At 38.4% G+C, this 67,429-nt stretch overlaps 1 pseudogene; it reads left to right on the top strand.

Annotated features, from left to right (window-relative positions):
* The first annotated feature begins 32,475 nt into the window (after positions 1-32,475).
* Positions 32,476-38,970, top strand: LOC114417014 (annotated as a pseudogene).
* Positions 38,971-67,429: the final 28,459 nt, after the last annotated feature.

Here is a 67,429-nt window from a genome sequence, read left to right on the forward strand (position 1 = left end):
CTGCTTTCCTTAGTTCCAAACCTGATTCCAAAGCTCCATGGATCATCGATTCTAGAGCCTCTGACCATATGACAAACTGTTCAAAATTATTTTCCACATATTGTCCTTGTGCACATGGAATAGAGACTCTATTACATGAATGGTTAGATGGAGGGGGCATCATCATCATAACTTCTAGGGATGAATACATATTAAGGACACATGGAATAAATAATGTTTACCAAATCCAACCATTGAATTGGGACAATGTTGTTTAGTTATTTTGCATTTACGTTTTCAAATGTAACTATATTATGAATGATTATGAAAAGTTGACACAAGATGAACTATTACATGCTCAAGGCCATTTCTTAGCAATTGAGGAAATTAATTGTTTGGTCAAAATCTTTCACAGTGGATAAGTACATTGGATAGGCTAAGAGATAATAAAAGTAGAAATATTATGAATGTGTTACAAATAAGTTATGATGATTCCGAAGAAAAAGACTGAAAATAGAATTTGTTTTCAAGTTATATATATGTGCTTAAAAAAATAGATTGTTTCAGATTTTGATCCAAAGAGCCATTGCCGAGCCTTTGTCATATGATGGCTTGACTAGTCTCAAAGATTTTGATTCACGAAAAAATAATATGCCAAAAACTGACATTACCCAACATTATTTGATGCAATGTTTTGAAAACTAGATTGAAGATTGAACAAACAATGGTTTTTATTTTCATACAAAGTATAATGTTGAAAAAAATTATGGCAAACTGAAAAAATTACTGGTTGAGTCGCGAACAATGTCGCTTTCTTTAAGACGTTTCGCAGCACTGCCAAAAATTGTGCAAGCAGACTATCAACCACGAAGTCCCAAAGATAAAATAGCCTAGATCACTGTATAAGATTCCCACTGCATTGAGGGAACCTTTCTAGAATTACACCCTCTTGTGTGACTTGAAAAGTCACTCTAAAGTCAGATGAAAATATGACTTGAAAAGTCACTCTAATAGCCAACCGAAAATATGCCCTGAAAAGTCACTCTAATAACCAACCGAAAATTTAGTGCGACAAAAAGAAAGAGGGAGAAGTTTTTCGAAAATGCATCGGCTGAGATTTGGGAGGGAGAAAGAAAAGTTGAGGAAATGCTTCTCAATTGGGACAAGAAAAAATTAAGAAATGGGCTCTCTATATATAGGGAATGAAACACTATTCAAGTGTTTATCCTGGGAGATGTGGAACTTGAAGCCTTTTTTTTTTTTCAAACTTTCACCCATTGTCTCCTTTGTTCTAACAATCCCCCACTTGAAATTTGAAAAGAAGATTTTCGAGGATTTCATAAAATTATGCATAAAAAAAGGTGTTATACAACTTGAACCTTTGCATAGTGAGTAAGATTCAGATTTTACTAGAGTGACTCAAAGTCTTGAACTCTATCTCCGACATCAAACCACACGCAACCTTTTCATAGGTGTATTCTATAAAGCCCGTGCGTTAAAGGCCATGCACGTCTATCCCGGTATAGTGAATGCTCTAGAAATTTTTGCCCAAAATTTCATATGAAGAGGCCCCCACTTCCACATTCACATAGGTGAGTCTATCAAGAGTACTCCTGTAGCCTAGGTACTCCACTCAACATAGAGTATATATCTCATTAAGAATTAAGAATTAAGACTTTTTTCATAACTCATCCTCTTGTTACTTCAGGAATCATGCTGCTTTCACTTATAACAACATGTTCATCTCATATCACTTCATAACTTGTTATTACCCATTGAACCTAGTTCTTGGGATCTCCAGTCATTTAGGTCGGGTTACCATCATGAATGATCATTGCAGTAAGGGCAATAGTCCTATTCTTTTAGAAGTGTTATGGACTTTCTCTCTAGCTAATCCTTTCGTCAAAGGATCTGCTAAATTATCATTAGTGCGTACGTGATCCACTCTAATAGCTCCTATTGAGAGTAATTCTCTAATAGTACTATGCTTACGACGTATCTATCGTTTCTTACCATTGTAATAACAGTTCTCAATCTTTGCAATAGTCGCGGTACTATCGCAATGGATCAACACAGCTGGTATCGGTCTTTCCCATAAAGGAATCTCTGCAAGTAAGTTTCTCAGCCAACTTGCTTCCTCACTAGCAGTTGCTAGTGCTATCATCTCAGATTCCATAGTGGACTAAGCTAAGATAGTCTGTTTCTTTGACTTCCAAGAAATAGCCCCACCAGCTATACTAAATATACAGTCGCTGGTTGCTTTGGAATCATCTGAAAGAGTGTTCCAATCTGCATCGCTGTATCCTTCAAGTACAGCGGGAAACCTTTTATAATGTAATCCAATGTTTATGGTTCTTTTAAGGTACCTCATTACCCTTCCAATAGCATGCCAATACTCCTTACTAGGTTTACTGGTAAACCTGCATAATAATCCCACAACATAGGCTATGTCGGGTCTAGTACAATCAGTGGCATACCTAAGGCTGCCAATGATACTTGCATACTCAGTTTGTCGTATACCTTCACCAGTGTTCTTAAACAGTTTTACATTTGGATCATATGGTGTACTAGCAGGTTTACAGTCAAAGTAGTCATATTTCTTTAAGATTTTCTCAATGTAGTGAGATTGATCTAGAGAAATTCCCTCTTTTGACCTAGTAATCTTAATACCAAGGATTATACTTGCTTCTCTAAGGTCTTTCATATCATAGTTGTTACACAACAATGATTTCACATCGTTCACTACATGAATATTTGAACCAAATATGAGAAGGTAATCTACATATAGACATATGATAGTGCAAATATTATTTATAGATTTATAGTAAATGCATTTGTCACTTTTATTTACCTCAAATCCATTCAAGACTATCAAGTTATCAAACTTTTCATGCCACTGCTTAGGTGCTTGTTTTAGACCATACAAAGACTTATCTAACTTGTAGACTTTATCTTCTTGTCCATGAATCACAAACCCTTCAGGTTGCTCCATATAGATTTCCTCTTCCAATTCACCATTTAAAAAAGCAGTTTTAACATTCATTTGGTGTACCACTAGACTGTGAATAGCAGCAAGTGATATTAGCACCCGAATAGATGTTATTCTAGTGACTGGTGAAAAGGTGTCGAAGAAATCCACATTCTCTCTTTGTCTAAAACCCTTGGCTACAAGGCGAGCCTTGTATTTATCCACAGTACCATCAGGTTTAAGTTTCTTTTTCAAGATCCATTTATAACCAATTGGTTTGCAACCAGGAGGCAAGTCTACTAAATGCCTTAGATTCTAAAGAATCCATCTCATCATTAATGGCTTCTTGCCACAAGTCAGCATCCAAAGAAGACAAAGCTTCTTGGAGGTTTGATGGATCCTCCTCTAATGTATAGGCCATATAATCGGGCCCATAGTCTTTAGCAATTCTTGCTCTCTTACCTCTTCGAGGCTTTATTTCTGGTTCTGGTTGTGCAAGATTTTTACTACTAATAGCAGGAAGGTGACTAGATGAAGTACCCTCACTATTCCTTAATTTAAAAGGAAATTTATTTTCATAAAAATTAACATCATTTGACTCTATGATCACTTTTGTGTTTAGGTAATAAAACCTATACACTTTGCTATTAATAGCATAACCAATGAACACACATTCATAGGCTCTACTTGCGAGTTTAACCCTCTTGGGTCTGGGATCCTTACACAGACCAGGCATCCCCAAGTTCTTAAATAGGACAAATTTGGTTGTCTTTTCTTTAATATCTCATAGGGAGATGTCTTGCTTTTTGATTTGGGGATTCTATTTAGCACATAACAAACAGTTAATAAAATTTTGCCCCACCAAAAAGATGTTGCACTAGAACTCAACATAGTAGCTACAACTAATTCTGTAAAAGTTCTGTTCTTTCTTTTAGCTTTACCGTTCATTTCAGGTGAATATGGAGCAGTCGTCTCATGTATGATTCCATGCAAATTATAAAAATCATTAAACAAACTAGAATCATACTTTGTGCCTCTATCACTTCGAAGTTTCTTAATTTTCTTATTAAATTGATTTTCAATTTCTGTTACATATAACTTAAACATGTCAAGCGCTTCACTTTTATTTTTCATAAGATATACATATGTATAATCAGAGCAGTCATCAATAAAAGTGATAAAATATCGTTTTCCATTTCTGGTCAACGTTTCATCAAATTTACATATATCAGAATGTATTAAATCCAATGGCTCAGATTCTTTAACTATTGATTTATGTGATTTCTTAGTTATTTTAGATTGACCGCAAAAAACACATTTTTCAAAGTGATTTGAAGATAGCTTTGGAGTAAAACCTAAGTTACTCATGTTAGATATGCAACGACTATTTATATGACAAAGTCTAGAATGCCAGATATTAAAATCACACAACATGTAAGCAGAAGGAGAAATTTTATTAATATCAAGATTCAATTTGAACATGCCATTAGTGGCATACCCTTTCCCTACAAATACCCTATTCTTGGTCAAAGTAAATAAATCTGCACCTATGGTCTGAGTAAACCCAGCCTTGTTGCGGTTGGGGGTATTGTTCACATTGCGGTTCTAATTCTTAAAGTTTTTGCCAGTAGGCTTCAGAACTGCACTTGTGTTCTTCCTTTTAGTGTTGTATTGAGACACAACCAACACTTCATCTTTCTGATCTTGTTTGTGTGCCTCTTCCTCAATGCGCAGACGTGTGATCAGAGACTCCAAAGAGAATTCTTTGGTCTTGTGTCTGAGAAGGTTTTTGAAATCCTTCCAGCTAGGAGGCAACTTGTCTATGATGACAGCAACCTGAAATTGCTCATCCAAAGCCATACCCTCTTATATGATATCATGAGCAATTTTTTGTATCTCATGGGATTGAGACTCTACTAATTTATCATCAGTCATTTGATACTTAAGGTAGCGACTAACAACATACTTTTTAGTCCCAGCTTCCTCAGTATCATACTTCTTTTCCAGAGCCAGCCAAACTAATTTGGCAGACTTATATGGGCTATAATAATCATAGAGATCATCAGTTAACCCATTCAGAATGAAATTCTTGCATAGGTAATCATTTTCATTCTAGAGAGCTAATTCCATAGTCATTTTATCCTTCACTTCCTTCTCAGCATCTTTAGGTATCACTGGAATATCAGTGTTCAAAACATAGACAACTTTCCTCATAGTTAAAGAAAACATCATCTTTTGTTGCCAACGTTTGAAATGATACCCTTCAAACTTAAAAGGTTTGTTGAGGTCATTGTTGTTCGAGCCAGTAATATCTATGGTAGCCATGGCAGAATCGAATTACTGGCTGAATTGAATAAATTTATGGCAAACCAAAAAAATTACTGGCTGAGTTGCGAACAATGTTGCTTTCTTCAAGACGTTTCGCGGCATTGCCAAAAATTGTGCAAGCAGACTATCAACCACGAAGTCCCCAAGATAAAACAGCCTAGATCACTGTATAAGATTCCCACTACACTGAGGGAACCTTTCTAGAATTACACCCTTTTGTATGAATTGAAAAGTCACTCTAAAGCCACCTTAAAATATGACTTGAAAATTCACTCTAATAGCCAACCGAAAATATAACTTGAAAAGTCACTCTAATAACCAATCGAAAATTTAGTGCGACAGAAAGAAAGAGGGAGAAGTTTGCCGGAAATGCATCGACTGAGATTTGGGAGGGAGAAAGCAAAGTTGAGGAAATACTTCTCAACTGGGACAAGAAAAAATGAAGAAAGAGGTTTTCTATATATAGGGAGTGAAACACTATTCAAGTGTTTATCCTGAGAGACATGAGACTTGAAGCCTTTTTTTTCTTTCAAACTTTCACCCATTGTCTCATTTGTTCTAACATATCACAATAATTTAGTTTTCTTCTTTTTTCATGTATATTGTACATAGCACAAATTGAATGTTTCAGATTTTTTTTATCTAGACAACTATCCCATGTGGTGCTCTAACATGTGGGGGTTGTACTAGTTTCAAAGTCTTAGAAAGTGAGAGGCCTAACTCAACCCCAAAAGCTAGCTCAAGGGGATGAGTATTGCCTCTTATTTATATATTCTAATTTGACTTTATTTTTAGCCGATGTGGGACTTGAGTTATTTCCAACCCAAAGATTTGTATTCTTTAAGAAAAAGAACAGAAAAAAAAGGAAGTCATGACATCAACCATGACATCAACCAATGCTCTCTCTGCTGCAATGTTTTGAAAAGCAGAACAAAGACTAAAACTAGAAGACCTCTGCATCATTGTTTGATTGGTCCAATACAGTTAAAATAAAGTCTGAATAAGTGACCCCAACATATGGCAAGTGGAGGGAGAAGCTGCCAAGAAAAAATTAGGTCAAATTATTCATTTGTTCCTATAATTTTATTATTGTTATATTTTTATCCCTATAATTTGAAAATGATTTTTTAGTCTTATAATTTATATTTAAATTTACTTTTAATTCCTATAGTTTAAAAATAATATTTTTAGTTCTTATGATTTGAAAATAGTTTTTTTAGTTCTTGTAATTTATATTTTAATTATTTTTAGTCCTTACTAAAAAATATAAAAATAATTAATTATAAATTAATTATAAATTATCAACTATTTTTTATTATAAATGTGATAAAATAGTTATAAATTACTTATTAATATTTTATAATTAATTGTAATTGATAATAGTATTCATATTTCGATAGTAAAGACTAAAAAACTTAAAATATAAAATATAAGAATTAAAAATATCACTTTCAAACTATAAAAACTAAAATAAAATTAAAATATAAGTATACCCAACATAATCTTCCTATTTTGATAATCATGTTTTTTTCCTCTTTTAAAGAAGTATATATATTATATGTTTATCTATTACTTGTGTTACGAGCATGTCAAATATCTTACTAATAAGAAATGTGTAAGCATTTTTTTTCTAATTGTAGCATCCAAGTCAACACGTATGCCTTACTCACACTGCAGTGTCAGGTGTCTTAATTTTCTTCCAAGAAATTGTGTCAATACTGAAGACTTGAGTCTAGCTGACTTGACTTAATAATAATAATTTATAACAATCTATAAGTTATTCTATTCAATGGAGAAAAAAACAGGAAAACTAAAGTAAAGTGTGAATAAGTGACGCGGTTTCTGCGGAACCCACATATGACAAGGAGGGAAAAAAGCTGTCAAGAAAAACTCCTCATTTTCACTATGCATGCTTTCTTTGCATCCATATAGCATGTATTTTAAGTTTAATAAATAAAAAAATTGGGTTAACTTTACACATTTTTTAACTATAATTTTAGGATTCGGATATTTTTATCCCTATAATTTGAAAATAGTTTTTTTAGTCTTATAATTTATATTTAAATTCATTTTTAATCTTTAAAGTTTAAAAATGATATTTTTAGTCCTTCTTTTAATACTTACAGTTTGAAAGTGATTTTTTTAATTTTTATTTTAATTATCTTTTAGTTATTATTAAAAAATATAAAAACAATTAATTTCAAATAAGTTATAAATTATGAATTATTTTTTATTACAAATATGATAAATTATTTATGAATTAATTACTAATACTTTTATACTTAATTGTAATTGATAATTGCTAATATTTTTATAATTAATTATAATTAATTATAATTAATAATATTACTCATATTTTAGTAGTAAAGACTAAAAAAATTAAAATATAAAACATAAAAACTAAAAATATCATTTTTAAAATATAAAAAATAAAATAAAATAAAAATATAAATTATAAGAACTAAAAAAATTACACCATAAATTTTTTTTCCTATTTTTAAAATTTTATTTCACTCCCAAGAAAATTAAAATATACCTCAAACAAACATTCATATGAAAAAAATATACATTATTTATTTATTTATTATTTATGAGAATTATATTAATTTTTTATAATTAATAATCTAAAAAAAACCGTTAATAATTTTAATGTTATAGACCATGAATATCAACCCTAGTCAAATTGAGGAATGACAAAACTAAGATCACATCAAATGTCTTACTAATGAGAAATATGTAAGTATTTTCTTTAATTGTAGCATCCAAGTCCACACGTATGCCTTATTCACACTGCAGTGTCTGTGTCTTAATTTTCTTCCAAGAAATTGTGTCAATACTGAAGATTTGAGTCTAGCTGACTTAATAATAATAATTTATAATTAAATATAAATGAGTCACGTCTTGAATGCCTAAAAAAACGCGTTAGCATTAATATCTATAGTCTTCACTAGAAAAAACCGGGCAATGGTAAAAAGTTAATGTGCTCATAAAGTTTTACAACAAAGATACTTAGTCCAACTTAACAGCTTATAAATTAAATTTAAGATAAAATATTAATTTTCATCTCTAATAAATATTTACCAAAGAGGTACCGGATCGCCTGTATTATTATTATTATTATTATTATTATTATTATTATTATTATTATTATTATTATTATTATTATTATTATTTACCAAAGAGGTATCGAGTCGCCTATATTATAGACAACACAAAAGTAAAAATAGTAACGTAAAAACAATAGTATAACGTAAAAGCAATAGTATGTAAAATAATATAATATAAATCAATAAAGGTGGCAGAGCTTCCTATTTAGATTATATTATATTATAACAAGTAATTAAATTAAGCAGTTAAGAATATGCAAAAAGCGGAAGATAGGATCAAATCAAATGGATATAGGACACTCTTCAAGTGGACATTGTAAAGTTATCTTATTTAAGAAAAATATAAAATATAATGATCCCAGACTCTTTTTAAAAAAAACTTAAAAAAAAAATCCTCTAGCGTTTTCCTAGATATTAAGTCGAGTACTAAAGATCTTTACTAGCCCATACCCTTTAGGTCTTACGATGATCTTTCTTTCCTCCAAGCACCAGCCTAACCATAAAGGATTTCTATTGTTCTTCAAAAACAGATATCAAGGACACACCTTTGCAGGCTTACAAAATCCTAGGTTTTTGAAAAAACAAAAAGAAAAGAAGACATAAAATTATATAGAAAATTTCAAACATAAAGTGAGTATCTGGGTTCTAAATCATATTCGCATTTTCTAAATGAATTTAGCCAGACATAGTGGATATCATACTTAGAGTTTGACAAAAAGAATAGGGGGGAAGAGGGAAGAAGATCCGAAAATGGGTTTGATATTATTGCACAAAGTACTATTACAACTATTACAAACTTTTTCCTTTCTGTTTCTCTCACTAATTTTTGTGGTGTTCACCAGCGTGCCTACAACTAAGCCCGAGAAGACCCTTTTTATAGAGAAAACTGAAAGAAAAAGAAAAAGGCCCCTTCAGTTAAGAACAGTAAAATTACTGTTCATTTACTTTGTCGCATGGCCCAAACAAAAATTTATAGATAGACCTAGTGTTAGGGTCTGTGTAATTGTAAAGATTCCTGCCTTGAATTTATAGTTGTGTTTTGGCAGGATGCCTTTGTCTTCAATTTTTTGTTGTTTTTGTAATAGTAACATCTTCTTTGTCTTAGATATTTCCAGAATAAAAAATATCTTATGAGTCTTCCATTGAGAGATCAGTGGATGGGAAAGGAGGAGTTTGTTGTCCATGACATCCATTGGCTTCGTAAATTTCTTTGTCTTTCTTCTCTTTTTGGAAGAACTGAACAAATTTGTTGTTGTGGTCAACCGAGAAAGGAATGAAGAACTTCCCATTGTATACTGGCTAGAAGAGCTTTGTGTCGTGAGTTTCTCTTACTAGGGCAAACTCTTATTTGTCCGATTCTTCGAAGAACCATTGATACCCTTGTATTTGTGCCCTCATGAGGCTGTATTGGTATTGTGTGTTTTCCTATACATCCCAACTTTCATATTCATCATTGAACAGATAGGGAAAATTTCTATGATCCTCTGGTAAGAGTTTCATGACATGGCAGGGGTAGTTCTTAGCAGAAAAATTGCCCAGGCAGGTTATTATTTTGATTGCAATATAATCCATCATTTCTACCTATATTAGGTTTATAGCCTCATTGATGGAGGGGTTAAATCCTTCAAATCTATCTGATGGAGGAATCAAGATTAATTCCAAATATCCATAATCCAGTAGATTCTTTGTGGAAATTGCTAAATCCTCATATCCAAAGGACTTAAACTGGTCTAAGTCTAATCTGGCTTTTCTGAAAAGGAATTTTATTTTGCAAGGACAATTGGTTTTGTCTTTGCTGAATGGGATTTTATTGGTGCATACAAATTTTTGGTTGAAATAAGCATGCACGCCTACATATAGACCCGAAATTTGGGTTTGGTTGCTATGTACCTTAAACAATAAGTTCTGTATTTTCTTGAAATTGCCTAGGTTCAAGCCATTTATTGGTCCGAGAATATTTGGATTGACTGAGTCTTTATAGGTTTTATGGCTGGTCTTGGTTTGGTCAACATTTATGACTATAGTCATGTTTTCTAGCTCAAGGACCTTTTTTATTTTATTGATATTTGTAGTATTCAATTCAAGGACTTTTTCTGCTTCTTCCCTAGAATAGAATCCTTTATAAATTGGGCTTTAAATACCCTCCTTTGCAAGGCAAAGGTCTTTAAAATTGGTATAAACACCTTTATGGGGACCTAATAATAGGACAAAAGTTGTATAACCTTTTCCAAAAGGTGAGGCTTTTGTAAGGAGGGAGACTCCTTGGTTATCTGCTATTCAGAAATTGTATAAGGCACAAATTATGCTCTTTTTCACTGAACACACAAATTTCTCATTATTGTTTGTATGCTTTGGAATGTTCCAAATATTATCAATAAGACAATTGAATTTGTCATTGACAGCTTCCCTACCGGGGTAGTGAAACTCGTTTGTAAGTACAGGCAATTCCTGATTGCCAAACTTCATTTTTTGTTTTATATTTTGATATGAGACCTTACAAGGCTTCATCTTGTTGTATCCCTACAAAATGAGAAAGAATATTAGCAGCAACATTCTTAACTCCTTTTATATGTTCGAAATTTATTTTTATTCCGCTGTGATAAACATACTCTTGGAATAAAAGCCATCTTTTATGAGACTTTTTGTTAGTATTTATTTGTTGGCTACCATAGGCCACTATTGCTTCGCAGTCGGTTCTTATGGTAATTTCGCTTTTATTAATCAAGAAGAGTTTAAATCCTTCTAAAGCATTTATTATGGCGTTTACTTCGTAATTTGTAGAAGTTAAGTATACCTATGGTTTTGTGTGGTACTTTCATGAAACATATCTACAGATTTCTTCATCATGATTTTTTTTGTATTTATTTTTCTTTTTCTTTAGGATGGCTCCCCATCCTTATTCATAACCATCACATTCTATGACCAAATAGTCAGAATATAGTGATATAGATAGATGTGGCAAGTTATTAACCATTTCTTTTATTTTTTGGACTAATTTTATATCCTCTGTGTTGAATTTTCTTTGTCCAGTCAAAGATGTTTTATTGTAAAGAGGAGCTGTGTATTTTCCTAGGACTTTAATAAAGTTTCTTGCATAATTAAGTAGGCCTAGAAAAGCTCTCAAGGTTTTTATGTCTTCCATTTTATCTGGGAAACTAAGAATTTTTTGTGAGATATGAGGCTGAAGCCTTATTTTCCCGTTTCCTATTTCTGTTCCTAGGAAATAAATGTGAGTCTTGCAAATCTCCATTTTTGACTTTGAGATAATTAAGCCAAAATTTTCAAATAGATGAAGAATTTGTTTAAGATGTAAATAATGTTCTTCTTTGGTTTTTGAAAAGACCAGTACATCATCTATGTATGTACAAGTAAATTCTTTGTAATTTCCAAAAATATTATCCATTTTTATTTAAAAAATTTGTGGTGCATTTTTCTATCCGAAAGGCATTACTTTCCATTCAAATAATCCTTTTGAACAAGAAAAAGCAGTCCATTTTATTGAATCAGGATGCATCTTAACTTGGTGAAATTCTTATTTCAAATCAAATTTTGAAAACCATTTTGCTTTTTGTATCCTATTTATCAACACATCTTTAGACGAAATAGTGTATCCATCTATGTGAGTATTATTATTAAGCCTTTTGTAGTTATAAACCATTCTAGTTTTTTTTCTCTTTTTTTGTTCTGAATGTTTATTAACAATAAAAGCGGGGCTTCTATGGGGACTAGTGCTAGGTACTATAACTTTTAGGTCCAAGAGGGATTTAATGTGGCTTTTACATTCCTTTTGTTCAAAGTTCCCATACTGAATATCTTTAGCTTTAATTATCAGATCTGGGTTTATAATTTCTAATTTTCATATAACAGGGTCTTTTCCCAATATTTTGTAGGGTCTTCTCCTATTATACTTGTTTTATTTAATCCGTCTATAATTTGTTGTATATTATCGAAAGTTATAATTTTGTTGATTTTGACTGAATTATAATTAGATTCTGCTATAGATAATTCATATTGTAGTTCAGTTTCTGTTTTTATATTGTCTAGAATGTTTTCATGGTAAGAGTCGTGGGGTGTTTCTGAGGTGCTTATCCTACCATAATTTTGTGATTCTTTTATTTTGCAACTACCAGTTGTCTTACAAGGACATTGGTTGCTATCATTAGTATTAGTGGGAGCATCACCACGCTTTGATTGCAACTCTGATGTGAGTTTGTCTATTATGGGTGACATTTGTGAGTTTCTAGAGATTAATAAGTAATCTTTTGTAATGGTGACTGATTTTTTTTATCATGTATGATAAAGTCAAGCTCTAAAATCATTTTTTCTTTGGCTGGTTGTAAATCTACAACATCTGCTTTATTTAAAAGATTTTGTTGCCAAAGATATCACAATTTGTGGATAATTGGATAGCGAAATTTCTGGTTTCTGTATCATTAGTTATTATGTCTCCAGACATTGTTCTGGTTTTAGTTATTATATTACTTTTGAAATAATTATGCTAGGGCACAATGATAACTGCTAAATATGAGGTATTTTGATAATAAAAATATATTGAAAATATCTTTAAAAATAATTATTTAGCCGTTATTTTAGGATTAAATGATATGAATTGATAAAATTCTTATCTATGGCTTAAAGATGATTAGTTAGCAGTTATTTTGGGCTTAAATGATATGAATTGATAAATTTCTAATCTTTGGCTTAAAGATAATTAGTTAGCAATTATTCCTGGCTTAAATGATATGAATTAATAAATTTCTTATCTATGGCTTAAAGATAATTAGTTAGCAGTTATTCTTGGCTTAAATGACATGAATTGATAATTTTCTTATCTCTAGCTTAAAGATATTTCGGTTATTTTCTTATCTATGACTTGTAGATATGAAAAGAAAAGATTAAAAGATCCAACAGATATCAAAAAGATAAACAAGGAAGATTTTTTGCATCAAGCTCAAGTCCACTCCAACAGCTATAGATAGAGAGTCAGGCCAAGGGGGAAGACACACTGAGTCTTAGAGCATTCTCACTCCTACCAAAAGCCAGAGAACTTTTACTCTCTTTTCTCATCTTTCACTCATATTATTTTCTTATACCCCTCATTGTAAAGCCCTCAATGGCCATGGCTAATCCCCTAGTTAGGGCCTGGCAGGCCTAAAAAGCCAACGATGTATAGTGTACTTCAAATTTATCAATGCAAAGAGGATTACTCCCAGGTTTTTTTGTTCTATTTTCTTCTCTGTTTCATCTTGCATTTTCGTCTTTAATTTCTTTTGGGGATTAGTTTCTCGGGAAAGGGTAACCTTTAACAAGATTTAAAGAAAAGATGCATGCATCGGTTTTAGGGGTTAGTTGCTCGAAAGAGGGTAACTTCTAACAGAACAAGTAAGTGAAGAAATCATAAGGTCTTCATTGCTAGGCATAGAATGATGACCTATTGCCCATGCTAAATTGCCCATGCATTTAGCAAACATCTAGAACTTAGTCTTCATGCATTTTATTTATCGAGCCTTTGCAAAGGCATTTGGGAGATATGTAAACAAAATAGGTTTGTCATCGTGAGGCATTAGGGGCAAGTAAATGGATAGATGTGGGTAGAACAAGTCCAATTACATTGATAAAGAAAAATCATAATTTCATACATCTTAGGCAGATTAGGCATGTCAGGTCTTAACATTCGCATCTCATAGAATTCTTTCCCTAAATACTTGTTTTTAATTCTTTCTCTAATTAATTATTTTTTTAATTCTCTTATTTCTATTACTACTCCTACTCCTTTCTCTAATATTTTTCTTAAAAATTGAAAGCTATCCCAACACAAGTGCAACACAAAATGTGGATTCGACACTTGGACTTCCAAGGTTTTACTACTTGGACAATTGGTACACTTGCCAATCTGTTAACAAGTTTTTGGCGTCATTGTCGGGGATTTTGTCTTCGCATTTGGTTGTCATACCTTATCAGTTTGTAAGCATTATTTTTTTTTTATTATTTTTTTTTTTCAATTTTTCTTTATTTCTTCTTCTATTTTTTCTTTCTTTCTTGCATAATTTGCATGGGTAGTGCTATTTTTTGTGTATGCGAGGTAGAACTGCAATTGGAGACATTGTCCCTATTAACTTGGAGATTGAAGCTACTTGTCGGTGTAATAACACTGCAAGAAGAAGAAGGGAACAAGAAGCACACGGAAGCAGTCATATCTTACCTCTTCCTTCTCCAGCTCATATTCAAATGGACGAGGAGCCAACACGAGGAGTAACACTAGAGGACTTCTCTAGTACAACTACCCCACAGTTCTTCACAAGCATCGCAAGGCCGGAGGTTCAAGCGGCCAACATTTCTTACCCTCACTTTCTAATCCAGCTGATCCAAGGGAACCTCTTCCATGGTCTTCCAAATGAGGATCCCTATGCTCATTTGGCCACATACATTGACATTTGCAACACGGTAAAGATAACAGAAGTGCCTGAAGACGCCATCCGCCTTAACTTATTTTGTTTTTCCTTGGCCGGTGAGGCAAAAAGGCAGCTACACTTACTCAAGGGTAACAGCTTGAGGACATGGAAAGAAGTCGTTGAAAAGTTCCTAAAGAAATACTTCCCAGAGTCAAAGACCGCTGAAGGGAAAATGGAGATCTCCTCTTCCTACACAGACGGAGACTGGGTAGGAAGAGGGGCCTTGGAAGCCGACGCTGAAGCTCTGGTGCGTGTGCGGCGAGGCCCAGGAAAGGTGATTGATGGGTCGACGGGGTTCCAACAATTCTTCTTCACATAGGCCAAGTTGATCACAGGGCTGAGTGACTCAAAGATCAAGGTATCAGAAACCACCCCCTGAATGTCACACAGCGCTGTAATCAACGCTGGGAACCCGAGCCTCGAGGTGCTGGACTGGGCAATCTGACTGATCTGTTGTGAAATAAAGCTGCCCACATCCATATCCATGCGGCTCACCAAACCGTAGATCAAGCGGACCCTGTCAAGATTAACATCAGATGTGTGAGAAGTGGGCGCAAGATCATAATAAGAAAGGACACTCCATGTCTGAGCGAGTGTCGTCATGTCCTTCCTCAGCAGCTTCCAGGGGAGTCCATCAGCATTAAGGACTAAATGCCCCCCTGGTATCAGGATCGGGGTGAGTGCTGAGGTATCTGGTGTAAGCTGGGTACTCCTCCCCGTCCTCCAATATAACCGGGGTGTCGAGGAAGTCGTTAATGGTGTCAGCATCAAAACGAACGACCTGTCCTCGCAACCTGCAGAATCTGGGACTGTGGTCCTCTGGATCATAAAGGTTCGAATAGAACTCTTTCACCAGAGCCACGTCGATCCGCTTCTCCGGTAGGTGAGTCAGCACCTGGTCCCATCTGCGCCGCCTGAGTTCCTGGAGGAACTCGTCAAACATCCCGGGCCCAAGTTCAACATTCCTCTTCGGAAGGATGTTCCGGAGTTGAATGTTGTCTTGGTACCTGTGCCAAGCAATCTCAGATGTGAAGCGGGAAGTGTCCCAGTTGGACGTTTCCCCTGGTGTAGGTACGGCACGGCGCTTGCAAGAAGCCATCTGAAAAAAAAAACAAAAACCACAAAAAGTAGCAGAACAAATTGCAGTTAGTAATTAGTGGGAGTGCAAAAAGTAAACAAATTAGGGGTGCAAGTAGTAAAGAAGGGGGTGCAGAAAGTAGAAGGAGGGGGTGAAGTTAAGAAGAATGGGGGTGCAAAAAGCAAAAGAAGGGGGTGAAGAGAGAGATGGGGGTGTAAAGAGCAAAGCACGAGGCTAATGGGCCCTGAGGCCCAGCCCCGCACTTGGCGCGCCTGTCAGCTGAAGGAGGCACGCGCTTAGCGCCTCTGAAACGCGCTTAGCGCGTTCACTGATATTCAAGGGGCGCTTAGCGCGGGCTGCCGGCTAAGCGCATGCTTCGCTTCCTGCTGTTATTTTCTGTGGCTTAGCGCGCTCCTATTTTCGTGATCCATATTTCCTGTTCCCGCTAAGCCTCTGTGCGGGGCTTAGCGTGATGGTACCTGCAAGGAATTCTAGCAGCAGTCCAAATTCAATACTTACCCTGATCTTGAGAACAGCGTGAAAAATCACAAGGAGCAGTGTAGGTAAGAAGAGAATGCAGAGAGAAGAAGTGTAGCAAGTGAAAGCGTAGGGAAAAGAAACGAAAATGCAGGTCTGCAATTAAAAAGCCCTCTGGAGGCAACTGAGGGGTTGGGGGGTTTCGAAAACTCCCCAGAATTAATTATACTTGCGCTTCGCGCGCCTGTGGCCGCTAAGTGCACCAAGGGAAATGCCCCTTGGTTGCCCCTCAGATTAAAATTCAAAATTCAAAAATCCTACCTGGGCGCTTAGCGCGAGGTCGCGCGCTAAGCGCGTGTCTTCGTGCAGCCCACTTGACTTCTGCTATTGGCACCCCTTCTTTTGCTGACTTCACCTGTTGGGCTTTTGCTTTTCGTACCCCTGTTTGCTGTTTGCACCTGTTGGGTTTTTTTTTTTTTTTTTTTTTTTTTTTTTTTTTTTTACAGAAATAAAACACTACATTTTTACACTAAATGTTGGGTTGCCTCCTAACCAGCACTTAGTTTATTGTCCTTAGCTAGACAGTAGGCCCTCTCAAGGATCATTTAAATAGATAATGGTCGTCAATCGCTCTAATTGTCCTCCGTTATACGACTTTAAGCGCTGGCCATTGACGATCCATTTCTTCTCGAAGCTCCCTTCTCTAGGGTCCACCAATTCTACTGCTCCATGAGGTCTAACTTCTTTTATGATAAACGGCCCTGACCACTTGGACTTCAGCTTACCTGGGAACAGCCTTAGTCTTGAGTTAAAGAGCAATACCTGCTGTCCCGGCTGGAATTCTCTCCTCTATAGCTTCTTATCGTGATATGCCTTCGTTTTTTCCTTGTAAATTCTGGACGATTCATAGGCATTCAGTCTCATCTCTTCTAACTCCTGAAGCTGCAATTTCCTTTTTTCCCCGCATGCATTATTGTCAAAGTTAAGCAATCGGAGAACCCAATATGCTTTGTGCTCCAGCTCCACTGGTAAATGGCATGACTTCCCATACACTAGCTGAAATGGTGATAACCGATGGGGGTCTTGAATGCTGTCTTATAGGCCCAGAGAGTATCGTCGAGCTTCAAGGCCCAATCCTTTCTGGATGATGCAACTGTCTTCTCCAAGATTCGCTTGAGCTCCCTGTTAGAGATTTCTGCTTGGCCATTCGTCTGAGGATGATAAGGTGTGGACACCTTATGTCGGACATTATAGTGCTCCAGGACTTTCTTCAACTGGTTGTTGCAGAAATGTGTTCCCCCATCACTGATCAAGGCTCGTGGGACTCCGAAGCGGGAGAAAATGTTCTTCTTTAGAAACTTGATTACGACCCTGGCATCGTCCTTCGGTGTAGCTATAGCCTCCACCCACTTGGAGACATAGTCAATTGCTACCAAGATGTAAATATTCCCATATGACGAAGGCAAGGGTCCCATGAAGTATATGCCCCCAACAATCAAAGATTTCCACTTCCATGATGTTCTGTAAGGGCATCTCATTTCTCCGCGATATCCCCCCTGTTCTCTGGCATCTATCACAACAACGCACAAACTCGTAAGCATCTTTAAAAAGAGAGGGCCAGAAAAAACCTGATTGTAACACTTTTGCTGCTGTTCTGTCCCCGCTATGATGTCCGCCGTATGATGAACTGTGACAGTGCCAAAGAATGCTTCGTGCTTCTTCCTTTGTGACACATCTTCTCAATACATTATCTGCCCCTGCTTTGAACAAATGAGGGTCATCCCACACATAGAAGCGTGCATCGTGTAGAAATTTCTTCCTCTGATTCCAAGTGTACTCCTCTGGAATGACTCCCGTGGCTTTGTAGTTTGCCATATCTGCAAACCAAGGTCTGGTGGTAACCTGCAAAAGAAACTCATCAGGAAATTCATCTCTTACCTCTGGCTCTTCCTTGGTGACTTCTTAATTCTTTAACCGAGATAAGTGATCGGCTACCACATTCTCGGATCCTCTCTTATCCTTGATGACGATTTCAAATTCTTGCAATAAGAGGACCCATCTAATCAACCTTGGCTTCGAGTCTGTTTTGGCGAGCAGGTGCTTGATGGAAGCATGATCTGTGAAAATGGTGACCTTCGATCCTATCAAATATGATCTGAACTTCTCCAAGGCAAAGACAACAGCTAGCATTTCCTTTTCCGTGGTGGCATAATTCAACTGTGCTTCATTCAGGACCCTGCTAGCATAATAAATAGCATGAAATACCTTATCGTGTCTCTGTCCGAGGACTGCTCCTATGGCATAATCACTGGCATCGCACATCAGCTCAAAGTCTTTACTCCAGTCGGGTGCAATCATCACAGGTGCAGTAGTGAGCTTGTCCTTCAGTGTCTGAAATGCTGCTAAACATTCTTCGTCAAACTTGAAGGCCACATCTTTGTTCAGCAGGTTGCTTAGGGGTCTGGCAATCCTCGAGAAATCCTTGATGAATCTCCTGTAGAATCCTGCATGCCTTAAGAAACTTCTGACTCCTTTAACATTCAATGGTGGTGGCAACTTCTCTATGACATCTATCTTTGCCCGGTCAACTTCAATCCCTCTAGCTGAGATCTTGTGGCCCTGGACTATGCCCTCTCGGACCATGAAATGACACTTCTCCCAGTTCAGTACTAGATTAGTCTCTACGCACCTCTGAAGTACCATCTCTAGGTTCCTCAAACAACTGTCAAATGAGGATTCGAAAACCGGGAAGTCATCCATGAACACCTCGATGCTTTTCTCCACCATGTCTGAAAAAATGGCCAGCATGCACCTCTGAAATGTGGCTGGTGCATTACATAACCCGAATGGCATCCTTCTGTAAGCAAAGACGCCAAAAGGGCATGTGAAGGCCGTCTTCTCCTGGTCTCTAGGGTCCACCGCAATCTGATTATATCCCGAGTATCCATCCAAGAAACAATAATACGCCTGCCCTGCGAGTCTCTCCAGCATCTGATCCATGAACGGTAGAGGGAAGTTGTCCTTTCGGGTGGCCTCATTCAGCTTGGGATAGTCGATGCACATTCGCCAACCGGTGACAGTTCTTGTTGGTATCAAGTCATTCTTCTCATTCCGCACCACTGTCATTTCACCTTTCTTGGGAACCACCTGTACTGGGCTTACCCAAGCGCTGTCAGAGATGGGATATATGAGTCCTGCCTCCAAGAGCTTGAGTACCTCCTTTCTGACCTCTTCCTTCATTGTCGGATTTAGCCATCTCTGGGGTTGCCGGATTGGCTTGTAATCCTCTTCCATCATTATTCTGTGCATGCAATAAGCAGGGCTGATTCCCTTGAGATCCGATATATGCCATCCAATAGCTTCCCTGTGTTTCTTGAGGATATGTACTAACCTGTTTTCCTCTTCTATCGTGAGTGCATTACTGATTACTACAGGCTTGTCTTCCTCCAAGAACACATACTTTAGGTGATCTGGCAATATCTTCAACTCTACCTTCTTCTTCTCGGACGGAACTTTCTCTTCTAGCGTCTCAAACTTGGCTTCTCCCTCCGGAATACTGTCTTGTCGATCCAAGTCTTCCAAGCAAGCCTTTAGATCTTCCTCCTCTTCACTGGTTAGATAGTCCAAAGCATTTATCATTGCTTTCTCCAGTGAAGACTGTGGTGTCTCAAGAATACTGACGTCTTCTTTATCAATCTCTTCTACTCTGAAACACTTCCAACCTTCCTGTGGATATTTCATTGCTTTGAAGAGGTCGAAGGTGATCTTCTGGTTGTTAATACTCAGCTCTAAGTTCCCATTCCCCATATCCACCACATAGTTGGCAGTCAGCATGAATGGTCTGCTTAAGATGAGGGGAATGTCTGTGTCTTCTTCGATATCCATTATGACAAAGTCCACCGGGAAAGTAAAGTGGCGTACCTTGACTAGGACATCTTCTACCACCCCGTACGGTCGTGTAATCGAGCGGTCTGCTAGCTGAAGCGTCATCTTGGTAGGATCTATCTTCAGATTCCCAATTCTTTTACACATTGACAAGGGCATCAGATTGATGCTTGCTCCTAAGTCAATGAGGGCCTTGTTCACCGTCTCCTTCCCTATGGTGCATGGGATGGTAACACTTCTGTGGTCCTTAAACTTCTTGGGTAGCTTCCTCTGTATTATAGCGCTGCAGTTACCCCCTACCACAATGTTCTCATTGTCAATGTACTTCCCCTTCTTGGTGAGGATGTCCTTCATAAATTTGGAGTAGTGGGGCATATGCTATAAGGCTTCCTCGAATGGCATAGTGATCTCCAGCCCTTTGAATATTTCCAAGAAACGCTTGAAGTAGCGTTCCTTGTTCTTCTTGGTGGGCACCACAGGATATGGGAGATCTTGTGGTAGGGCTGGTGGTTCTTCTTTCCTGGCTTCCCGCGCTTTCTGGCTCTTGGTTGTAGGTGGTGATGCCACCTTCTCTTCTTCTTCTGTCCTTTCCTCCTGTGTCTTTGTCCTATCTTCCTCTGTCCGGTCTTCTTCTTCAACCTTACCTTCCTCCTGTGCTTTCCTCTGCCCTCGAGTCAGCACGACCTTGCATTCTTCCTTTGGATTCTTCTCTGTGTTAGCCTCGAAAGTTCTAGTGGGCCGTTCAGCTTTGTCTTGTGCCAATTGGCCCATTTGAACTTCCAGATTCCGAATGGCTGCATCCGTGCTCTTCTGATGGGACCGTGTTTCCTGGATGAATTGCAACAAGAGTTCTTCTATATTGGTAGGCTTTTCTTGCTGATTGGGGCCCTGGCTGGGATGCTGATATGGCGGTTGGTATGGTTGTTGATTCCTTTGCTCTTTGTACTGGTTTCCCTGATTCCTCCACCCTGAACCTTGCGTGAAGTTTCTTCCTTGATTGAATCCTGGTGGCCCATGATTGAATCCTACTCCCCCTTGGTGGAATCCAGACGAGTTCCCCTGGTTGTAGCCCTGGAATCCACGATTTGGTATGCCCATATAGTTTACTTCTCGAGAAGTATCCTGTTGGCCTATACACTGTCCAGGCTCATGGGTTCCTCCGCATGTGGGGCATCCTTCTACCTGCAAAACAGAAGAGTGGGAAGAACTTACCGCTTGTAACTGTTGAGGTAATTTGCTGAGGGTTTCGGTAAGGGCTTCAATCTGCCTTGTCAACAGCTTGTTTTGTGCCAATGTCGCGTCTTGCGTGCCAAGTTCCAAAAAGGATTCTTTTTGTAGGCACATAGCTTCGATCACGAAGGATTGCTTGATCACTGGCCGCCATGTTCTCGATGAGCTCCATCGCTTCCTCTGGAGTCTTCAATTTGATTTTTCCCCCTACGGACGCGTCTAGTAGCTGTTTCGAGTGAGGTCGCAAGCCATCGATGAATATATTCAGTTGTACCGGCTCGCTGTATCCGTGTGTCGGTGTTTTTCGTAACAGCCCGTGAAAACGGTCTAGTGCTTCGCTGAGGGACTCATCCGGGAATTGATGGAAAGAGGAAATCTCCATTTTCTCTTCGGCGGTCTTCGACTCTGGGAAGTACTTCTTTAAAAACTTTTCCACTACTTCTTCCCAGGTTCTTAAGCTGTTGCCTTTGAAAGAGTGCAACCATCGTTTTGCCTCTCCTGCTAGAGAAAAAGAGAAGAGGTTAAGGCGTACCGCATCTTCTGGGACTCCAGCGATTTTTACAGTGTTGCATATTTCGATGTACGAGGCAAGGTGAACATATGGATCTTCGCTTGGAAGACCATGGAAGAGATTCCCTTGGATTAACTGAATAAGGGAATGCGGGTAGGAGATATTTGCGGCTTGCACCTCCGGTCTTGCAATGCTTGTGAAGAACTGAGGAGTGGCGGTGTTGGAGAAGTCCTCTAGGGTGACTCTTCGTGCCGGTTCCCCGTCCATTTCAGCGTGATGTGGAGAAAGAGGAGGTGTTGTGTAATTGCTTCCTTCGGTGTCTTGTTCCCTTCTTCTTCTTGCAGCGTTGTTACGCTGACAAGTGGCTTCAATTTCCAAGTTGATAGGGACAACGTCTTCAGATGCAGTCCTAAGTCGCATAAAAACAAAAAGGCACTACCCGTGCAATTATAGAAGAAAGAAAGAAAGAATAGAAGTAAAGAGAAAATACTGATAGAATAAGCCAAGAAAAGAAGAGTTGGGCTTACAAACTGATATAGTATGGTAATTAAGTGCGAAAATAAAATCCTCGGCAACGGCGCCAAAAACTTGTTGAGACTTTGACAAGTGCACCAAATCGTTACAAGTAGTAAACCTCGGAAGTCCGAGTATCGTGTCCACAGGGATTTTATTGCACTTATTAAATACTTCTCAATTTGCAAGTGAGAGTAAAGTAGTAAAAACAGGAATAAAAGTAGGAATGGAGTGCTATTACTAAATCAAAGAGTTTTAAAAGAAAGACAATTAATAAAGATGCCAAGACCAGACAAACCCAATTGGCCTACGATGCATGTAAATATGATATTCATTACCAATGCACTGGTATTAGTTCTACCCACATCTGTTAATTACTTGCCCCTGATGCCTCACGTTGGCAAGCCTATTTTAACCACCTATCTCCCAAATGCCTTTGCGAAGATTCAATAATTAAAATGCATTAAGATTAAGTGCTAGATGTTGCTTAAATGCATGGGCAGTGGGTTATCATTCTATGCCTAGCAATGCTAACCCAAGGATTCTTTTCTTAAGATGTTCTATTAGGTGTTACCCTTTCCCAAGCGTATAACCCCTAAAACTGATGCATGCATTGAATCTTAAATATTTATTGGGGATTACCCTCTCCCGAGCGAATAAAACCCAAAAAGAAATCTAAGAATGAATGCAAGAATACAAGAAAAGAAATAGAACAGAAAAACCTGGAATAAATTCCTTTGCATTGATAACTCTTGAAGCTCATTGTACATCGTTGGCTTTTTAGGCCTGCCAGGCCCTAGCTAGGGGATTAGCCACTCATGGCCATTGAGGGCTTACAACTGGGGATGAAAGGAAGAATGAGGCTAATAAAACAAAGAATATAGAGAGAGGGAAGAAAGCTCAGGCTTGAAGTACTGAGAGTAGTGCTCTGAGACGAGGTGAAGTTTCCTTGGGACTGCCTCTCTATTTATAGTTGCTGAAGTGGGCTTATGGGCCTTCGTAATCGCGCTCAGCGCCACACCTAGCGCTTAGCGCGTTCAGATTGCGCGCTGGGCGCGCTATGCACGCTGGGCCTGTGCTTCTGTTGGATCGCGCGCTGGGCGCCTAGCTGGGCTTAGCGCGCGTAACGGTTTCTGCTCCTTCGTGCTTAACGCCACGCTTAGCGCCTGCAGTTAGTTGCTCGCTTAGCGCATGATGCGCGCTTAGCGCCACTGTTGAGCTGGGCCTGCTTCAGAATTCTTTCTTTTTCTTCCTTTTTGTTGCCACTTTTGCTTAATGTACCCTCATTTTTCGTATCTACAACCAGAAATTAAATTTAATTAATTTTTTCAACTTTTAAATACAAATAACTGCTAAATAATTAATTTTAAGCCAAAATTTGACTATTTAACTCCTATAAATTCACAATTATTTAGCAGTTATCAATAACTAAACTTTGCGATTTCCTTATTTGCTATTTGTTATGTTGTGATTTTTTTGTTATGCTGCGATTTTCAAGTCAAATATGCATGAGTACAGGTTCGTCGTGTGTTGGTTTTTTGTTTAGTTTACGATTTTTATCTACTTGGTGTATATATACTTCACGATTCCTTATTTGTTATTTTTTTTGTTGTGATTTTTTTATTATGCTGCGATTTTGAAGTAAAAACTACATGAGTACAGGTTCGTTGTGTCTTGGTTTGTTTAGTTTACAGTTTTTATCTACTTTTTATTCTGATTCCCTTACTTGAAACAAAACCCTTTGCCTACATTTTTTTTTGCTTTCCAAAACGCGTATGATTATACATTTGTGTTGTAGTAGTGGCTCACTAGGTGTTTCATGGCATCCCCATGTTGTTTGCAAAGTGTTTTGCCTCTCTATGTTGTTTGGATTTATATCTACTTGGTGTATATATACATTTGTTTTTATGTACTTGGTCTATATATACATTTGGTGATAAACGCCTATTTTATTTGTGTGTTCTCTTTGCAACACAGGCTGAGACTTTTTGTTATTCCCCACTATGTGCTTCAAACAGTGTACGTCCAAAGTTTGAGGTAAAGTGTTCTGATTCCCTTACTTGAAACAGAACCCTTTGCCTACATTATTGTTTTTTTTCCTTTCCAATCCGTCTATGATCATACATTTGTGCCGTAGTAGTGGCCCACTAGGTGTTTCATGGCCTCTGCTATGTTGTTTGCAAAGTGTTATGACTGTCTATGTTGTTTGCAACACAGACTGCGACCTTTTGTTATTCTCCATTGTCTGCTTCAGATACTGTATGTCCATAGTGTATTGTATTTTATAAATTATTCTTTCGTATTTATAAAGAAAATATTGTGCTTTATTTGTAGCGATGTTTCGCAAGGAAAACCTTATCTTTGAATTGCATACCAAGAAAAGAACTTGGAAGATAGTAGTATGAATCATTGATTTGTGGCACGTTAGCAAGTACAATTGTCGACAAGCAATTGAGATGGTGTTGATGGACCAAACGGTGATTTTGTTGTTATTCGATATACTGTAATTGAGACATTCGTTTCAGTGCTTTGATACATTCATGAGTTTCATTCCTGACTCTTGCAGGGTGCAAAGATTGGTGTCACTCTATGGAAAAAACTGTTTGTTGAATTTGAGGAAAAGTTACATTGTGGTTCTGCATATTTGATTCAAAACATTAAAGTTGTTGACAATCATTCTGAATACAAAGTAAGTACGATTTCATTTTTGGTTTACTTGGTCAAAACTACTTCTATGAAAGAGGCTGAACATTCTGAGATTCCTCCTAATGTCCATGTTATTACTCAATTTGTTGATATTATTGTTGAGGTAGCATTGCATGATACTTTAGTTGGTATGTGCATTAGTCAATTTCAGGCATGGACAATATAATAATTTGTCAAGAATACTTATATTTGTGTTTTGTCTTAGTTTTTAAATAGATGTTGTTGGTGTTGTGGTCGATGTCATTGAGCGTAAAATAGTTAATCCTACATATAGAGTTACAGTCAAGTTAAGAGAAAACATGTATTGTTGATGCCATTATTTTTTAAGGCTTGTTTAGATATGTACCATTAGAAGTAGTCTTCTTTTGTAATATTTTTAATTTAATGTTTAACTGTATATGTTTTGTTCTGTTATAGTGATGATGAGATGATCATGATCGTGTGGGAGGAATATGCTCTTCAGCTTGATGATGCTATCGAGAAAAATCATTTTGTTAGGAAGTCATTGGTGGTTATGTTAACACTTGCCAATATCAAAGATCCTAAAGGTCATTCTAATGGACTTTTCTATTCCTTTCATATTTGCTTCAATTTATTATATGAATGCATTTTACATGTAACTATAATATTATTTGCAGAAGTTGTATGTCAACACTAATATAGCAGAAATCCAAGAATTTCACAATAGGTACAATGCATGTTTTTTTGGAACACTCAAATTTGACCTTCACCTTTTGTTGCATTCTCATAATAAAACCCTAATTTGTTCATGTTGATGAATGCATATTAGATGTAGGTATGTCATTCTATGTTGGCAGAGTATCAGATGAAGGAAGTGTTTCTCAATCACAATATAGCTAATATTCCCAACGAAGCTCAGTCGAAAATTTCTTGCATAATGCTCAAATGGTTAAGTTAGGTGAAATAAGCATACTAAGACATGTAACAAGCTTAACTTTCAAATTATTGACCCTGTTGTTTGAATAATTGTTATCAAGATTAACAATTCATTCATTTCTATTTTGCATGTACTGATTTAGGATTGTTACTGTTTGACCATTGGTATGGTGGATGAAGTCATCATTGATACACTGTGTAGTTATGATAGTTGTCCCTATTGTACTATGACATTTGATCCATTGAAAATTGGTGCCAGTTGTCATTCGTGCCAGAACCAAGTTACTCACACTATTCCAAGGTAACTTATATGTCTCCCCAAATTTCCAACAAAGTCAATTCCAATGAGTTATTATGTATATTATTTCAGTGTTTACTAAAAGGGATATTGTGGTGTTAGGTATAAGTTAGTTCTGAAAATGGAACAGAATGGGGAGAAGACTAAATTCCATTTCTGGGATGCAACATGTATCAAAAACTTTGGCAAAACGGCCGATCAATATTGCCAAGAGTTGATTGCAGTATGTTTTCTGAATTAGAATCATCCATGTATGTTATCTATATTCATATTGCATTTAATTTGTTTATTCATTCATAGAGTGGTGATAAGATCAAGGTTTTCCCTCCCTGTGTTGATGAATTATTGTGAAAGACTTGGGCTATTAGGTTCAAGTACCATGCATGATGCTCAAAAAGGCCTACAATGTGTTGCTGAACCATGGTACCAATATTTGAGAGACAATGTCTTCAGTGCTGGAGATGAGATATGTTTCTACTTCAGGCCTAATAAAAAAGTATGGGAGCAGGTAATCAGAAAATAGTTGGCTTGGGATGACAATGACTCCAATTGAAGATGACATTTCAATAGCTTATTTTAGAATTGTTTGTTGGTGAAATTATTATGTGTCTATGCTAAAGTACATCTATGTTGTAATTCAATAACCTAACATTATCGGACAATGTTTCCTTTTGGTATTTACGACTATCTGAACAATGTTACAGAACTATATGGTTATTTACTATTTGTTGAAATATATAACTTTCGTTTTGATATATTCATATATTGGTATATAGTATTAATTTGTGCAATCCAAAAGAACACTGAACCTAATCAATAGTTATTACATATATCAACGCTATCCAAAACATTTTAAATCTAATACATAAGAAGATTTTGCTACAAACAGTGTTTATAAAACTTTGTATTTTGAAATCAACAAGTTTATCAATAATACCTTTTTAACACAATAAGACTAATAAATTGAAAAACGCACCAAAGATTTCAACCAAACACAAATTCAATAAAATATAACAAATATACTATATACTACATTTTGTGAAAGCTGTCAACACAAATAATGAAGAGTAGGTACCAAATTATTGTAGCGTTGATAGAAGTCTCGGCCTAAACCACACAAATGTCTAATCATAGACTTGGTGGGAAACAAAAAAAACACGAGGGGATGCACAAGTCACCTTTCTTCCTTTTCTTTACTAGCTTCTCACGACTATCAATAGTGAACAATATCAAAATCTTCACCCAACTTCTACAACATCAATTCTCATTCAATAGCAGGTAAAAGCCGGATGATGATAAATGATGGATGAAATGGGAAGCCAAAAAGAAAGATTTCCACAACATCACAACTTACCTCCAACATGAACAACAAAAGATATATCTTCTACTCCTAACTCTGAAGGAAAGTTTCTATATTTATACAATTTATTATATGGCATACTTAATATTCTAACAGTTATTCATGTACCATTATTTGTCCTGAAACAATATTATGTGACTACTATTCGCACATTGCTAGATATACGGAAGTAATACTACATGTTGCAGGATTATATATATGTTGCACCTAAATTATTATTTTTAAAGAATCACAAAATATTGCAAAATACTTTGACAACTGAAAGTTCAAATGGAAAATTCTATCCAACAAAGGAAAAATAGAAAACACATTTTACAAAAAAGAAGACAAGGTTCTGACACTCCAAATCAACATTTAGCTAATGGTAACAATGACTACAAACCTCCAATTGATGTGTACATATTCTAATAAATACTAATTCAAATATAAACATTATTATTGTAGAAAAATGTAAGCGTATTTCAACATGTCACCCACACTTTATTGATGACAGTCCTACACTACATACACAGTGCACACCTTTGGCAAACATCACTTCATCTTCAAATTAGTGCCAACAACATTATACTAGGGAATTTCAAATTCGACCAAAGCATACTATCAATGTACGTACCATCAATGCTTCTTCCATCCAGACGAATCTATTGTACAAGTTTTGGAAAGAAAATATAACTTCATCAAAACTCAAATGGCCATTAACTTCTACAAAACATACATATCAACATATACATTCTGGGAGATATACAATACACAAATCAATACTAATATCTCACATCCTAGATGATAGTGATGACAAAAACAATACAAACTAGACAGACATTGATACAAGTAATATGTGGTTATTGTTATTACATCTAAAATGACTAAATTTGTGTGGATTATAATTACATCATGTCAAATTGATCACCATGTATATTTAACTTCCTACTTATCTGACTTACTTAATTGGTTACACAAGACCGCCTTTTAAATTACACAAATTTGTGTCATGTAAAATATTCATTTGACAACCCAACACCATTAGAGGGTGATGCTGATTCTGATCATCATAGAAATCATCATACACCATATGATTATCAAAATACCGGTATTGAGCTTCAAATTTCAACTTACATTTTGTTGTCTTTTGGTTTCTTTTGCACGTGGGGGGAATCTAAACTTCCAAATGAATGTGTAGGTGCAACTTACAATGATATTGGAGATCCAGTTTGGCAATGCAAGCACTGTAATGTTATGATGTAGTATGATGAAAGGATTAACAAAGACAAACAGTCCAAAAACCCAAGGTTTGCATTATGTTGTGGTGATGGAAAACTACAAATTCCTCTACTACAAGATCCTCCACAACCATTGAGACAACTACTGTTTGACACAAACAATACAAAAGCTAAGAACTTCTAGCAGCACATTCGTTCATATAATCTAATATTTACATTCACATCACCTGGTGCCAAAGTTGACACAACCTATAATACTAGAAGAGGTCCTTCTACATTTCACATACATGGTCAAGGGCATCATCTTATTGGAAGCCTCCTACCTATGGCTGATAACTCACCCAAATTTACATAGCTATATATTTATGCTATTGACAACGAAGTTAAGAACAGGCTTGCCCAAAACCCATAAGTTTTTAACATTCGACAAATTGCATGTTACATTACAGTTTTTAAAAAATCTTTTTAATAATGTATACTATCAACACTTTGTTATGCACCTTCAACAATATTCAGGAACAAAGATATTCTTGATGAAAACATTATCATTGGAATCAAGAATATGCTAGATAAGCACAATCGATATGCATAGAAGTTTAGAATGGCAAGGGACAAACTACAATCTTAAACTATTTGTGACCTAAAACTAAAACTCATTAGTGATAGACAATCAGATGGAAAATTATATAACTTGCCAAATTATTTTGAAGTTGCTGTTTTGATTGTTGGTGATGAGCATACAAACAACAAAAGAGATATCATCATTGAAAAGCAAACAGGAAGACTCAAAAGAATAAATGAACTACATCCTGCATATTTGCCTTTGCAATATCCCCTTTTGTATCCAAAAGGTGAAGATGGCTATAGACCATTTGTTCTACTTGGATCTTCTCAAATTTCATGGAAAACTAAGAAACAACATACAGTATCTCGCTCCTCTACTAAGGTGGAGTATCGATCCATGACAACTGTAACAAGAGAGTTGAAATGGTTAAAAGATCTTCTCCACAGTCTTGGTATCTATCATTCTCAGCTTATGCGACTTCATTGTGACAGTCAAGCAACGCTTCATATTGTCAAGAACCCGGTTTTTCATGAGTGCATCAAGCACATCTAAGTGAATTGTCACTTCATTCACGACAAATATCTCACTGGCAATATTTCACCTACTTAGGTTCCTAAACATGCACAATTAACTGATATTTTTACTATGGCTCTTGGTCCCACTCAGTTCACCTCTCTACTGTGCAAGTTGGGAATATGTAATTTACATGCTCCAACTTGAGGGGGGTAATGATATCATGATGAGATAATAGAATCTATGTGGAATTATGTGCAATTTTTAAATTATCCCTATTATTAACTTGTAATAATGTAAATCAATTTGTTTTTAGTCTAGACGTAATCTTAGGAGTTTTATTTGGAGAATCAATCTGTATAGCTCAATCTTAGGAGATTTTGCTGTAACTCTCTTGTATATATTTATGCCTTAACAAAACATGAAATGCAGAACAAAATTGTTCCGTTATACTTTATTCTCTCATGGATGGCTACATAGTTGTCTACCTTGAGGCACACCGACATAGAATATTATGATCTTTCTAGCGATTTGTTATTGTAAGGTTGTATAATGTACCAATCACGTTTTGTTTAAGTCATTTTACTCATGACAATAAATATAGAAGTTAAAAAAAATGATTCCTCAATCAATCAATGAAATAATCAGAACATAAAATCTAGGATAAAGATTTCAGACCATATCTTTGTTTTCTGTTTTCAGGTTTTATATACTTCAAAAAATAGAATCTGTTTCAGAATTTGATCGAAACAGCCATTGTCCTGTCCTCTGTCATTTGATGGCTTGACTAGTCTCAAGGATTTTGATTCATGAGAAAACAATACGTCAAAAATTGACATTACCCAACATTATTTATCGCAATGTTTTGAAAACTAGATTGAAGATTGAACAGGCAATGATTTTGAAAAATATTTTGATACATGGTATTACAATAACTTTGTTTTCTTCTTTTTTCATATCTTATGTACATAACACAAATTGAATGTTTCAGATTTTTGATCTAGACAGCTATCCCCTGTGTTCTAACATGTGGGGGCTTTACTAGTTTCAACGATTTGTATTCTTTAAGAAAAAGAACAGAAATAAAAAAGGAAGTGACATCGACCAATGCTCTCCTTGCTGCAATGTTTTGAAAACCAGATCATAGACTAAAACAAGAAGACCTATGGATCATTGTTTGATTGGTCCAATACAGTTAAGTTTATGATTAAACTGTAATTAAACTTTAATTTGGTCGAATTAGATATGTAGCTTGTTCATGGTCCAACGAGTACATTGCATATTTTTCCTTGATTACTATATATATAACTTTACATAACCCTTTACAGAATGTAACTTTACATAACACTCATTCAGTAGGAAGTTTTTTATATCTTACACAACACAGATGAACAGGATCAGACCGCGGAGAAATTGGGTAATGACAAACATGGGCATGAGCAATTGTACTATCCTGGCTTTTCATGGTTAATTTGGACGTGTCCTCATACAACAATTTACGCAATAACATTTTTTTTCTTTTAATCCATACAACAATTTAAGATAGGATTATATCTGTGGGATAACCTATTAATGTTTTAATAAGTTTTTTCATAGGAGAAAATAAAAAAAAATATTCTACAAGCTTTTAATAATGTTTACCAAAAAAAAGTAGTCGAATAGAATTATAACTTCAATCAAATAATAACCAAAAGATAAAAATAAAATACAAAGTTCACATTGGGAGGTCCACGGAACTTAGAAGAGTAGAGAAGTTGCAATAGATATGAAAGCCACAAATTATTTTGATTTCATGTTTTTGCTACACCAGATATTTACAGATTTAGGAAATAAACTTTTCAGCTTTTCAATACCTCTAGCTATCAGGGATAATGCATTTGAATTAAATTCTGTTTGTTTAAATTTCAACGCAGGTAGATGTAGCTCTTTAGTCTTTATGTTGTTAATAAAAAAATTTAACAGTAAAATAGCTCTTACCAAGTAAGCATGGGGTGTTACAATCCATTTTACGAGTATATGAGAAAACTTATATTTATTGGTGCGATACATCTTATATTCAACATCTCCCAAGTTTAATTTCTTAATGGTGATATATAATAATCCATTCACCAGCGCAATTATTGGGAGGCTAAGTGGAGAATCTTCAAAGAAAAACGACAAAATCTCACAATTAGTGGCTTTTATGTAATATATATTATCTTCAGTAGAAAGGAGAGTGGAAAAATTAAGTGCGATCATATTAACTTTATATTTTCTCAATAAAAAAAAAATAGATTTGGCTTTCTGCATTTGCAACTTCACCCACCACGCCTAAGGCTCACAAGGCTCGAAGAATGAAAATTCCAAGACACAATTATTAGCTTTATAATATTTCTTCACTGCCCACAATAATTGTCCTCGCATTCCGCTTCTGAAATTGCAATGGCTTCTAACACCATCATCCAATACAGCTCTTCTTCATCTCATTCGATCATCACTACATATGACGTGTTTGTCAGCTTCTGTGGTGAAGACACGCGCAACAACTTCACTGCTTTTCTCTTTGTTGCTCTCTCTCAAAATTGCATCAATGCCTTCAAAGATGATGCAGATCTCAAGAAAGGCGAATCCATAGCACCTGAGCTGCTACAGGCCATTGAAGGGTCTCGCCTTTTCGTTGTGGTCTTCTCTAAGAACTATGCTTCCTCAACTTGGTGCTTGCGTGAACTTGCACACATCTGCAACTGCACTATTGAAGCATCCCCGGGTCGTGTTCTTCCAATTTTCTATGATGTTGATCCATCAGAGGTGCGGAAACAGAGTGGTTATTATGGGATAGCCTTTGAAGAACACGAAGGAAGATTCAGAGAAGATATAGAGAAGATGGAGGAAGTACTGAGATGGAGAGAAGCTCTGACACAAGTGGCCAATCTCTCTGGCTGGGATATCCGAAATAAGTATAAATTTATATGCAGTCAGCCATATTAAATCCACGTGCATACGTTTCATCATTTCTTAGTCAAGTTGACTCTAAATTTATACATGTTTAATGCAAATGGTGTTTAAAAACTCTGAAATTATCTTTCCCTATACATATATACATTCTTCTGTCGTGGTTCTGATAATTTGCCATTCTTCATTTTCTCTAAATTTTCAGGTCACAACCTGCAATGATTAAAGAAATTGTTCAAAACATAAAATATATATTGGGTCCCAAATTTCAAAATCTTCCAAATGGTAATCTAGTTGGTATGGAATCCAGTGTTGAAGAATTAGAAAAGTGTTTAGTATTGGAGTCGGTTAGTGACGTTCGGGTTGTCGGAATTAGTGGAATGGGAGGAATAGGAAAGACAACTCTTGCCCGTGCTTTATACGAAAAGATTGCTGATCAATATGATTTTCATTGTTTTGTTGATGATGTAAATAATATTTATCGACATTCTAGTTCACTAGGTGTACAAAAACAGTTACTTTCTCAGTGCCTAAATGATGAAAATCTAGAGATTTGCAATGTTTCTAAGGGAACATATTTGGTATCGACTATGCTACGCAATAAAAGAGGACTTATAGTTCTTGATAATGTTGGTCAGGTTGAACAATTACATATGTTTACACGGAGTAGAGAGACTCTATTACGTGAATGCCTAGGTGGAGGGAGTAGAATCATCATAACTTCTAGGGATGAACACATATTAAGGACACATGGAGTAAATCATGTTTACCAAGTCCAACCATTGAGTTGGGACAATGCTGTTAAGTTATTTTGCATAAATGCTTTCAAATGTACCTACATTATGAGTGATTATGAAATGTTGACACATGGTGTACTATCACATGCTCAAGGCCATCCCTTGGCAATTGAAGTAATAGGCAAATCTTTGTTTGGTCAAAATGTTTCACAGTGGACAAGTACATTGGATAGGCTAAGAGATAATAAAAGTAGGAATATTATGGATGTGCTGCGAATAAGTTATGATGATCTAGAAGAAAAAGATAGGGAAATATTTCTTGATATTGCTTGTTTCTTCAATGATGATCATGAGCAACATGTGAAGGAAATCCTAAATTTTCGTGGATTTGATCCTGAAATTGGCCTACCAATTCTTGTTGAAAAATCACTCATAACCATTAGTGATGGCTTGATTCATATGCATGACTTGCTGAGAGATTTAGGCAAGTGTATTGTTTGAGAAAAATCACCTAAAGAGCCAAGAAAGTGGAGTAGATTGTGGGATTTTGAAGATATCTACAAAGTTATGTCAGACAATATTGTAAAATAGTTTTTCAATGTATAAACATTAGGTTGCTCCATTTTTTCTAGAATTTGTATATACTTTGAAAGATCTAATATTTTCTTTCTTGGTTGCAATTTTGTAGGAAGCAAAAAATCTTGAAGCCATAGTTGTTAAATATATTTCGTGGAGGGTTCTAGGAACAACAATGAGAGTTGATGCTCTATCTAAAATGAGAAACCTTAAGTTGCTTATGTTTCCCATTGCTTGGACATTTTCAGGAAACCTCAATTATCTTTCCAATGAATTAGGATATCTTTATTGGAAACGATATCCCTTTAACTTGCTGCCTCCATGTTTTCAGCCACACAAACTTGTTGAGTTGAATTTTTGTGGGAGTAAAATCAAACAATTATGGGAAGGCAGAAAGGTAGTGTAAATTTTTATGCTTTTTCAATTTTCATTTTCTTTAAATGAATGTATCAATAGATAAATTATGTTTTATTATTTGTTTTCTGTTTGAATAATTAATAATGACCCAAGTGTTATTATTAATTTTGCCTCTTTATATTGGCCCTTCATTGCAGCCTCTACCCAATTTGAGACTTTTTGATGTCTCTAACTGCAAAAATCTAATCGAGGTTCCAAATTTTGGTGAGGCCCCAAATCTTGCGACTCTAAATCTCTGTGGATGTATACGACTCAGGCAGCTACACTCATCCATTGGTCTTCTGAGAAAGCTTACTATTTTAAATTTGAAAGAGTGCAGAAGTCTCACTGACTTGCCACATTTTGTACAGGGCCTAAATCTTGAAGAGTTAAATCTGGAAGGATGTGTACAACTAAGGCAGATACATCCATCCATTGGTCACCTAAGAAAGCTTATTCTTTTAAATTTGAAAGATTGCAAAAGTCTCGTAAGCATACCCAACACCATATTGGGACTCAATTCTCTTGAATGCCTAAGTCTTTCCGGCTGTTCAAAACTATATAATATCCATTTATCAGAAGAACTAAGGGATGCAAGGTATTTGAAGAAGCTTCGTATGGGTGAAGCTCCCAGTTGCTCCCAATCAATATTCTCATTCCTCAAAAAGTGGCTTCCATGGCCTTCTATGGCCTTCGACAAAAGCCTGGAGGATGCACATAAAGATTCAGTTAGATGTTTGTTGCCTTCCTTGCCTATTTTATCATGTATGCGTGAACTTGATCTAAGTTTCTGCAATTTACTTAAAATCCCTGATGCTTTTGGAAATTTGCATTGCTTAGAAAAGCTATGTTTAAGGGGAAACAATTTTGAAACACTACCCAGCCTCAAGGAGCTTTCCAAACTGTTACATTTAAACTTACAACACTGCAAGAGATTGAAATATTTGCCTGAGCTCCCTTCACGAACTGATGTCCCATCACCATCAAGTAACAAGCTGCGGTGGACAAGTGTTGAAAATGAGGAAATAGTATTGGGATTAAATATTTTCAACTGCCCAGAATTAGTTGAGAGGGATTGCTGCACCAGCATGTGTTTGTCATGGATGATGCAAATGGTTCAGGTCTGCACTCCTTCCTTTCTTCCTCCTCCTATCTCTTTCTCTCTTTCTCCTTCTTTTTGTGGAACTAACATATAGCTGTGGTACTAGGCATTCAGTAAACCTAAGAGCCCGTGGTGGATTCCATTCATTTCAAGTATTATTCCAGGAAGTAAAATACCAAGGTGGTTCGACGAACAGCATTTGGGCATGGGCAATGTCATAAAGATAGAACACGCATCTGATCACTTTATGCAGCATCACAATAATTGGATAGGCATTGCGTGTAGTGTAATATTCGTGCCACACAAAGAAAGAACAATGCGCCATCCTGAAAGTTTCACTGATGAATCGGATGAACGTCCATGTTTTTATATTCCGCTTCTTTTCCGTAAAGATCTAGTCACGGATGAATCGGATCACATGTTGCTATTCTATTACACCCGAGAAAGTTTCACTTATCTTACGTCGTTCGAACATCGTAATGAGTTGAAAGTGGTATGTGCATCCAGTGATCCTGATCAATATTTTGATGTTGAGGTGAAGAAATATGGGTATCGTAGAGTATATAGACATGATCTAGAATTATCAAACTTAACAACGATGCACCGCAAAAATTTGCTGCCTCGGAAACGCAAATTTTTGGCAATTGAAGAAAACAAGTAGCGATTGCAATTCGGCTACGCTTGCTTCATAGTGAAGAATTGGAGACAGTTGAATATGGATGCAAGATTTGCAACAATCAAACCAAAAAAGGATGCACAGTTGAAGCAGCAGTACTAGCAAGATCAAGTTCACCTGGACTTTTGGGATAAACAGTCCAATAATCACTTTGCAAGGTACAAATTAAACAAAATTCACTTGTTTTTAAAAAAATAGAAATTAAACTATTCGTTTAATTTGTTAATTTGTCTTATATAATATTTCTTTATTTCTTTCTCTATCTCTCTCTTTCCTCGACTATATATGTGTGTGATGAAAAGGTAAATATTTTCAGAAAATATACTTTGATATTATAGTTAATTTTATATCGGATTTTGTTGTGATTTTAACTAAGTTTCTTATATAGCTATATTATGTTGTTAAATTCGAAAATATATATATATATATATATATATATATATATATATATTCTTGATATTACCAGTGTTATTAATATATATTATTATCTTAATTAATTACCTTCAAATTAGAGTATTTTGTTGAATAAACGTATTATGTCCTTGCCATTATAATATTTTGTTAAATTATCAGTATTATTTGGTTGTTTGCTGTTATTGAGTAATATAAATTATTTTTATTAACTACAAGCAAATTTGGTAAGACATTTGAGCAACTTATAAACTCATTTGATGACCTTATAATATAGTTTAAACAAAATGAAATTGATTTAGTGCCCAAGCTTATTTTAGTAGTTTATAACTTATATGCAAACTACTTGAAGTAGCTTACAAAAATCAGATAACTTATAAGCTAATATAATTTTTTTTATTCTCAAATATTATCCTCACTAATTTATTTAAAATTATTTTTTTGCCCTTTATAGAATTTAAAAATCCTTTTACCTATTTTAATTTGTTATGGGAAATTATACACTAGTCAACATTTTTTTTCTTTTTTTTTATTATGTAACTTTAAATTCTACTCTTTTATTTTTTTTAATGCCAAACTATTAATTTTAAGGAATCATTGTATTGTTAATTTTTTTATTTATAGGTAAAATATTTAGTCCCTAAACAAAAGTTAATAAGAAAATCAAGATTATATGGAAAAAAACAATTTTTCTTTGTTGTTTAAAAATAATATTCTTAATAAAATATTTAAATATTAATTAATGATTTTGAACAATAGAAGATTATTTAATTTAATTATAATTATATGAAAAATGGAAAAAATATTTAAAAATCATATTAGTTTATGTAAATGATTAAATATGTAGGTATGTAATTACTTTCTTTAAGATAAATAAATAATGAACTCCACCATATCATGAATATTTTTTTAGTTTAATAGCATTATATCTGGTGAAATATACTTCATAATATTTTTGTCCACTAAGATATAAATTCTTTTGTATTGCTTGAATAGGTGCCATACTGTTATATATGATTATCTTCGTGTGTTATCATATCTCCACCTCTATAACTTTTAGGCATAAGAAAGAAGTTCTGTTTTTTCTTCATATGCGCATTGTTTTCTTCGTATACTTTTATATAACTAAATTATACCCACTATAATATTTAGTATGTATAAAATTTACATTCTACCTAGCTATAAGAAGAACAAAATAAAATGAACTTATGCCCAGGCATATGAGAAAATGATTTTATGCAAAGACATATGAGAGAACTTTCACTGATGAAAAAAAAAAAATGAGAGAACTTTTTCATAAAAGATAACTTATAGAAGCTCTTATCTTTCAGAAAATTTACGAGACAACTTTGTATATAATGCCTTCCAACATTTCATGTTTTAGCATTGCTGTGAATTTTTATCATACATTTTTTCTCCCCCAAGGCCCCAACGCTTTCTTTTCTTCTTCTTTCTCGATGTTCCCAGTTCCACTTTCAAGGCAAAGCGCCATCAATATCACTTTGAGTCTCACATACAATTATAAAACAATGTTCACCTGTCCATTAGCTTCTCATTGATAGTTCCTAATCCTCAAATCAGCTGCATGTGATCCATATAGGTTCTAGGTAGTATTTTTTAACATTCCTTGTATTTTGCTATTTTAAAGAGTGATTTTTGAAGCTCCTAGAATCTCCATTTGGGTGCAGGAATAATCTTCACTCATCCTTTCTTCATGTATTTCTCTCTAAGGAAGAGGGAAGAGCTTGGATAATTTTGGGTTTTGAAGAGTAATGATAGGTGGGAAAGGGTGAGGATTTTCTTAATCCTAAAATTTTCATTTTGCATGCAAATTTGATTCTTAGAGCACCAAGTCTCTCTTTGTCTAATTGGATGTCGTTGTTAGTCTAATACATATTTAGAACCTGTTTTTGATGTGTATTGAGCCCCATGCCCCAATTTTGTTCTGTAAATATGGGTTTAAGAACAGCCATGGTGATTGCCTTGGAGTTCAAACACAGTTGGCCAAGTACTAGTGTCTTAAAGCTTATTCAAATTCATATCATTCATTCTCTTGATTGCTTGCTGTTGTTGAATTCATAAAATAGGGAGGTTTTCATGCAAGGATTTCCTACATGTCTAATGCATGATATATGATTTTAAGATATTATTGTTGCTTTAAGTTCCAAGTAGAATAGGAGCCTTGCAAAAATGACCAGTCAAGTATTGAGGTGCCTTGCAAGCCTTTAGGAGGATGCATTATAGTGGAAACAAAGAACTTGTTGTTGATAGTGATCCACCCTTTATTGCAAGAGTTTGGTGACATGTATAGGTCAGCATCGAAGTCGCCTAAGAATTAAGTTGGATATGATCACACTCCGACTTTAAAAAATGTGTTTTTAGATTATTTATTGAGCTGATTGTACCACCATGTATGTAATTACTAATAAGTCTACTCCAGTAGAGTCAGTAATTTCAATTGTTTGACTAAAGAAAGAAGTCAAGTTAGAAGTCTCATTTATTTGCATGAATGAAATAAATTATAAAATTTCAGGATCAAATTAATTTGCATGGTTTTCATTTATTCATATTCAAAACAACTTGAGTTTTCTACTTATTCAAAAATGAATATACTTGAGCAATAACAGTCTTTTTAAATTATGGTCCTAGAGCAGTCTTAGGGTGTTACTCTTAGCATAGATGTGATGGGGAAAATAGGCCAACACAATAACAAATTCTATAACACAGTTGTCGCAACCTACCCTTCGGCGGGAGGGCGACGCGTGACTCGCGGGATGTGTGTTCCATGAAAGGAATACGCGCGGAGTCGCCACCAACGTTTATTTGAGGAAAACGTCGGAAAAACCGGAAAAGACGCGATCTACGAACTTTTAAGTGAAAGGTTCGGGAGTTGTATTTACGCACGGGGAAGGTATTAGCACCCCATACGTCCGCCCCAAGGGACGACAGCCTTTAATCGAATGTGCAAACATGACTTTGATTTTTTATGTTCCCTTTTTATGTCTCTATATCCTTTATACCCTTTTTATATTTTCTCTTTTTGTGGTCGACAAGGGTGTTTCCCTTTGCTCCTACGTATTCCTCAATTTGGGATGAGAAAATCAGACCTACGTAGTTCTTTCTTATCAAGTGATTCTTTTTACTTTAAGAGGTGATCATTTTAAGGCGTTGGACCTTAAAAATGATCCATTTTACTTAGTGAGAAAATGAAATGACAAACTTCAAAAGCCTATTTTTATGGACGAGCTTGACTAGGCGAATTGATTTTAGCCTTTAGTTTCACTTTAGTTATTAATCAATTCGATTAAGAATGAGAAATCCCAAAGAGAAAACGTCCGATTGATTTTTCGCTTTATTTTACTAAAAGATGTCTTTTTGATTATTATATTATTTTTTACCTCTTTTTGATTTCCAACGTGGTTACGGCACGACCGAACGGTCGGAATTTATTTTAACCGAAGTTAATGGATAATACAATTCAAACGTTCGGTGGAAATTTATTTTATTTTTAAGTTAAGCGAGAAATGACTTAAGTAAAATGGCTTAAGCACGTCAACAGGGGGTATAAAAAGTAAACAAAACGAGAATAAAAATGCACGAAACACAATGTGGACCACTACGGGTACATAGAATGAATCGAAAAGCTTGGTTCGAGGTACTTACCCGTTGAAGATCGAAGAACGATGAAGAACGAATGAAGAACGTCGAAGAACGGTTGAAACCTTTGCGAAATTCTTCACGGAAAACGTTACGGAAACGTTTCGGAAGCGCCTCGGCTTAGATTTTCTTCACGGAAACGATTTTTCCAAGCAAATTCGAAAGAGAGAGAAGTGCCAAAGGGGCTGAACCCCTTCCTTCTTCACTTCCTCCCCTATTTATAGCAAAATAGGGGAGGTGGTTGCCGCCCAGCTCGCCCAGGCGAGCCAGGTTGCTTCCTCCAGAAGCAACAGCCTTCTGGAGGAATATTCTAGAGGGCCCAAGTGGGCCTGGGTGCTATTTGCACCCCCATTTTTACTAAGTACACCCCCCTCTGCTTTTTTTGGTGATTCTTTTTTCGTAAAGTTACGGAAACTTACGAATTTCGTAACGATACTTGTTTTCTTTCCGTAATGTTACGGAACCTTGCGGATTACATAATCATCCCCTTTTTGACTTACGGAATGTTACGGAACCTCACTTAATTATGCAACGATGCTTCCATTTGATTTTCGGTGTGTCACGGAAACTTACGAATTGTGCATCAATATTTTTTTGGTTTTTCGGCATGTCCTGGAATTTCACAAATTGCCTAATGATGGGTACCAAGCACCTCACAAGGACCAAAGAAAGGTCGCATGTCATCAAGCAAAGGTCCCCGGACGAAATTAGGGTATGACAGTTGCCCCTCTTTACTTGTCTTTTATTGGAGATAAAAGGAAAGTAAAGATAAGACACTAATTTCGTTCCTCTCGATTTGACGAGAGTCGCGGGTGACCATAAAATCTCCACATGCAAACGACTTGTTGTTCCCAGAATATCACAAATTGCCTAATGATGGGTGCCAAGCACCTCACAAGGACCAAAGAATGGTCGCATGTCATCAAGCAAAGGTCCCCGGACGAAAATCAGTGTATGACACTAATTTCGCTCCTCTCGGTTGACGAGAGTCGCGGGTGACCATGAAATTTCCGCATGTAAATGACTTGTTGTTCCCGGAGGAACAAAAGGTGCAGAAGACTATGTCAGTCTCTGTATGCTATCAAGCGTTCTGTCTTACAGATAGCAAAAGAATGTTTATACGGATAACCACTCGGGTATTTCCGCGTATCATCGGGCCCGCCGCCTCTGGATGACAAAAAGGGTGCGAATCACCGTAAGGTATCTCCGCGTATCATCGGGCCCGCCGCCTCTGGATGATACAAGGGTGCAGAATGACCAAACTTGGTCTCTGCTTGTCATCGGGCCCGCCGCCTCTGGATGACAAAAAGGGTGCGAATAACCGTAAGGTATCTCCGCGTATCATCGGGCCCGCCGCCTCTGGATGATACAAGGGTGCAGAATGACCAAACTTGGTCTCTGCTTGTCATCGGGCCCGCCGCCTCTGGATGACAAAAGGGTGCGGATAACCGTAAGGTATCTCCGCGTATCATCGGGCCCGCCGCCTCTAGATGATACAAGGGTGCAGAATGACCAAACTTGGTCTCTGCTTGTCATCGGGCCCGCCGCCTCTGGATGACAAAAGGGTGCGGATAACCGTAAGGTATCTCCGCGTATCATCGGGCCCGCCGCCTCTGGATGATACAAGGGTGCAGAATGACCAAACTTGGTCTCTGCTTGTCATCGGACCCGCCGCCTCTGGATGACAAAAGGGTGCGGATAACCGTAAGGTATCTCCGCGTATCATCGGGCCCGCCGCCTCTGGATGATACAAGGGTGCAGAATGACCAAACTTGGTCTCTGCTTGTCATCGGGCCCGCCGCCTCTGGATGACAAAAGGGTGCGGATAACCGTAAGGTATTTCCGCGTATCATCGGGCCCGCCGCCTCTGGATGATACAAGGGTGCAGAATGACCAAACTTGGTCTCTGCTTGTCATCGGGCCCGCCGCCTCTGGATGACAAAAAGGGTGCGAATAACCGTAAGGTATCTCCGCGTATCATCGGGCCCGCCGCCTCTGGATGATACAAGGGTGCAGAATGACCAAACTTGGTCTCTGCTTGTCATCGGGCCCGCCGCCTCTGGATGACAAAAGGGTGCGGATAACCGTAAGGTATCTCCGCGTATCATCGGGCCCGCCGCCTCTGGATGATACAAGGGTGCAGAATGACCAAACTTGGTCTCTGCTTGTCATCGGGCCCGCCGCCTCTGGATGACAAAAAGGGTGCGAATAACCGTAAGGTGTCTCCGCGGGCTACCAGCTCTTGAGTCATGGCAACAAAAGGCGGTGTGGTCGACAAAAGCGAGGCTCTTGCTCCTACGTATCCTCCAATGAGGAACTCAGACCTACGTAGTTCTGGATAATTGGTGAGACTTGAAAAAGTCTCGGTGTTTTCTTCGCTAAAATGCAAACATGCTTTAGCAAAGAGATAAATATTCCAACTGATTAGAGTAGCATACGCCTTTTTTGAGTGGAAGACAATGCGTTTACCGGGGAAGGAGAGTTTGCTGATGAAATCCCCTATAACCATAAATGAGATTTTGGATGTTAGCATTTCTTTTCTAAATGAACATTTAGAGGAAACACTGGGTCCGACAAAAATAGAAGAAAATCACTCAAAGTGTATCAATCTCGCACAGGTAAGTGTTTCATCCTAATTCCGAACCATAGATATGTCATGACTTGACTTTGCAAATCACTTCCTATCAAATCAAAAATTACATGCGTGATCATGGATCAATAGGACTTCCCTTGGGAATGAGTTCTTTTTGGTGATTTTTTCGGCTTTTGTGTGTTTTTGGCTTCTGATTTTTCTGGCTTTTCCTTTTTCTGTTTTTTTTGTTTAGCGCGGGGCGAGGAAAAAAAGGGTCGCTAGCGCACGGGATTTTGGTTGGTAATCAAAGGGAGAAGACCATTTTAGGTCGTGGTTTCCTTTCCTTCTTTTTTCGTTCATTTGGTGACAATTCTGTATTGTTCAGATATTGTCCGGTCCAAAGACCTCTCTGCATATTTCTTCTGTTTTTCCTTCGATCCCCGATCAGGGGCTTTCTTTCCTTCTTCTTCTTCTTCTTCTTTTTTTTTTCTTTCTCCCATTCTTTGATTGGGAATTTTCTTTCTTTTCTTTTGGCTTTCTCCCACTCTTTGATTGGGAATTTCCTTTCTTTTCTTTTTTGCTTCCGAGGGTAAGGATTGACATTCTCACCCTAGGTCAAGGTTTATGGTGAGTCAGGATTTTGGCTCAAGGTTTGTAGAATGGCTAGACATGATACATGTCGGGGTTTGGTTTGGTTCAAGGATAAAAGGGATGCCCCACATTATTTCCATGACACAAATGCAAAACTGATGATTTGGAAACTTTATGCAAAACTGGTCATGCATGCACCTATGCGGACACTCAAGTGTCAAACTTTTATGGTCATGTGATGCTAGGGCTCAGGATTCATTTCCTCTATTTTAAATCAACCCAATGTTTCCAAAATATGTTCTTTTATCAATTTGTGCATTCATCCGGGTCCATTTCGGGCGTCCGGGGAAATTTCACAGCATTCACCCTTCAGGTGTAGACACGTTTTTTTCTTTTCAAAAATCGGTTATGATCAATGAATTTTTTTTCAAAGAAGAGTTGGAAATCATCTCCTTTCAAAAGCATGTCGGTTTTTAGCTAGACAACTTATTTTCTCTTTTTCCACCTTTTTCTTTACTTGCCTTCTTCTTTTCCTTTTGTTCTCTTTTCCATTTCATTTTCTTTTCTTTTCTATTTTTATTTTTATCATGATTTTTTTTTTGTTTATTTTACATATATACTTTTGGACGATGTTCCTAAACGAAGAACTCTACACGGTTCCAGAATTTCAAACATCATCGATAGTAATGATATACTAACGCAACAATCTAAACAAAAATGTATGCGCTGTACAAATGACAATCGAAACAACAAAAACAAACATTAGTCTCTCAAGTCAAAACAATAACATAGAATAAAAATGACAAAAGAAATATGAAAGAAAACATGAATCTGGGGATCTCCCAGTCACGTATCTCCACTCCCTCCCAAGAAGTCAAGCAAATCGGCCATCTCCTCATCCTCGTGGGCTTCTTCTCCATCGCCGGGAGCTTCTGGGGGTGCCTCTCCTGCTTGGGCCTCGGGCCAATCTCCAGGCCATGCAACCTCTGCCCTGAACTGGTCTGGAGTAGGGCATGAAAAAGAAACGAAGCCCTGGCTCTGCATGCTAAGGCTCATCTGGTACAGACAATCATGGGTCCGTACATGTGCTCGGTGGTTGGCCGCCTGCTGGCGAACCAAATGCCGTAAATACTGCTCCATGTCAAATGCCCCAGCCTGGCCAGCCTGATGAGGTGGTGGTGGCGCACCTGCGGCCTGTGGAGCATCACCCTGAGCCTGCCTCTGGGTACAGTACTTCTCAATAAAAGCCCGGGTGATGGGCGGCCGAATCACCTTGGTAGGTGCAACGGGGACTCCGAACGACTGGCAGAGTCCTGTGATCAGTGCGGGGAATCCCAGGGCCCTGTTGGACTTATCTGGGTCCAAAGGGTGCCTAGTGGGCGCCATACCTGCAAAAATATAGATGGCATCAGCGATCAACTGAGCCACATGGATGCTCATCCGTGTCAGGATGGCGTACACCAGCTGGCACTTCGGCATGGGGAGGTCGGAATTATGATCGGTGGGCAGGATGTTGCTGAGGAGCAACGTCATCCATATCTGGGTCAGGGTGGTCATGTTGGTGCGCATGATTCGCACTCGCCTCCCTGCAGCAGTCCGGGCAAAATCCTGTCCCGGTATACATAGCAGCTGGGCGATGGCCTCCTCATCGAACCCGTCAGACCGGTTCCTCCTCTGGCCATACTCACATTCCTGGCCCTCTTCCAACACCAACGGATATCCTAGGAGTTGGCCGATAGCGTCGGAATCAAACGGGATCCACTGACCCCTTACCCAGGATCTCATGTCACGCACGCCCTCCTCTGTTGGCCAAGCATTGGCATAAAACTCAAGGACTATTTCTGGATCAAACTTGGCCATGGGAGTAACCAGTGATGCCCACCGCCGGCCCTGAGCTGGACGCGTCGCTCCCGGAGAAACGACCATCCCTTGATGGCCTCGAAGCGCTGCTGGTGTACAGCACTCCTAAAGCGGTGACTATCATACTCCGGAGCGGAACTAGTTCCTTCGGCTGCCTTGTCCTTCCTGGACCTCTTTGAGGCAAGCTTCCTCGGGGCCATTTCCTGCGAAGGCAAACATTTGGAAAGTTAGTTTTACCAGTGGGACACTACTCTTAAAACAAAAATGACATACAACTTCCTCCCATAAATACAAACATCAATGTAAATTTAGAGCAAGCTTATGCGCATATTTCCCTACGAACGTTCACTTGCACAAGACATCCTATTAACTAAGAAAAATGCACCCATATACAATCAAGGTAGCTTCATTACCTAGATTATTTACATGTACTTCCAAGGTGTATTTGTTATTTACATCACACACGCCTCCTGGGCTAAATTTACATACATGCATACTCAAAGCATTTCGGGGTACCAAAAATTGCACATGCGCTCATCTTGGTATTTCTAATACCTATACATATACAAACTTCATGATGAATCTTGACTACCTACGCAATAAGGTGCTACAATTCATGCTTTTTTTTTTTTTTTTTTTTTTTTCAAGTTTTTGCTACCTAAAGCCACATGCAAATTCAAGCATATTTTCCTTTGCTGACTAAAATTGTATTCAAATTAAAAGGTATATATTTTTTTGTAATATGGTTTCTTCACATAACATGCAACATATTTATATATATTTTTTGTGAGACATTTTGACTACCAAAAATTATATATACATACATCCAAGTATCTTGCTATCATACCCAAAGTGTAAATTGCCAAAGGTATCTTGCTACCTATTCTAAACCAACACATTCATGACGAGCAAAATTCCTAAACATCTAGGCGTAGGGAAAATATTGTAGTGTGGCCCATAGCTGATTGCTGGCCAAAAAGGGTAACTTTACCCAATATGCACCTCCTCTTGTGTTCTTTTTGCATAAAATTTTAGTTCCTAGGCCTAGGATATATGTGGGGCAATTACTCTAGCCTTTTTCGGGAATGAAAACATATTCCAAAAATAGAAATTATGTACAAACCAAAATGCCCCATGGGTTGTTTCCTTACAAAAGTCATGCGCTAATGCCATTGAGGCATTTCACCGAACACTTGGTGGGCGCGCGTTTAGGCGTCAATAGCAAGAGAACGGGGACAATGTGGCATGTCCCATTGTTTCAAAATGCATTATAGGCCTAGGGCCATCCAATACAAACCCCCAATTCAACCTAATCAAGCAAGAAAACAAACCAAAATTGCCCCACATATTCAAACACATTCCCACAATTTAGAGCACCAAAAGGAGATCAAAATACACCAATGAAAAGCTAGAAAGCTTAGGGATGGAACACTTACTTGTTGGTGATGAACAAAAGCGCAAAACGGAATAAAAAAATGCGGAAAAGGATGACCCTAGGGCTGCAAACTCGTCAATCCCGTGGGTATGGCTTTTGAAAGGGGGAAAAGGAAGTTTTTGAATGCAAAAACGTCCCCCTTTTCGTCATTCTTATAATTTGGTGCAGGGGTGGCTCGCCCAGGCGAGCCCAGCTCGCCCAGGCGAGCTAACCTGCACTTTTTTTTTTCTTTGAGGGGAACATTAACCATGTCCCCTCCCTTCTCATGGATTAGCATCTTGCCTAACTTGAACTTACTTAGGTTAGAATTTAGGTGTTGATTACTTATTTTACTTTTTAAAACAAACAAATAGTAAAAGAAAGCTGCAAAATACAAAGGATACGGGGCTGCCTTGCAGCGACATTCTCTGCTCGTTTCGCACAGAGAAGGGGCAACGATCGGTCGGCCGTGACCCCATCCCCACTTGCATCCGTCCTTAAGTACCTGCAAGTAATAAACAACCAGGTATGGCCAATCCTGACCGCGTCATTACCCTACCTTGATTGGTTTCTGCCGTTCATGTTTCGTCTCTACTCCAGAAGGTAGCCCAAGGTGATCCTGCCCCTGTTTTACCACAACAATATACATGCGTATGCGTATGCGTATGCATGAATGTTTTCAAACGCAGAAAATTTAGGGAAAGTTGGTTCAGGTTCAATTCTAATTAAGCGCTTGGGGGATCCCATGAACTGAGCGGGAGGGCTCAGGTGATCACAGATTAACGCAAGGTGTGAAACTAACGTGAGGACTAAAAGCCTCGAATCCACGTTCATTTCTTTGAAAGATTGTAACGAGAGATACAACAGACAGGAAACCCCTGGGGGAAATCCAGAAAACGCATAAAGATAAAGAACATGCAGCGACATCCTTAATTGCCCCAGCTTCTAAGCATAATATTGTTTGACGACATCAGAGTTCACGGGTGAAGGTAGCTCTTCGCCATCCATGTTGGTAAGCACCAGGGCTCCTCCGGAAAAAGCCCTCTTCACAACAAAAGGCCCTTCGTAGTTCGGGGCCCATTTCCCTCGATGGTCCTTGACAGCATGGGACATTTTCTTTAGCACAAGGTCTCCCTCATGGAACTTGCGTAAGCGTACTTTCTTGTCGAATGCACTCTTCATTCTTTGCTGGTATAAGCGCCCATGACTCATGGCCGTTAAGCGCTTACCCTCAATGAGGTTGAGCTGATCGTAGCGTGTTTGAGCCCACTCTGATTCCTTTAATCCGGATTCTGCCAAGATCCTTAATGACGGGACTTCTACCTCAAACGGTAACACAGCCTCCATCCCATATACCAATGAGAACGGCGTTGCCCCAGTTGACGTTCGCACTGAAGTCCGGTAACCGTGTAACGCGAATGGGAGCATTTCGTGCCAATCTTTGTATGACACGGTCATCTTTTGGATAATCTTTTTGATATTCTTATTGGCCGCTTCCACGGCTCCATTCATCTTTGGCCGGTAGGGCGTGGAATTGTGATGCTGGATTTTAAACTCCTTGCACATTTCTGCCATCATCTTATTATTCAGGTTGGTGCCGTTGTCCGTGATAATCTTCCTTGGCAAACCATATCGGCAGATGATCTCTTTCTTAATGAACCTGACCACCACATTCCTCGTGACATTGGTATATGAAGCCGCCTCGACCCATTTGGTGAAATAATCTATCGCTACGAGGATGAAGCGATGACCATTCGAGGCCTTGGGCTCAATGGCCCCGATGACATCTATTCCCCACATGGAGAAAGGCCAAGGGGCGGACATGACATTCAGAGGATGTGGTGGGGCATTGACATTATCTGCGAATGCTTGACATTTGTGGCACTTCCTCACATGGACACAACAATCACTTTCCATGGTAAGCCAGTAATAACCTGCTCTTAGGATCTTCCTGGCCATAGCATGTCCGTTGGCGTGCGTTCCAAATGAGCCCTCATGGACTTCTTCGATCATGTGATTTGCCTCCTTGGCATCCACACACCGCAGGAGTGTCATGTCGTGATTTCTTTTATACAGTATGCTTCCGCTCATGAAGAAACCGGCTGCCAACCTCCTCAATGTCCTTTTATCGTTGTCGGCAATCTCTGGCGGGTATTCTTTGCTTACGACATATCGCTTGATGTCGTAATACCAAGGCTTTCCGTCCCGTTCCTCTTCCACTTGGCAACAATGTGCGGGTTTGCCACGACACCAAAATTCAATGTAGGGTAGATCCCCGTGCGGTGTTAGCTGGAACATAGACGCCAACGTAGCAAGTGCATCCGCCATTTGATTTTCCTCGCGGGGAACATGATGGAAGGAGATCTCATCGAAAGTCTTAGCCAATTCCTTGATATAGGCTTTGTAGGGTATCAGCTTGGGATCTCTAGTTTCCCATTCCCCTCTCAGCTGATGGATTACCAACGCTGAGTCGCCGTACACCTTGAGTAGTTTGACATTGGAGTCAATTGCCGCCTGGACGGCTAGGGCACATGCTTCATATTCGGCCATGTTGTTGGTGCAGTCGAATCCTAACCTGGCTGTGAAAGGTACACATTGATTGTCCGGAGAGACCAACACTGCCCCAACGCCATGACCTAGAATGTTTGACGCTCCGTCAAACCATACAGTCCATTTGTCCCGATCTTCGTCCGACTTTTCCTCGAACAAGGCCATGATGTCCTCATCCGGGAATTCCGGATGCATGGGCTGGTAGTCGTTAAGAGGCTGTTGAGCCAAATAATCTGCCAAAGCGCTTCCTTTTATCGCCTTTTGGGTGACGTAGACTATATCAAACTCAGATAGCAAGACTTGCCACCGGGCGATTCGTCCTGTGAGAGCTGGCTTTTCAAAGATGTACTTAACCGGGTCCATTTTGGATATCAACCAGGTAGTATGGCTCAGCATGTACTGCCTTAGGCGATGGGATGCCCATACTAAAGCACAACACGTTCTTTCGAGCAAGGAGTAATTCATCTCACAGGTCGTGAACTTCTTACTTAGGTAGTAAACAGCGCGCTCTTTCTTTCCGGATTCGTCATGTTGCCCCAGCATACACCCCATTGACTCGTCCAAGATTGTCATGTACAAAATGAGAGGCCTTCCAGGTACTGGTGGCATAAGCACGGGAGGATTCATTAGGCACTTTTTGATCCTTCCAAAAGCCTCTTGGCAATCCTCATTCCACCGATCAGTTTGGTTTTTGCGCAAGAGTTTAAACAACGGCTCACAAATGGCGGTGAGCTGCGATATGAATCTGGCAATATAATTCAAGCGCCCCAGGAAACCTCGGACTTGCCTCTCTGTACGGGGTTCTGGCATCTCAAGGATAGCCTTCACTTTTTCGGGGTCTACCTCTATCCCTTTCCGGCTTACAATGAAACCAAGCAATTTCCCTGATTTGACCCCAAAGGTACACTTAGCGGGGTTCAACCTTAATTGATATTTCTTAAGCCTTTCGAACAATTTCCGCAGGTTGACAAGGTGTTCTTCCTCGGATTTAGATTTAGCAATTATGTCGTCCACGTAGACCTCGATCTCTTGATGCATCATATCATGGAACAAAGCTACCATGGCCCGTTGATAAGTTGCCCCGGCATTCTTGAGTCCAAAGGACATCACCTTGTAACAGAACGTTCCCCACAGGGTGACGAAAGTAGTCTTTTCCATATCCTCGGGCGCCATCTTTATCTGATTGTAACCAGAGAAACCGTCCATGAAGGAAAATAAAGCGAAATTGGCCGTGTTATCTACGAGGATATCGATGTGTGGTAAAGGAAAATTGTCCTTGGGACTGGCCCGATTCAGGTCCTGATAATCTACACACATTCGTACTTTCCCATCTTTTTTAGGAACTGGTACGATGTTGGCAACCCATTCTGGATACCGAGCGACGGCCAGAAATCCAGCGTCAAATTGCTTCTTCACTTCTTCTTTTATCTTCAAGGATGTTTCGGGCTTCATCCTCCTCAGTTTCTGTTTTACCGGGGAACACTCGGGATTTAGAGGTAATCGGTGCTGTACAATGTCAGAACTCAAACCGGGCATATCTTGGTATGACCAAGCAAAGATGTCTTGGTAGTCTTTTAGCAGGATTATTAATTCTTCACGGATAGGTGCGGTAATACCTGTACCTATCTTTACTTCCCTCTTTCCACTGCCAATTCCTAAGTCTACTAGCTCTGTTTCTTCTTGATGAGGCCCCATTTCTTGGTCCTCATGGGCGACCATTCTTTCTAGTTCTGGGGGAAGTCCCACATCCTCATTTCCTTCATCTTCCGTTTGATTCATTTCTTGCTCGAAGTCGATAGACGGGTCCCAGGTATTAGTACCTTCGGGGGACTCGTCATCGGATCTGCCGTTTCAGAAAAAGAAGTAAACATGCAAATGAATGAGAATGGGTAGAGACCAGGAACAGATGAAGAAAGATCCTTGTATTATAAATTCAAAAACAAAAGACACAAAGCCTTAACAAAAGGAAAAACTCTAAAGCCTAGGCCCAACTATAGAGGTTTTAAAACCGTAAAGGTTTACATTATGCTTGTTGCGTAAATGCCGGGGCGTTCCTCCACTCGCCAATTTCCCAGCTGGAAATCAGGAGGGCATGGTCGTACCAAATCCAAAGTACTCGGAATATCATCTTCGCATATTGCGAACGCTTGACCTTTGTCTCCCGAACCCGCGCTTATAAAGCTTCTACTTATGTGGCAGGGCGGGCTTCCTTCACCTTCTTGTCTCCCACGCGAACTTTGACCATTGTTCTTCCTTCCCGCGATGCTTCTTTTCATGTCCGCCTGAGTGGGCTTATAGCCTAAACCATACTTCCCACGATTTCCTTGGGTATTTATCAGGCTAGTTATGCCGCCGTTGTTTTTTCCTAAACCCATCCCGGGTTCATAACCGTTCCCCAACATAACTCGGGCCATCATTACCGCTGCATCGGACAGACAAGGCTGCCCAAAGAGGGAGTCCACGGAGGAAATGCTGACCACCTCAAAAGACTGGAAAGCAGTTTCTAACGATTCTTCTGCGGCTTCCACGTAAGGCATGGAGGATGGGCAGCTTACCAAGATATCTTCCTCGCCTGACACAATGACCAAGTGCCCCTCCACTACGAATTTCAGCTTTTGGTGGAGTGTAGAAGGCACAACTCCCACTGAGTGGATCCACGGGCGCCCCAACAGGCAGCTGTAGGGGGGGTTAATATCCATTATTTGGAAGGTGACTTGACAGGTGTGAGGGCCTATTTGTACTGGGAGATCGATCTCTCCCCTAACCTCTCGGCGAGTGCCGTCGAAGGCCCGAACCACCATTGAACTTGGTTTTAAGTGGGAAGCATTGAATGGTAACTTCTCCAAAGTGCTCTTAGGCATCACGTTTAAACTGGAACCATTATTGATGAGCACCTTGGCTACGATATGGTCCATACACTTGACTGATACGTGTAAAGCCTTATTATGCCCTCTCCCCTCGGCGGGGATTTCTTCTTCGGCGAAGGCAAGATAGTTGTTGGCAGTGATATTGTTGACCAGCCCTCCGAAACCTTCTACCGAGATATCTTGGGCCACGTGAGCCTCGTTCAGCACTTTTACTAGCAGAGCCCGATGAGGCTCGGAGCTCATAAGTAACTCCAACAGCGAGACCCTAGCCAGGGTTTTGTTGAGCTGTTCGATAACCTTGAATTCGCTCTGCTGAATTATCCGAAGGAACTCGCTGGCTTCCTCTAGCGACACCTCCTTTCTACCATCCTTTTTCTCCGGGGGCCCCTTTGCTGGAATATCTTTATTCGAAGCGTGGGGTGCTTCGCCATCTTGTTCCTCCACCACTTTTCCTTTTCCCTTGACGTCGGCGGGTTGGACTGGTAGGTCCGGAGGTGCGAACACACGACCACTACGGGTCACACCACTCAGTCCCGTGATATTTGTTACTTTAGCTGACAGCGAGCTGACGTCAGTGACTTCTTCTTCCTTCTCCCCCGGAGGTGTATATCTCCACGGGACCGCGTGACTATTTTGGTACGGGAAAGGAACAGGTTTGGCTATTAAGGGGTGTCCGGGCTTTTGCGAAGCTGCGCTTTTAGTGAAGTATATCACCAAGGGTTTGGGCTTCGCAACACCGCTCCCCTCCGTAGATTGCATGCATATATGCTGCTCTTCTTTTCCTTCAATGCCGACTTCCAGTCGACCTTGATCTATCATCCGCTGTAACAATTCCTCTACTTCCAAACACGTCTCCATGTCATGCATCTCACCGGAGTGTAGCAGACAGGAATCCTCCTTACACCCACTATGGGGAATCACACCTCCTTTTTGTAGGGCCTCAAAGATAAACCTCCTAGGGGTTGCCACATCCCTTAAAGGTTTAGACCTGGGCGGCCTATCGGATTCAACTGCATTAACTGCTCCCCCTCCATGATTGGCGAGCGGGTTGGTTCTCACATTGGGCCGATCCTCTTGGAAAGTCAGCCATCCAGCATCCATTAAATGTTGGACCTTGTATTTAAGGGCCAAGCATTTTTCGACGGAATGCCCCGGGACACCCCCATGGTACTTGCAAGTTGCGTTAGGGTCATACCACTTCGGGAAAGGGGGTTCGAGGACCCTTCCGGGAGTTACCACGGCCAAATGATTGGCGATGAGGGATGGCAGAAGATCTTCGTACGTCATTGGGAGTGGGGTGAATTCCGGAAATGGCCTCGGAGGGAAGTTCCTTGTCGCGTTGGAATTACCGGCCGGTCGAGTCGTGTTCGGAGTTGGAACTTGGGGAGCTTCCCTCTGGGTGGGTGCCTTAGGTTGCACGGGTGTTGAACTAGAGGTATTCCCAGTATGAGCCGAGAAGCTTGGGTGATGTTGCGCGTACTGATGGGTACCATGAGGTGTTTGCTGGGTTTTGACCCACGCGGGTGTTGAAGAGACGGCATGGGCATCTCCCTCCTTCCTTTTTGCCCCTGTTGCCCCGATTCTTTTGGCATTCGCGTTTGTGGAGGAAACGTAATCAAACTTTCCTCTTTTCAATCCAACCTCGATTCTTTCCCCGGCAAACACCAGATCCGCAAAGCTGGACGGCATGTAACCCACTAGCTTCTCATAGTAGAACACTGGCAGAGTGTCTACCATCATGGTGATCATCTCTCTCTCAACCATGGGAGGAGCTACTTGTGCCGCCAAATCCCTCCATCGCTGTGCATATTCTTTAAAGGTTTCACCCTCTTTCTTGAACATATTCTGCAGTTGAGTACGGTCAGGAGCCATATCAGAATTATACTGATACTGCCTTAGGAAGGCGGTAATCAGATCCTTCCAAGTACGGATACGGGAAGCTTCCAAATTAGTGTACCACACTACCGCAGCTCCGGCCAAGCTATCCTGAAAGAAGTGTATCAACAGCTTTTCATCTTTAGAGTGGGCGCCCATCTTACGGCAGTACATCTTGAGATGATTTTTGGGACAAGTCGTCCCTTTATACTTGTCGAAGTCCGGCACTTTGAACTTCGGGGGAATAACAACATCGGGTACTAAGCAAAGATCTGTCATGTCTGCAAACAGATAGTCCCCAAATCCTTCCACAGCCCTCAATCTTTCCTCAAGGAGATCGAGCTTCCTCCTTTCTTCAGTTGCTGGGGGCGGCCCTTCCGTGGACAGAACTATTGGTGATACTGCGATGTTGGGTTGAGGCAACGTGCCTGGTGCCGGCCCCTCGGGGATCGGGGGATAGAACTCGACATCCCTTCGAGCATAATCTTGAGGGTCTTTATGGACTTCGTCGGGCTGCTGAGGAGGCTCTCTTTCATGGACGGGAGAAGCAATGTGGCCCGCATCTTCTTGCAAGACGGGTGGTGAATAGTTGGGCGGCAATCCATAAGGGTAAGCCGCTCGGTTGTATCCCAGGTGAGGGCTGCCATCGTGCCCCAGTGTGTCCCTTCCCCGTCCTACTATGTTTGAGGGAGGATGGTGCATAGTTGCCAAGAGAGTCGGGTCTGCTTCGGCAGCCGAACTGGCAGCGGCGGCGGTGGCCGCGTTCTTCTCTATGAGCTGCTTCATACTTAACATGGCCTCCATCATGGAGGCCATTTGTTCTTTCAGAGCCGACATGTCGGCTTTCATCTGTTCCTGCGTCTCCTCTTGATCACCCAGCGTTCTAGATTTGGATCTGGTGCGATAGGGATCCCTTGCGGCGCATTTAGTTATGGTGTTTTTCCCTAAAAAACCAAACGTGAGGAGTGGGTAAAGAAAGAAAATGCATGCTAGAGATGAAATGTAGGAATGATTTGATTTGCACAAGCTTTTTGGAGTAGAAACATGGGACCAACTCATTTTATTTCAAAAAGGAAGTCGTATCTAGTCAAGGTCTTAGAGACCATACAAGTTTCCTAACGATTTCTAATTATGTGGGCCATTAAGTCTATCATATGCTGACAATAGCCGAGAAGCCCATGAATCTCTTCGGGGGCGGAGTAGGTGTCTGCCATCGCCTTGGCCTTGGCTAACAATCGGGGAAGTTCTTGACTCCCGTTCAAGGTAAGAGCAAACCGATCCATCCACATGGTTGCCTCTTGGTGTAAAGAGTCGATCACCCTTCCTCTAGCCTCTTTTTCCGCGTATACTTGGGCATATTCGTCCGCAATCCTATGCTCGTGGGCCGTGGCTAGACCTAACTCTTCTTGGTACTTGGCGATGATAGCTAGCATGTTGGTCTCCGTCTCGCATAAACGCTGAGACAAGCTTCTTTTGGACCTTGAACAGGCAACTAACTCCTCTTTCAAAACCATGCTATGTGCTCGCGACTGGTCCCTTTCTTCCTTTCGCAACTTGAGTTCACTATTGCTACCCCATAGAGCTCCGCGAAATTTGTTCCGGCCATACTCTTCCTTGCGAGCCCTCTTGGTCTCTTGTTCAAGGGCTCTTGCGGTAATTGCATTCTCTTCCCGTAACCCGGCACACTCCTTCCGAACGTGTGTAGCGGCCAACTTGAACTTCTCCTTGGCAAGTTTTGCCTTTCCTAACTCGCTTTTGAGAGCTTGGACTTCTTCGTCCTCTTCCGGTGCTTCAAAACTCTCTTTGCTGACGACTTTTAACTTGGCGAGCCAATCTAAACCTCGTATATGAACTTTCAGCCATTCGTGGTACCTACCAATGATGTCATTACGAATGCCTCTAAGCTCTTGATCTTTCTTTAACGGGGTTTCCCACGCCTTATGGATTCTTTGTATAGTCTTGGAATTTTGTGCGTCGAAATCCCTCACAAGGAAAGGAGACATGCTTTCTTCCGTCGGTGCTCCCCTCATGGGGTACCCTAGTTGTCTTATAGCGAGCGCGGGATTGTAGTTAATACAACCCCTCGTTCCTACCAGCGGAATGTTTGGGTATCTTCCACATGAGAAAAGGACTCCTTCTTTTCCTTCCTTCCATCGGGGGAACCAACTGATTGTTCTACCTCCTATCCCGGCCAAGAGCTGGTCCCAATCTATTCTCCTTTTTTCAGTACACGAGCGATGGCTCAGGAGCGGACATGGATGTCTTGTGTCTTGTTGGAACAAGTGTGAAACCAACCAAACACAGAGGGCGGGTAAGCAACAGATGATCCGTGCGCTACTCTTTTCGCACCTTCGGTCAAATGTGTCAAATAGATCTGCCAAGACAGCTACCACCGGACTTTCCTTGCTATGGTGGTAGGCAAGGAAAGCGTCGATTGCTGCTAGGTCTACCAAACCATCCACGTTTGGAAAGAGGACGACCCCAAAAATTAGCAAAGCTAACACATCCATAAACGGGACCCAGTCTCCTTGATTGGCCATACCCCTCGCCTTGTCTTCTAGGTACTTCTGTGGTAGGCCCGCTATGCCGTTCCGAGTCTGTTTTATGCGGTCCAAACCTCTTGCTGAATCCTTGACCACAGTTGCAATTCTGCTCAAAGAGGGGAGATACCCGGAGGAAAGATATGGTTTTCTTCCCCCGAGAGGACATCCTAGAATTTCCTCAAATTCTTCAATGGTTGGTACTAATTGGAAGTCTGCGAATGTGAAGCACCTCAAAGGCTGGTCGTAGTATTGGGTAAGTGATGCAATGGCTTCTATGGACACCTCTGCTATGGTCAACTCTAAGATCTTTCCGTAAGTCTTGCGGAAGGCTTGCATTTGGAGGGGTTCCATCAACCGCCCTAATTCCTTGATGCTGGTGGTATCTAGGCTTTTGACCTTGACTTGGTAGAACCTCTTGCCGGTTTGATTTGTTCCCATGCTTACTAAAGTGAGACAAAAGCTGGTGCAAATCAAAACTCCGATATCTCATGGGTGGGATGGATGAATGCATGATGGAATGCATATGACACAGATGCAATCTAGGAATGCGGGGGTCCGGGGAATTTGTCCCCTTCTTAGATACGACGTCTAGGGGTAGCGAAATGCCCCAACGCACGTTTTTAAGAAGGCGACACGGACCCTCCGTTGGTTTGTTTACAGTAGGGATCAAGACAGAACCCATATGCAATGCCTATGCAAAAGACACAATGCGGGAATGTGCACAGTATGACAATATTTACCGAACATAAGCAAAAGGGTATATGATACTCATGCATGGCAGTGTGAAAAATGGCACGCAGCGTGTTTGCTTCGTGCCCCTATTTAAGGGACCTATAAGGGAGAGAACTAACTAGGCTTTTAGCAATAATCCCCAAGGTAGTTATATCTCTCTTGATGGTTTCTAGAGGTATCATCCCCTTTGAAGAACATATTGTAGCAGTAGGGACTACTAGCAACAATAGGTTTTCAAAGAGAAAAGCTCTAGATGAGGGTTCACTGTAATCAAGCAAGTCGGAGACCTAGCATGATCACAGATTCACCTCCACTCCTTATGCTCCCATGAACCCGGGTATAGGGCCCTTTTTCACTCACAGTGTGTGCAAATAGTGTTGGTGTTTGTGTGCATCAAATGAATAAATATTTACTTCGTGCATACATTTTTAAAACACACTAAAAGCATCAAAAGAGTTTATATATACAAGAACATAAGGAAAAAAGACAAAAGGGAAGTCATAGTAAGGGAAGCACACTGATTGATTGGCCTAACTCTCTAACAGTAGTCCCCAGTGGAGTCGCCAACTGTCGCAACCTACCCTTCGGCGGGAGGGCGACGCGTGACTCGCGGGATGCGTGTTCCATGAAAGGAATACGCACGGAGTCGCCACCAACGTTTATTTGAGGAAAACGTCGGAAAAACCGGAAAAGACGCGATCTACGAACTTTTAAGTGAAAGGTTCGGGAGTTGTATTTACGCACGGGGAAGGTATTAGCACCCCATACGTCCGCCCCAAGGGACGGCAGCCTTTAATCGAATGTGCAAACATGACTTTGATTTTTTATGTTCCCTTTTTATGTCTCTATATCCTTTATACCCTTTTTATATTTTCTCTTTTTGTGGTCGACAAGGGTGTTTCCCTTTGCTCCTACGTATTCCTCAATTTGGGATGAGAAAATCAGACCTACGTAGTTCTTTCTTATCAAGTGATTCTTTTTACTTTAAGAGGTGATCATTTTAAAGCGTTGGACCTTAAAAATGATCCATTTTACTTAGTGAGAAAATGAAATGACAAACTTCAAAAGCCTATTTTTATGGACGAGCTTGACTAGGCGAATTGATTTTAGCCTTTAGTTTCACTTTAGTTATTAATCAATTCGATTAAGAATGAGAAATCCCAAAGAGAAAACGTCCGATTGATTTTTCGCTTTATTTTACTAAAAGATGTCTTTTTGATTATTATATTATTTTTTACCTCTTTTTGATTTCCAACGTGGTTACGGCACGACCGAACGGTCGGAATTTATTTTAACCGAAGTTAATGGATAATACAATTCAAACGTTCGGTGAAAATTTATTTTATTTTTAAGTTAAGCGAGAAATGACTTAAGTAAAATGGCTTAAGCACGTCAACAGGGGGTATAAAAAGTAAACAAAACGAGAATAAAAATGCACGAAACACAATGTGGACCACTACGGGTACATAGAATGAATCGAAAAGCTTGGTTCGAGGTACTTACCCGTTGAAGATCGAAGAACGATGAAGAACGAATGAAGAACGTCGAAGAACGGTTGAAACCTTTGCGAAATTCTTCACGGAAAACGTTACGGAAACGTTTCGGAAGCGCCTCGGCTTAGATTTTCTTCACGGAAACGATTTTTCCAAGCAAATTCGAAAGAGAGAGAAGTGCCAAAGGGGCTGAACCCCTTCCTTCTTCACTTCCTCCCCTATTTATAGCAAAATAGGGGAGGTGGTTGCCGCCCAGCTCGCCCAGGCGAGCCAGGTTGCTTCCTCCAGAAGCAACAGCCTTCTGGAGGAATATTCTAGAGGGCCCAAGTGGGCCTGGGTGCTATTTGCACCCCCATGTTTACTAAGTACACCCCCTCTGCTTTTTTTGGTGATTCTTTTTTCGTAAAGTTACGGAAACTTACGAATTTCGTAACGATACTTGTTTTCTTTCCGTAATGTTACGGAACCTTGCGGATTACATAATCATCCCCTTTTTGACTTACGGAATGTTACGGAACCTCACTTAATTATGCAACGATGCTTCCATTTGATTTCCGGTGTGTCACGGAAACTTACGAATTGTGCATCAATATTTTTTTGGTTTTTCGGCATGTCCTGGAATTTCACAAATTGCCTAATGATGGGTACCAAGCACCTCACAAGGACCAAAGAAAGGTCGCATGTCATCAAGCAAAGGTCCCCGGACGAAATTAGGGTATGACAAGAGTAATAAGCAGCGAAAATAAATTTTTCCAAACTTGCAAGAACCTGTGAGGAGTACCAATGAAATATAGAGCGCAAAATAGAAATTAAGAAAAAACAGAGACACAATTTGTTTAACGTGGAAAACCCCCCAATGCAAGGGTAAAAACCATGGGTCGTCCAGACCAAAAAATTAACTCTACTATAATCAATGAAGATATAAGAGAATCTCCAACAGGTGCACTAAAATATGCTACAAATAGTCAAATCAAAACAAACCCCAAATTGGTACAATAGAGACAAGAAGATAAAATTCCAAAATATAGAACAAATAATACGAAACACTTATCTCTCTCTACATATATCATTTTCCTGATCCAACCCAACAATTTGAAGTATCACACACGTAGAGCTTGTTGTCCAAAAAATCAGCCCGATCCAATGGTTAACGAATTTGTAGTTGTAATCTGAAAAGTGCTCTCTAGTGGATATGCAATAATCACCGATTTTCTTTCTCCTTCTTTCTCTCTCAATGATTTATAACTCTTTTTTCCTCTCAAATGAGTCCCTTTCATTGTATGTCACTCTCTAATTTGACCCCTCTCCACTTAAATAAGTGAGATATACGAGCCTTCTTATTTGGGTCTTTACTCCAAATAGGAAGAGAGCCTAAAAAAAACCCAACAAATTTCCCCTTCACAACTATGTGGAGGTGATAGCCAAACTGACGATCTCAAAGCAAGCTTCAAACTTCCTTCTTAGTAATGCCTTACTCATCATAACAGCACCACTAAAGGATTTCACCTTCAAAGGGCCACAAACATCTGAATGCATCAATTCAAGCAACTCAGATTTTCTGAAGGGAGGATGCTTCTTGAAGGATACTCTGGTTTCCTTACCAACCATGCAACGAGAATATTTCTCCAAATTTGTATTCTTTAATCCTGAAAGCATATCCTTCTTGGCTAAATAATTCAACCCCTTCTCACTCATATGACTAAGCCTTCGGTGCCACAAAGATGCCTCTATATCCATAGCATTCACATGGTCTCTAGCAACCAAAGCTTTTTCCCAATACAACTTTGAAATTTTCTCCCCCTTGGCGACAACTAGATTACCTTTGGTGAATTTCCACTTTTCAGAACCAAAGTGGATCATAACTAGCATCATCAAGTACATGCGCAAAGATCAAATTAAAGTGGACATCTGGAGCATGTTTCATTCCTTTAAGTAGCAACTGCATTCTCATATTGGTTTGCAAACAAACATCACCAACACCGATCACCTTGGACACGCCATCATTACCCATCTTCAAGACTCCAAAATCACCTGGAGTGTAAGATTTGAAGAACTCCTTCCTGGCTGTAACATGAAGTGTAGCACCACTATCAATTATCCACATGCTCTCATCAGATACAAGATTAAGTGAATTAGGGTCATGGAGAATAACAAGATCATCATTGGTAGCAGTAGTCACATGGTCATCATCATGATCCTTTTTTTTGCTTACCCTTCTTGTCTTTACTCTCATTCTTCCATAGAAAACAATTCCTCTGGATATGCCATGTTTTGTGACAATAATGACACTCAACATTCTTGTACCAAGACCTAAACTTGCTTTTGCTCTTGTCTCTATCACCCTTCATATGTGCCTCCGTTGTTCAAGCAAGTAGAAAAAACAATCCCTTAACCAATAGCTCTGATACCACTTTGATGGAGAAAATAGGCCAATACAATAACAAACTCTATAACAGAGTAATAAGCAGCGAAAATAAATTTCCCAAAACTTGCAAGAACCTATGAGGAGCACCAATGAAATATAGAGCGCATAATAGAAATTAAGGAAAAACAGAGACACAATTTGTTTAACGTGGAAAACCCCTCAATGCAAGGGTAAAAATCATGGGTCGTCCAGACCAAAGAAATAACTCTACTATAACCAATGAAGATACAAGAGAACCTCCAACAAGTGCATTAAAACATGCTACAAACAGTCAAATCAAAACAAATCCCCAATTGGTACAATAGAGACAAGAAGATAAAACTTCAAAATATAGAGCAGATAATGTGAAATACTTATCTCTCTTTACAGATATCTTTTTCCCGATCCAACTGGACAATTTGAAGTATCACATGCGTAGAACCTAATTTCCAAAAATCAGTCCGATCCAATGGTGAACAAATCTACAGTTGCAATTTGAAAAATACTCTTTAGTGGGTATTAGAAAATCACAATGATTTTCTCTCTCCTTCTTTCTCTCTCAATTATTTGTAACTATTTTTTCCTCTCTAATTGTTGGAGTACAAGTGTGAGGTAAAGTTCCACACCGGGTAGAAGTGGAAAAGTTGAGCACCATGTAAGTGGGGAGAAGACCTATAAACCTGAGCCTTAAGGTTTTAGGTTAAAGTGTGGTGGTAATTAAGTTCCCTTATATGGTTGTTCATAACTCATTGGTGTAAATCTTTTGGTGTTTACTCCCCTCGAATTCCCCAACAAGATGCTCATCACAAATGAATCGAATCACATGTGGTTGTTCTATTTAACACAACCATGTTTCACTAGAATGTGTAGTCCCTTGAACAGGAATTTTCTCGTTGCCTCGAAAGCATTGTTGAATATGGATGCATGATTTGCAACAAGCATTCCAAAAAAGGATGCATGGAAGAAGCAACAGGTAACATTCAATTTTACCATCACTTCTGGTTTTGGATAGACAGTCCAATCATCTCTTTACAAGATGCAATTAATATTGTTATAGTAAATTCTACTTTGTCTGAATAAGGTGAAAAAATATGCTCATGGTCTTTATTATTTTTTTAAAAGATTCAATATTGTTATAGTAATTTCTAGCTAGTTATTTTGCCCTAGACATTATTTTATACTTGTCATTTAATTTTTTAATTTGTCTTTTGCTCTTCGCATAATAGTTCTTCATCTTCCCATCTCTTTCTCTCTCTTTTTGTAGTGTAGAACCCAGGAACTAACATATTGTTGTGTCTGTGCTACTAGGCGGACCACCAATACAAGCATGATGAATGTTGTTGGTTGATGTGGCCACCACACATTTCAGGTATTATTCCAGCAAGTATAATACCAAGGTGGTTCAATATTCAGCATGTGGGCAAGGATAGTTTCATAAACATAAAAGACGCATCTCACATTATGCAACATGACAATAATTGGATAGGCGTTGTGTGTAAAGGGAATGGGTCCTCCAAAACTGGACGAAAATTCATGGAGTATATTCACCTTCATTTTGGTGCAGTTCTAGTCACGGATGAATCGGATCACTTGCTGCTATTCTATCTAAATCGACTCCATTTCATTAAAATCATAAATTGCTCATAAATAAAATCAGATTTTAGTTATATATCAATAATTTTTACCTCAAAATAATCTTTAAGACCACCAATTGTTTTCCTGGCTATATTATGCAGAAAATCCTCTGATATTCTTAATGCAGTAAAGTCAGTTATCTAACTCAGACCTTGAGAGGGTGACTCAAGCATTCTTGAAAAAACATGCACAAATTAAATTAGGCAATATAAAACATTGTCATTACTCTGCACAGATGTATTTTTGAAGACATTACCTTATTGTTAACTCCTTTACCTCTTCACATTCAGCTTTGAACACAACTCTTGTTCCACAAATACAATTTTGAAGATGTATTTTGTCTACAAATAACAAATTTTAAATGTTGTCATAAATAGAAGATAATAGTTTGCATATTTAATTTCACAATAACTCTTTTACAATTAGAAGACATAATTCAAATATCTTGGACACCCTTCACTTTGGCTAGATATTACAACAACATTTTTGATTACTCTAGATGCAAGAAATGCATTAAGTTCATCCACAAGTGGACCAAATAAAGTACACTTTAGGATAAATCTGTTTTTCAAAAAACATGACAAACAAGAAATACTTATCACCTAATAGAAAGAGTAAAATATCATAAAATAGAATAGAATTGTAAATAGCAACAGTAAAATACCACTTACCCATCATCCTCTATTTGGATGACATTCATTTTTGTTCTCTTTCTGTTTCTTTCATTTTTTTTCTTTTAGTCTCAACACCTATCAAAATACTCATGACATCTACACAAATGAAACATTTAGTTTAATTATTTAAAATTGACATCAAATGAAAATAGCAGTTTGAATGTTTGCATTTAAGAAAAACATTACCAACTAAATAATTAGTGTCATAACCACCACAAACAATATATCTTTATAGGTACAAAATAATACACAAAGTCTAGAACACTTGCATTGTCCACCAATGCAACCTTAGTGGAGTACTGAAACACAATTTTATACTTGTGGTGGGTGGTTCTATATATACCTCCATTCTCAACAATACCAAAAAATTGAATAGAGTACACTTTTCCCTCTTGTAAGGTTTTCTCAAACTTATAAATGAGAGTTCGCTTCACAGAAACATGGACTCTATCTCCCTACATTCAAAATAGACATTAAAATTTTTACAATATTATAAATATCATAATTGAAAAAAATTCTAATTTTTGAAATGAACATAACTTTGAGTCCACCAGCACCATCTCCTCTCCATGGAAAAAATGGTATTTTGCTGCTAGATGTTTGTTTATTAGTTGAAACATTTGATACCATCTACAAAAGAACAACCCTAACCATGATTCTCCAACTCTCTTTCTTAGCATTGATCTCAGCTATTGAGTTGTATTTGTTTATCATTTTATAAACTAAAAAACAACAAAGCTTATACTGAAACAAACTATAATTATAATGGAAATCAATTTTCAGCAAATTTCAATACATTCAAGAGAACTCACAAACAAATTTCTACAAACTAAAACAGAGTATATTTATACAGGAACATATAACAAAAGGACATGCTTAAAATTCAGTGGGAACACAAACCAATTTGAATTTGAAATTCAAATTAAAAGATGAACACCAATATTTACCTCTTCAATTAAACTTCTTCTGCATGCAGAAAAAGTTTACGCTACACTCCCAAAATTACCATTTCTTGTGTGTTCTTCCACACACAAAGGGTCACCAACATGCTACCTATTACATGCTTTTGTTGCTGTTGTGCTTTCTTTTTTGACCAAACATAGTCAATAAGCTATCTCAGTTTTTGTGTGAGACCAAATTGTGTTCTGCATGCAACAGGAAGCCTTGCCATGTTGTTTTGTAGCGTGAAGGTGCAGTTGGTTTTGGTTCAATCGTAACTGTGTAGTTACTACCTGAAGAAGCAAAATAGTTGGAGGCCTTTCAATCTCCAAATGCACCAAATTGCGACACTAGTACTTCTCTTTCAAATGGGGCAATTTTTGGATCATCATATGTTAGTATTATAGATACCATATAAAAAAATATACTTGTATAATGTTAAATATTGTATAAATAGTAAATGAGACTTGAACAACAACTAATTATTGATGGAAACTTCAACTTAATCTTAGCCATTGATAAGATATAATAAAATTTAATAGACTTAGTTTTAATTAATAAGGAATTAAATGTTTCAAATGAACATTATTCATTATACAATTTTGATTATTCTATGTTAATTTTGTTATTAAATAAGAAAAGGAAAAATTGCACTTTTGGTCCTCCAGTTTATCTCCAATTTCGGATTTGGTCCCCCTATAATTTAATTCATAAATTTGGTCCCCCAATTTTCTAAATCCCTGCAAAATTGGTCCTGGAAGCCCGATTTAGACATTGACCATTAACTTCAGACGTTGACTACCATGTGTCAATGCCACGTGTCACTGTCACGTGTCAATTCCATGTGTCAATGCCACGTGCCAATGTCTGAGTGGTTTCCTGTAAAGACTTCATTTTTTGTAGGTAAAATTGTACTTTTGGTCTCCCAGTTTTATTCCAATTTTGATTTTGGTCCCCTTATAATTTAATTCACACATTTGGTCCCCAAGTTTTATAAATCCCTTTATAAATTCAGCCAAATTTCATTACTGGAGAAGTTGTATTTTAAATTTCAAACAAAAATACTATTGTCATACATAGGCCACTTAAGCAGTCGTATACACGTAATATCGCATGGGGGAGCAAAAAAGAAAAAAAGAGGGAGTTATTACAGAACCTGTTAAAGTAAGAGATCTGAAAATTTCAGACCTAGGTTGGGATTCATGTGCCACTTTCCCAAGTTGAACAACCCCGAAAGTGGGAGAGAGACAAAGAGTGATTTTTCTATGGATTCCAAGTGAGTGAAAAACTTGCGATGAAAAAGAAATTCGAGATTTATCAAGACCTACTTTGTCTCTAGCACCAGTGGCTAAACCATTCAAAAGATCAATTTTGCAGGAACAATTTATAAAGGGATTTATAAAACTGGGGGACCAAATGTGTGAATTAAACTATATGGGGACCAAAATCGAAATTGGAGTAAAACTGAGGGACGAAAAGTGTAATTTTACCTACAAAAAATTAACCCTTTACGGGGAACCACTCAGACGTTAACACGTGGCATTGACATGTGGCGTTGACACGTGACAGTCAACGTCTGAGGTTAATGGTCAACGTCCAAATCGGGCTTTCAGGACCAATTTTACAGAAATTTATAAAATTGGGGACTAAATTTGTAAATTAAATTATAGGGGGACCAAATTTGTAATTAGAGATAAAATGAGGGACCAATTTTGCAATTTTGCCAATAAGAAATAATGATATATATATATATATATATATATATTAAAATATCAATTAATTAATATTATAATACATAGATAATGAAATATATCTTTAATTATTATCACTCATAATAAATATGTTAAAATTAAAATAATTATATATATTTTTCATGTTATCTGTTATTTTTACAATAGACATAGTTTCTATTAATTATATAAACATAAAACATACATGCTAACATGATATTATATTATATTTAAATTTTTATTTATAATTTTCATACGAGTGTTGCATCACTAGCTATTATTATTAGAAAACACATAACTCACACGAATTTGAAATACTATTATTTTTTTAAAATAGCATCCACAATTTATTTCAATTATGTATGATATATTTATAGATATTTTAAAAATATTTTTTACGTTCAGACATTCTTAAAATATATTATGATTAAGTAATAATTAAATTAATATATACTAATTATAATATAATATTATATTTTACACTTAAATATATTTTTTATCCTAATAAATACCTAATATTATGTTTGTTCCCGCATAAATTTTTGTTTTAAATTTAGTCTCTAATAAAATAATAATATTATTTTAGTCCTTGATAAATTAATGTTTACTCTTAATAAATTAACAGATTTTGGTTTATTTCTTACTAATACAAATGAAATGTTTTTGCAAAAGAACAATATGAACTAAATAATTTATCAAAATTAAAAAAAAACATAAAAAAAGAAAATTATTATTTTATTAAAGAAACACAATAAAAATGTATTGAGTAATTTATAATTTGACTTGTGGTAACTTAGTTTTCACAGAGAAAAGCTCCCTAGAAAGTGTGAAGAAGCTTCGGAAAGGAAGAGACGTTCACCTTTTGCTATATTTTAAAATTGACTTGTCTTGATTTGAGGGTTGACTTATATTTTATTCAACAAGTTTTCTTCCACTTTGTCAATTGCAATAAGTGGCTTCTTCATCTCACGCGATGGCGA

This window comes from Glycine soja, chromosome 6 (assembly GCF_004193775.1).
Source record: "Glycine soja cultivar W05 chromosome 6, ASM419377v2, whole genome shotgun sequence".
Lineage (NCBI taxonomy): Eukaryota > Viridiplantae > Streptophyta > Magnoliopsida > Fabales > Fabaceae > Glycine > Glycine soja.